This window comes from Eschrichtius robustus, chromosome 7 (assembly GCF_028021215.1).
Source record: "Eschrichtius robustus isolate mEscRob2 chromosome 7, mEscRob2.pri, whole genome shotgun sequence".
Lineage (NCBI taxonomy): Eukaryota > Metazoa > Chordata > Mammalia > Artiodactyla > Eschrichtiidae > Eschrichtius > Eschrichtius robustus.
Window position 1 is genome coordinate 116,527,681 of NC_090830.1, and position 72,089 is coordinate 116,599,769.

Below are 72,089 nucleotides of genomic sequence, written 5' to 3' on the forward strand. Positions count from 1 at the left end.
GGTATCATTTGGCTAAATAAACTAATCATAGACAACAGCCATTATAATTAATTTCCCCAACTCCCTTTTGGAAATTTTTCCTTAATAATAACCTTGCAATGAAACCAATGTATAAACCAGAAAACACTGAAGTATTCTGACTGAAGCTGGGAAAAGAAGTCCAGAGACCTTTCCAGGAACATGCCTTTTGCTCCAGGGCATCTACGGAGATCCCACAGAACTTCTGGAATGAAACGTAAAGCAAAAAAACCCCACAAAACCTCTCTTAAGAGAGTAGTGAAAGTTTAAACATTCATCTGGGAACAGCCTAAGGAGAATGTTGAGTACAAGTCTGAGTAAGCCTATACCTAAAGAAATTGAATGAAGAATTTGAACAGGAAAATAATATAAGGAAAGTATGCTGAGGGAAAATCATCTTAGATAAATAGTCTGATTTGGAGGACTAAAATAATACCTGCAAGGTGATTAAATGGGTATTACTACAGTTTAATTTTAATGCACTCCAAAGATTCTTGTACAGAGATCAATATGGTCTGAGTTGTAATAAGGATCTAACCACACACTTACATATAGCTCTGAGTACCTCCTTTAAAAAAGAAGGAAGCGGAACCCCACTATTTTTAGAAGTGTAAACACTTTTGTGTATGAAATAAAATGCATAAATGTTCTTCTGACCTTCAGAACTGTAAGGTAATACATGTGTGTTGTTTTAAGTCACCAAGAGTGTGATAGTTTGTTACAGTAGCAACAGGAGACTAATACAAAAGTCTCAATAACTTGAAAGAAGGCTTCCCTGGTGGCGCAGTGGTTGAGAATCTGCCTGCCAATGCAGGGGACACGGGTTCAAGCCCTGGTCTGGGAAGATCCCACATGCTGCAGAGCAACTAGGCCCGTGAGCCACAACTACTGAGCCTGCGCGTCTGGAGCCTGTGCTCCGCAACAAGAGAGGCCGCAACAGTGAGAGGCCTGCGCACTGCGATGAAGAGTGGCCCCCACTTGCCGCAACTGGAGAAAGCCCTTGCACAGAAACGAAGACCCAGCACAGCCAAAAATAAATATTAAAAAAAATAGATTAATTAATAACTTGAAAGATAGAGAACTATACAGAATATTTTGAAGGTCAAAGAGATTCACTGACCCATTCCTAGAGTTAATTCTTAGAACATCTCTTTTCTGGCCACTTTGCTTTTCCTTAAAATTTCCTAGCGATTATCTAGGCCCTCAAGTTTTCAAATCATCTTGAAAACAATACAAGACGATTGTATCAATTCCACAGTGATTTCCTCCATGTAGATCCATGACAATGTGAACCTACATCAGTAGCTTACATTTTTATCTATAATACAGAATCCCAAACAAGGGCAAAATTGCACTCAGTAAATTAGCATTTGATCTTACTCAAAACACGTCTCATTGAACAAATTTAACATTATGTTACTTTGGATTAAGGGTGCTCATTGACTTACTTCTTGAGGGATGTCAAATAAAGCCTCTGAGATATTTCCCTAACCTCTTTCTATTCTTTATATGGACCATGTAGTAGGTAGAACAATGATCCTCCCCAAAGATACCCATGTTTTAATCCCTGGAACCTGTGAATATGTGAACTTACAGAGCAAAAGGGATGGTTTAGTTGTTGTTTACCCAAAAATCTTGAGGTAGGAGATAATTCTGGATTATCTGAGTGGGCCCAGTGCAATTAGAAGAGTCCTTCTAAGTTAAAGAGGGAAGAAGAGTCAGAGAAAGAGATGTTATGAAGAAAGCTAGAGTCAGAGTGATGCTACGTTGAGATTCAACTGGCTATTGCTGTTTTTGAAGATGGAAAGGAGGTCACGAGCCAAAGAATGTGGGTGACCTCTAGAAGCTGGAAAAGACAAGGCAACAGATTCTCTTCTAGAGTCTCCAGAAGGAACACAGTCCTGTCAACACTTAAATTTTAGCCTAGTGAAACCCATTTTGTTCTTCTGACTTTCAGAACTGTAAGGTAATACATTTGTGTTGTTTTAAGTCACCAATAGTGTGAGTTTGTTATAGCAGCAACAGGAAACTAATACAAAACAGTCTCAATAACTTGAAAGATAGAAAACTATACAGAGTATTTTGAAGGTCAAAGAGATTCATTGACCCATTCCTAGAGTTAATTCTTAGAACATCTCTTTTCTGGCCACTTCGCTTTTCCTTTTGAATTGTCTTTTCTGGTCCATGATGTTATGGAGAGGTATGAATGTATAATCAATGCACTAATGCTCAATCTAATGAGCTGTGACAGCTTGTCTTATATGTCAAACTGACACAGGACATTTAGCAAATGCAAGGAAGTTTCCAAGAAAAAGACTCACTTCTGAATTTTTCCAATGTCCCCATTTCCCACAACAGCAACATGCATTCTTTAGGAGCTGCCAAATGAAAACAGGAATACAGATAGAGTGGTACACTGTCACTTAAGTAAATCACACCAGCCTTGAAGCCTGGGGAAGGTGGCAGGCCAACTTGGACTTTCTTGAAGACAAGGTTAAATTGCAGCTCAGGCAAAAGTCACTGAAATGAATACTTCATATTCGAAGGCAACATATATTTACAGAAAATGAAATCTTGGTTAAAACATTTTTGAATCATGTCTAAGTGTTCACTATAAACTAGAAAGATTTTGCTTGATTTACTTTGTTCAATTTCTAGGCTTTTTCTTTTTCTGTGCTAATGGCAAGGTATCAATCAAAGCTGTAATCAGATTTTGCAGAAGGCCACTGGCATCATTTTCAATCATTTAAACTTTGCCAGCCTGCCTCCCTTCTTTATGAATCACAGAGATTAATGTGAAAGGATTTTTTTAATGCATTTTAGCAAAATTAGCAAATTATAATTGTTCTTTAATCCCTAGCTCACCATTTCACCAGGCATTATGCATAGTGGCTCCTAGCAGCTTTATTGCTCAGAGGAAGACAAATGGTGAAGGCATCCTGTACTTAACACTGGAATGGCTCTTTGGACAGATAATGTATATATTCGAAGTAGAAAGTTTTAGATAAAAGCGCTTTCATAGTTATACCTTTTATCCCCCAAGTTATTTTCCTAAATAAATATCTCCTAAAGTAGGCTACGGTCAAACAGCAAAAAAAAAAAAATTACGTAAATTTTGTTTTCAAGCTGATCAACTTTTGAAATTCTTCATAGTTCCTTCAGGTGCAAGATTTTTGCTTCAATTTAGACAAGGACATTTTTAGATTCTCAACCATGAAATTCTTTTGAAAACTTTTTCCAACCTGTTGAAATCAGATTTATTATGTTTTCCTGTTTATATAAACACCGCATGCTCATTTTTAAATGACACATGAAAGAATAAAGTATAGCAGATAAAGTAAAAATGACCTAAAATCCCATCAGCCTGAGGTAGCAACCACTCATTTTAAGACAATTCTTACATACATGTAGATATAACACCTTCATTCTTCTTCCTCACCCTTCTCTTTCTCTCATTCTTTCTTTTGCTTATATCTTCTCCCTTTTTGCCTCACACTACAATACCCTTAGTCTCTCCGTAATTCCTCCTCAAAAGCACAGCCCTAAATGTAAAATGTAAAACTATAAAACTTACAGGAGATAACATCAGATAAAACCTACATGACCTTGGGTATGGCAATGATTTTTTAAACCCAACACCAAAGGTACAATCCATGAAAGAAATAATTGAATAATTGGATTTCATTCAAATGAAAAAATTCTCTCTGTGAAAGACAATGTCAAAAGAACGACAACACAACCACTGAATGGGAGAAAATATTTGCAAGAGACACATCTGAGAAAGGACTGTTATCTAAAATAGACAATGAACCCTTAAAATTCAATAGTAAGGATGCAAACAGCCAGAGTAAAAAATGGGCCAAAGATATTAACTGACACCTTGCCAAAGATATACAGATGACAAGTATATGTAAAGATACTCCAAATCCTATGACATCAGGGAAATGCAAATTCAAATAATGAGATACCACTACACACCTATTAGACTGGCCAAAATCTGCAACACTGACAATACCAAATGCTGGTGAGGATTTGGAGCAACAGGAATTCTCACTCGTTGTTGGTGGGAATATAAAAATGGTACAGACACTTTGGAAGGCAGTTTGGCAGCTTCCTACAAAACTAAATATACTCTTACTATATGAATCAGCAATCATGCTCCTTGGTGTTTACTCAAAGGAATTGATAACTTATGGCCCCACAAAAACCTGCACACTGAGATTTATAGCAGCTTTATCTGTAATTGTCAAAACTTGGAAGCAACCAAGATGTCCTTCAGTAGGTAAATGGATAAATTGTGGTACATCCAGACAATGGAATATTATTCAGTACTAAAAACAAATGAACCATCAAACCATTAAAAGACTTAAACTTAAATGCATTTTACTAAGTGGAAGAAGGTAATCTGAAAAGGCTACAAATGTCTGATTCAACTATATGACATTTTGGATCACTTAAAATTACAGAGAGTTGCATAGCGGGAGAAAATGTGAAGCCACATAGAAAAAAAAAAAAAAGCCAGTGGATTAGAGGCTCTTATCAGTGCAAACGCCTTGTCAGATTGGTAGTGACATCGGTACTCTTATCTGCTCTCTCCTCTTTCCTCTTTTCCAAGCAAAAACTTCTCTGATGTTTTTCTAGCAAAAGTCTCTCTGGAGCTTTTTACATGTTTTAATTGGCATTGGTTTTAGGTTAATTTTCTTTCATTTTTATGTACTGATTGATTTGCCCAGGAAAGAAAGAAAAACAACATAATAGCTAATTTGGTGAAACCTTGCCAACTGGCTTTCAGTGTGAAACAGACTTTAAAGTTTTATCCATCTGGTGCTACTTAATCTAGAAGTTCACCATTCCTCACCATCAAGGATCAGATCAGGTTTCTTTTCCTCCAATCCCACTTTTAGAAAGTGTGTGTGTGTGTGTAGAATTCGTTCATTTAGTCAAAATCAGTGTGTGTCATCTGCTTAGTAATGATGGTGGGTAAGAAGTATCAAGCAGTGTCACTTTTTTTTTTTTTTTGAAGGATCTTCATTTCAGAAATAGAGAGAGGGCTTTATCTCCTAAAATGATAGCAAAAACATTTGCCCGGCTAAGTCCCATGGATTGTCTTAACTCTTACGCCTGTATCTATGCTACAGCCCCCCTCTGCTCCTTCTCTAGATGTATCTTGTCCTTCCAAGTCCAGTTCATACCCCACCTACCTCAAGAAACTTTTCTTGTTTTACATTTTCTCCCCTATGATCATCTCATCAGCACCATACATTCATTCAAACACCCAATTTCATTTCACTCATTTTGTTTTGTCTTCCAATCATTTTTCCTGTTCCTTAAGGCTGGGAATCACGCAGCATGGTACTCACAGGAAAACCATGATGCTGAGCACATAGCAAGAGACTAAAGGATACTAACTGGATTTTTATTCATTCAGAAAATAATCAATCACTGGGCATCTATTATATCATAGATGTACCAAGTGTACAGCTGTCAACAAGACTCTCATAATATGGTAGAAAAAGCAAACATTAAAAATTATTTGCAAAATTGTATTTACAATTACCATGTGTGTTAGGAAGAAGAAATGAGACTGTATGAATAGCTATACCTGGAGAAGCCATTCTAGTCCTCCCTGGTTAATACTTAAGCTTCCTAGGGACAGGGATATTGGAGTGTAGTCTATGAAGCAAGTTAGGAGACTAGGAGATAAAGAGTAGTCTGCTCTTAGGGAATTTGGCAAGTGGGACTATTCTAACTGGTTGTGGGACAAGGTTGTCCCAGAGAATGGCAACTATCCAGGGACCACAGTTCGTTGAAGACCACAAACTAAACAGGGCTCGTACCTACCATGGATTCACAGCCTAGCAGTTCCCTGGTATAAGTAGCCTATTGCAGGCATTCTGAAAAAGTCATTTCAGCATTCTTAATTGAATCTCAAGTTTAGGTAGTTATCTCCTTTTGAGTGTTTATAACAAATCATCATTTTTCACCTCCTGTGCAGTGTTATGGGCTCAAATGTGTCACTTACCCAAAATTAATCTGTTGAGGCCCTAACTCCCAGTACCTCAGAATGTGACTATATTTGGAAGTAGGGTCTTTAAAGACCTGATTAAGTTAAATTAAAATGAGGCCATTATGCTAGGGCCTGATCCAATATGAATGTTCTCATAAGAAGAGGTAGAGATACCAGGGAGGCACCTGACAGAGGAAAGGTCATGTGAAGACACAGCAAGAAGGTGGCCATCTGCAAGCCAAGGAGAGAGACCTCAGAAGAAACCAACCTGCCAACACCTTGATCTCGGATTTGTGATCTCCAGAACTGTAAGAAAATAAATGTCTCTTGTTTAAATCACCAAGTCAGTGGTATTCCCTATGGGGCATTCTGGAGACAGACCCCTCCCCATATCCTCTGCTTCAGCTAGTCTCTGAAAAACCTAGATAACAGGATCAGCACATTTCCTGAGCTGTTTTACAGATGCTAAAACCCCACCAAATGGAAGGCTTTGGTTAACTACTTGATGACCTTGAGCACATAGGCCTACTAGAGCCTGAGGATTGATAATGTTAACCCCTGTGACACTGCCCTGTTACCTCACCATCAACCAATCAGAATTGTGCACAAGCTGATCACAGACCATGCACTTACCCTCCCTCACCTTGCCTTTAAAAATGCCTTCCTGAGACCCAGCAATCCCACTACTGGGCATACACCCTGAGAAAACCATAATTCAAAAAGTGTCATGTACCAAAATGTTCATTGCAGCTCTATTTACAATAGCCAGAACATGGAAGCAACCTAAGTGTTCATCATCGGATGAATGGATAAAGAAGATGTGGCACATATATACAATGGAATATTACTCAGCCATAAAAAGGAATGAAACTGAGTTATTTGTAGTGAGGTGGATGGACCTAGAGACTGTCATACAGAGTGAAGTAAGTCAGAAAGAGAAAAACAAATACCGTATGCTAACACATATATATGGAAGCTATAAAAAAAAAAAAAAAAAAGAAAATGGTCAGAAGAACCTAGGGGCAAGACAGGAATAAAGATGCAGACCTACTAGAGAATGGACTTGAGGATATGGGGAGGGGGAAGGGTAAGCTGGGACAAAGTGAGAGAGTGGCATGGACATATATACACTACCAAAATAGAGAGCTAGTGGGAAGCAGCCGCATAGCACAGGGAGATCAGCTCGGTGCTTTGTGACCACCTAGAGGGGTGGGATAGGGAGGGTGGGAGGAAGGGAGATGCAAGAGGGAAGAGATATGGGGACATATGTATAACTGATTCACTTTGTTATAAAGCAGAAACTGACACACCATTGTAAAGCAATTATACTCTAATAAAGATGTTAAAACAAAACCAAACAAACAAAAAATAAATAAATAAATAAAAATGCCTTCCTGAAACCCATGATAGTTCGGGCTTTTTGAGCACTAGCTATCCCTGATTCCTTGTCTGGCACCTTATAATAAACCCTGCACTTTCTTTCATCACATCCTGGTGTCAGTATATTGGCTCTACTGTGCGCTGGCAAGTGGACCCACGTTTGATTCAGTAAAAATGGCAGCCCCAGCAAACTAATACATAAAGTTACTTGGCTTTTCTGTTTCTGTAAGTTCCCATCCTAACTAAACAAAGTTTCTGCCTCTGATGAGTAGAGTCCTTACCTCTTCCTCACAACCCACCAAAACATAATTCTCTTTTCCTTAACATTAAGATGGTATGTTATTCTGTCTGGCACCTGCCACAGAAGAACTTCAAGTCTAACTAAACGCTCTTCACATTGAACCTGATGAGTCCAGGTGTGGATGGTATTGCAGACACAGAAAATTCATTTGTTACTACCAATGCCCTGCTCTCTCTCTTAATTTATTCTGCCATCCCTAAGTTGCCAGGATACAGAACTCCTTTCCTCAGTCAATACCTCCTCTAAAAAAATTTTTTATATAAAGAGGAAAATGCATAACCCTCACTCATATTTTAGCCAGCTAGATCCTAATCTGCACCTGACTTTCTTGACTTATATCCTCACTATATTTGCAGAGCTCTCCTTTGAAATACTATTTCTTGAGTATCATGACTTGAGTTGGCAAAACTTCTGCAGAGCAGCTAGATAAACTTTATGTACTTGAGGGTCTTTGATTTATTATTTTTTTAGTTTCAAGGGGCTTCTCACAGGCCATTTTAAATTGGGTATTAGAATTAAGGGTGCCTTTGGAAAAGTCACTTTTATACACAGATATATCTTTTGTCCTTGTTCTGAAGCAATATTGTGTAAGCATAAAATAATCCTCATCGAATTCTCTTAGCCCATATAACACTCTGGAAAACTGAAAAGACTCTTTCCTGGAATTAGATATGGAACACTGCAGAACATTCCTGGCTCTCTTTGGTTGCAGGGGTATCTTATGTGCTAGGGCCAACACTTTCAAGGCTCAGGAAAGTCATGATCTGAATCATCTGAAGTTAGTTGTTTAAACATTTCAGAGGAGAAATAATTTGAGGGCAAAATGTGGTACAGAAGTTAGTATGCAGGGGCTTATCTAAGACATTGATAGTCTCTAATGCTCATTGGTTTTAAAGATACATCTAATATGTTACAAATTGAAATCCATTGCTTTTAACAGAGTAGATGCTGACAATCTAATAACTAAGTGGAACAAACCACCTTCAATAAATTCATCAGTCAATGGTCATTATTCTTTCATTTTATCATCATATTCCCAGAAATATAGTTGAATTTAATTCATGGAACTTCAGGTATCTGTTGTTAGCAGAACAAGAGCAGCAAGAACCTGATTTTACAAGGTACATTATTCACTGTTAAAAAATCCTGAATTATTCAATACTCAAACACTGAATTTCACCTCAAAACTAGGCACTAGATGAAACTATAAAGAAAAAAATTATATCTTTCTCTTTGTTCATGTATTTACTTTTTTAATAAGAGAAAGAAAATATTGGCAATAATTTAAAAATGCTGTTGTGGGTGGATTTTTTAGTTGGAGAGTTTATTTTGAAGGCTAGAATCTAGTTGGATTCATGCAGAATTTTTACTTTCTCCTTAATCTGGAGAAGTCATCCAGAAAGGAGAGGATTTTAGGGGGACATTAGAGGTCATATGTGGTAGAACCAAGGATTTTTCTACCACATCCACTTTGACAAATTGCCACCTTCTCTACTATTCCTAAGGATAAGCTAGTAAACCCCAATAGGTGGAGTTCCTTCCCTCAATACTTCCTCCTCAAATGAAAGTTAATCCAAACAGCACAATTCTTCTGAAATGTGAGTTAATCAGAGGGTTGACTCTTTCGTAATTGAATCAGGCTTGTGATGAGCTAGCATCCCAAATGGGCCCTCAGTGTCATTTATCCAACCCCACTGTTGTGCTCGTAAAAAACTTGAAGCCCACGGGTATTTGAAAAGTCACACAGTTGGTGATCTAACTGGAATGGAACACTTGGTTCCCCTCTTGGACCAAGACTCTCCCCAACTCAGCACATGTCTTTCCAGCTTGAGCTAGACCAGATAAAAAATCCCATGCTAAGCCTTCTTTTACACGTTGCCCATCCTCAAATTTGATCTGGTCTTGAGAAACTATGCTGTTTAGAGAGGTATTCATGGGCAAACAAAGATAGAAACAGATTAACTAGCTCTGCCTTACTGTCATACATGGCATTTCTCCCAAAGATTGCTCTTTATATCACCATCAGATTCAAATACAGTTCAGAAATAATTTTCAGAAATTACTTGTTTGCAGATCCTCTGGGTCCAGTCAATGAACTGGGATTCTGAAGACTCAGGAGGAATAATTCGTTTCAGGTAACCTCATCCCTCAGAGCATCATACTTTGGAAAAAAAGGATAATTATGAATTTTCCAATATACTGAAGAATAGCTACTCACTCTGTGTTACTTGTCAACATATCTTGGGGGGTATTGGAATGGAATCAAATACGTCATACCATGACATTTAAATGTTCACAAACCTAAGTGATATTCTTGGAAAAAATGTACTTTACCATTCCTATTCATTTTCAGGCAATGTTTAATTATACCAGAGACAGAAGAAAGTATAATGTGAGAGGAAGGAATCATCCATGCAGTACTCTTGAGAGAATGAAACTTATGGAAGATTTTTATTATAATAACAATGAGATAGCATGAACATTCCTGCTCTGTAAAAGCAACAAAGTTCTTTTCTCTTTGACCTCTCTGAGATTAAAGTAGAATGTATAATTTCTTCTTCCCTTTGTCATTAATAGAAGACTATTGTCTAAATATTGAGTCCAAGGCCACAATTTGGAAATATGTAGATGTGGCTCTCACTTTAAGTTAACAGGAAGAAATTTAATTCAAAAACAGAGGTATCCCAAACGGCTGCACTTTATTCTTCAATATTAAAGAACAGACATATCCTCACCACTCTACTACAGATCTGTTGGCTGTGGCTGATTAATTCATTAAAATCAACAAATATGTATTGAGTCTCCACCATGTCCCAGGCATTGTTCTTCCCATATTCTAGTGGGAAAAGACAAAAAAATATGGAACAAATACATCATGTCAGATCATGGTACATGGGAAGCAAAGTGAAGGAAGGAAATGGACATGGAGAGTAAGGCATCACATGGGTGTTATTTTATATAAAGTCATGGGGAGATAAGTCTCTAATAAGGTGATATTTAGGTCGAGGCTGGAAGGAAATGAGGCATGAGTCATGGGTATGCCTGGAAGAAGAGCATTCTAGGAAAGGGAAAGGCAAGTGCAAAGGCCCTGAGGTGGGAGTGTACTTAGCATGCTAGAGAAAAAACAAAGGAGGCCAGAGGAGGAGAAGAGGAATGATTGAGAGGGCAATCTATAGAGGATGAGGTAGGAAAGGTGGTGGGGGTTAGGTCATATCAGACTTTGGCTTTTACTCTTTGTGCGATAGAAAAACATCTCACTGGTTTTGGAAGGTTTTGAGCACATTGTTAATAAACATTGCCTGATATATGGAGAACAGACAATAAGGGGATAAAAGTGGGAACAGGGAAAACCAGTCAGGAGTCTACTGTAATGATCCATATGAGAAACATGACAGCTCAGACCACGTAATAGCTGGTGAACATGTGGTTTCTTCTTTCTCAGTTCCTGGGCATATTTAATGGGCCTTCCCTAACCTAGTAGACCCTACCTGCTCAGAAACCTTCCCTCTGCTGAATCTACCATCAGGAATGTCTGGAGCCTGCCATATTCTCTTTCTACCCTCTAGCCTAGGCTGTCACCACTACTGTGGTGAGTGTGATGAGCATCAAAGCAGATCTACTGGCTCTGAAATCTGTATTCAAATATATGGAGGCCTAGGGAGGCTCATGAGTGCCAACTATTAAATCCAGTCTTCTCACTATGCAATACCCCTCCCCACCTTAGCTCTGCTTGGGTCTCACATTATTAGGTGGAGAAGCTAATGCAGAATGGTTTCTCCCTGAGTGTGGAAGAAAGCACCTGTGTTTCCCTCCACTCATACTTAAAGAGGCAGAGAAGATTCATGTGGGAGCATCTCTCTTCCTATTGCTTTCTTCTCCCCTCCTTCATTTTAATCCCTTCTGGGATAAAAAGGATTAACTTTTCTTTAATGCCGCCCTTGTGGCATATTATCTAGTATTTAGCAACAAGATTTTGCCTAGCTATCCTAGGTAAAGGGATAAGTCTTTTCTAAGATAAGAGAAATGTGAAAACTGAGTCTGGGCTTTGTTCTTTACTGACAAAAGAAATTTGGAAATGTCTGTCTGGTTGTCTTACTAAGGACACCGATTGTTTTGCTAAAGAAGGCAAATACCTACTTTCTCCTTATTTGGGATAAAAGACCTGACAGTTAGGCCTCTAAGATGGAAAGCTATAAGAGATCATGATTTATGATTAAAATATACTAGTTTGTCGCTTGCTAAATATTATCCCTGGAAGAGTCATGATAAATGCCAAATATCAAATCAGTAAATAAAATGATCAATTATTCAATAAATAGTGTATATTAGTTTCCTACTGCTTTTTAAACAAATAACCATAAATTTCATGGCTTAAAAGAACACAAATTTATTTTCTTACAGTTCTGGAGGTTAGAAGTCCACAATCAATCTCAGTAGGCTAAAATCAAGGTGTCTGCAGGGCAGTATGCCTTCTGAAGGCTCTAGGAATCCATTTGTTATCCTTCTCCAGTTTCTAGATTGTTCCTGCATTACTTAGTTCATGGCCCATACTTCCATCTTTTAAGTGTATTTCTCCAACCTGTGTTTCTGTCATCGTATTACCATCTCCAACTTTGACCCTTTTGCCTCCCTTTTATCTGGTCTTTTGTGATTACCTTGGACCCATCTTTATAATCCCCATTTCAAGATCCTTAACAACATCGTATGTGAAACATTCTTTGTGCCATGTAAGATACCATATTCACTAGTTCAGGAGATTATTATATGAACATCATTGGGTGGCATTTATTCTGTTTACTAGAGAAATTGCCTAACCATTTAAAAATATAAAATTATATCTAAGCCTCACATTATCCACCTTAGTAAATTACACACAGATTAAAAATATAAATGTTAATCATGAGAGCAGTACTTATAAAACCTTTGTTCAAAGAAAGGACCTTACTATGCATGACAGAAAAGTCAGGAACAATACAGACATCAATGAAAGATAATTTTACTTGTCAACTTGGTTGGGCCATAGTGTCTAGATGAGTGCTCAGACACTCTGGATGCTTCTGGGAGGGTGTTTTTTGGATGAGATTACCATTTAAATCAGTGGACTTTGAGTAAAGCAGATTGCCCTTCATAATGTGGGTGAGTCTCATCCCAATAGTTGAAAGTTTGAACAGAACAAAAGACCGACATCCCTTGAGATACAGGGAATTCTGCCAGCAGATGGCCTTCAGACTTGAACTTCAACATCAGATATTCCTGGGTCCAGCTTGCCAGCCCACCCTGCAGATTTTCCATAGTCACATAAGCCTCCATAGTCACATGAGCCAATTCCTTAAAATAAATATCTTAATATATATCTACACATATTCTATTGGTTCTATTTCTCTGGAGAACCCTAAACTAATACACAATTTTAATAGCGAAACAAACTACAACATATAAAGCAAAAAGGCTAAATATCCTAAATATATAAAAAGTTCTTCCAAATCAATAGAGAAAAACCACCCACTAACGTAAACACAAAAATAATGGGGAGAAAGAAACATTAAAAAAAATAAAAACAAGTTCATGTGCTCTAGTTTTTAAAGAGAAGCTCTTTAAATGAGAATAAAAAGATTGGCAAAGATCAAAGGTAATGCTAAGACCCAGTAACCTACTGCTTGGAATGCAAATTGCTAAGTTATATCCTAGAAATTTAGTTACATGTATCAAAAGTCTAATAAAAGGCACTTGGATCCATTAATTCCAGCTCTGTGAATTTGTCACTAAAAATAAATGATCAAATAAGAAAATATATATTTAGCTCATTTATTGTCATGATGCTAATGGTAGGGTTTAATTTAAGCAGCCTAATATCAAATAGCTTGGATAAATCCAAATATTTATTCTTTAAATTATAGTTGGCAGTCTAAATGAGTAAGAGATAACCATTAAAAATGGAAACATACATCCCATATAGAATATACTTTAAATTTTAAGCAGTAATAATGAGGTACAGTATAATGTATTTTGACAAATATTTCTTTATACATATTAATATATTTAACATATCTGCATGTGTATTTACATGAGGAAATCTGGAAATATATAACAAAGTTTTAGAAGTGATTATTTCTTCATGGTAAAATCTAAGTTGGTTTAATTTTTTCCCTTTATATATCTGTATTTTTTTTCTTTCTATCTATCCATTTATTATTTATGACTTGTATATTTTAAATTTCCAAAAATAGATTAACCTGCAACAACAACTTTTTTAGAAAGCTCTTGTGCATAAGAAAGGTAATGTTGTTTGGTTGGTTAGCTAGGTTAAGTAAATTGTTAATAAATAAACAATGGACAGGGATTATGGGAGTAAAGTGGAAGTTACCTGCTTCAGGAGTAGAGGCAGAAAAGAACACTAACGATGCTCTCCGAGATGAGATGCCATTTGTAGTTAACACTTTATCTTCCTCAGTGTGTAAATAAAAGGAGACCAATTGAAGTTCCATTTTCAGTTCAGACCTCTTGGCTAGGTTGGTTTCTCTCTTTCTAAGATCATTTAACCAAATACTGAGATACAGACAGCCTAAGAGATGTTTTGACATTGTCACAAACTAAAAGAGTTCACAAATGTCATTCAAGAATTTACGGGAAGGTCATACACCCACACAAACTTCTCTCACTCTCTATCTCAAAATTATCATCTCTAGACTAAACTATCATTATTTAATACAGTTTGTGGAAAAATCATAGTCAGCTTGTGAAAGCTTAAATGAAAAGCTCCATTTAATGGTGCAAATGTCAGCAAAACTGGTAGAGTAAGGACCAAATTCAAACCAAATTATCTCCTCCATAAAAGCAAAAAGAACGTTGGCAAAAATAGTCAGAATCAAAACTCTTTTAGGACTGTGGAAATTAACCAAAGGTTTGCAGCAATCTGGGGAATGTTTATTCAGGAAAAACAGCTGATTATCAGTAAGGACTCCAAGATTTGTGACAATTTAACTTGCACTATTCCCAGGTTCCCCCTCCTTGGATCTGCAGTATCCTTGAAAACTGATAGTCCACAGTCAGTTAAAACAAAAAACAAAAACCAAAAAAACACCTGGAAGAGGCAGAACTGGGTTAGAGCTCCCTCAAAGCCCAACCTCCAGGGAATTCTCACTATTTGACCTGTCTGTTAGCTCCCTAAAAGTCCACATTTACAAGGCTGATGTGATTTGGCTTGACTCAGCACACACAGTACAAAAAGTCTCTTCCCCAAGGCATTTATTGAAAACCAGAGATGACTGCCAAACACTGCAGCTGCCTGAAGTTCTGTGTAACAGGGCAAATAATAGGCTAACCGAAAAGCTTAATAAGAAAACTGGGGAATGAGATATTCATAAGTGGATTTGAAAAGCTCAAAAACATTTCTGGGAAACTAGAAGGCCATACATAGGGCAGTGCATATGCTCAGGAAAGACCTGCAAAGGCCCTAACCTCCTAATTTCTGTCTAACCTTGAGTCTCTGGGCAAGCAGAAATTGAAGGCTAACATGGAGTTGTAGACTGCCTGGCTGAGTGGTGAAAATACCAAACACCTGCATGAAGCCTTCAACAAAGACGGGGAGACTTACAGGTTCCAGGGATCAAAAGAAATAACTGTCCAATTCTTAATTGACTGCTAAGCTAACTGAGCATAGAATTAGTGGCTACATGGGAAAGAGTCCAGAATTTACATAATTAATTCAGAAAACTCACCAAACAAACAATAACAACAAACAACAACAAACACTGGAAAATGGGAAGAATCTTATTTCTACAGTTGTCACACTATTTAAAATGTCCATTTTTCAAAAACTGTACATCACGTACAGAAATAAGAATGTATGATCCATAGAGAAAAAAATAAAGCAATCAATAGAAACTGAACTTGCAGGAGCCCAGACATTGGATTCACTAAACAAAAACTTTAAATCAGGTATATCAAACATGTTGAAAGCCCTAAATGAAACCATGTCTAAAGAACTAAAGGGAAATATGAAAATAACATCTAACCAAATAGAGAATGTGAAAAATAGTCAGAAATTATTTTTAAAAGAACCAAATGTAAATTATGGAGTTAAAATATCAGATGGATAACATTAATCTACAAGCCAAAAAGTTCAACAAATTCCAAGTAGGGTAACTCAAAGATATCCACACCTAGACACATCACAATCAAACTGTCAAAGAGAAAGAAATAATCTTGAAGGCAGCAAAAGACAGGCATCTTCTCGTTTATAAGGGCTTGTCAGTAAGATTAACAACTGACTTAGTATTGGAAGTCATGGAGATCAGTGAGGTGACATAGTCAAACTGCTAAAAAATAAAAATTGAACGGGAGATTGTTAACCAAGAATTCTGTATCAAGCATAACTATCCTTTAAATATGAAAGTCAAATTAAGGTATTCTCAAATAAACAAATCTAAGAAGACTTGTCCATAGTAGATCTGCCACAACAAACTGTCTAAGGGAGCTCTTAAGGCTGAAATGAAATACTAGACATTAAAATAAACTCACATAAAGAATTAAAGAGCACCGTTAAAAATAATTATATGGGTAAATATAAAAGACCAATAATAAATATATCTTTGACTGTAACAATTTCTTCTCCTATTTTATTAAAGACAGCTGCATAAAGTACTAATTATGAATCTGGACTGATGCACATGCAACGTATAAATATGCAATTTGTAAGGCAATAACAGCAGAAAGGAGGGAGGAGGGAATGAGGCTATAAAGGAATAAAGTTTTGACATATTATTGTAATTATGTTGGTATTAATCCAAAGTAGATTGTTAAAATTATGATGTTGATTATAAATCCTAGAACCACTAAAAATTAATTTTTAAAATATAGTAAAAGAAATGAAAAAGGAATTAAAATGGTACACTAGAACATATTTCTTTAATACAAAATAAGGCATTAATGGAGAAAAAGGCTAATAAAATATTTATGACAAGTAGAAAACAACCAATGGCACATGTAACTCTTACCTTATAGGTATTTATGTTACACTTAAATGAATTAAATATCATAATTAAAATTAATGGATAAATAGAAAAAAATTTAATTATTTAACTTTATACTGATTCAAAGGCACAAATAGGTTGAAAGAGCACGAAACCTATATATACCATGAAACAGTAACGAAAGAAAACCCAGAGTGGGCATTCTAATATTAGACAAATAGAGTTTAAGAAAAAATTGTTTACCAGACAAAGAACAGCATTTTATAATGATAAATCTAGCAACCTGTTAAGAAGATATAACGAATATAAACATATAAGCCTCTAACAATAGAGTCCCAAAATACATGAAGCAAAAACAGGTAGAAATGCAGAACTGAAGGGAGAACTGAGTGATTCAATAACATAGTTGAAGACTTGAGTACTACAATTCAATAATATATTGAACAGTAAGACAGAAGATTGGCAAGGAAAGAGAGGACTTTAAGAATAATATAAACCAACTAGACCTAACAGATATCTATAGAATAGGCCACTCAAAAGCAGAATACAAATTGCTCCCAAGTGTATATTATCATTTTCCAGGATAGAGTAGATATTTGTCCGTAAAGCAGGTCTCAATATATTTAAAAGATCTGAAATTATACGAAGTATGTTCTCTGACAATGGAATGAAATAAAATGAATGACAAAAAGAAATGTGGGATAGTTGCAAAAATATGGAAATTAAACAATATACTCATAACTAATGGCTAAAAAAGAAATCACCATGAAACTAGAAAATACTTTGAGATGAATGAAAACAAAAACACAAAATACTCAAACTTATTGGATGCAGCAAAAGCAGTCTTCAAGGAAAAATTATAAATACCAAATCAGAAAAAAAGAAAGATCTTAAATCATACCTAGTTCTCCACCTAAGGGAACCAGCAAAAGAGCAGACTAACGCCAAAGCAAGCAGAGGTAGGAATTGTTATTACAGAGGAAATAAATTCCAGAGAAAAATCAACGAATCAAAGACTTTTTAAAAAATATTAACAAAATTGAAAAACTTTTGGCTATATTATCCAGGCAAAGAGAAAGACTTAACTTACTAAAATCAGGCATAAAAAGGGGACAGTAAGACTGATCTTAGAGAGATAAAAAAGGATTTTATGTAATTACTATGAACAATTACATATCAATAAATAACTTAGATAAAACAAAATTTCTAGAAATACACAAAACTATTAAAACTGATTTTTAAAAATCAAACTTCTAGTGAGACATATAATAAGAGATTTAGTTTATAATTAAAAAATATATATAAATATAGGTGTATAATATACATTTATTTATTCTTACAGGAAAAGTCTAGTACCAGGTAGCCAAACTGGTGAATTCTATCATGCGTTTAAAAATGAATTAACACCAATCCTTTGCAAACACTGCCAAAAATTAGACAAGGAGAAAATACTTCCCAGCTCATGCTATGATGCCAGTATTACCCTGATAACAACACTAGGCAAAACATTAAAAGGAAAACAAAACTGTAAAACTAAAGACCAATATTCCTCATGAATACTTCCACAAAATCCTCAACAAAATAAGATGCTAAATCCAGAAACATACGAAAAATATCATACACCATGACCATGTGGAATTTACTGTAGGAATCCCAGGTTGATTCAACATATGAATATCAGTATAATCCACTATATTAATAGAACAGGAAAAACTACACATTTAATAAAGAACAAAATCTAATCTCAGTAGATACAGAAAAATCACTTGACAAAGTCCAACATACTTTCATGAGAAAATCACTCAACAAACTAGGAATAAAAGAGAACTTCCTCAAAATGATAAAGTTATCTATGAAAACGCACAGTAACTTCATACTAAAGAGTGACAGACTGAAATCTTTCCCTCTAAGATCAAGAACAAGCCATGGACATCCATGTTCATAACTTCTGCTCAGCACTGTACTGCAGGCCAGGAAATTAGGCAAGAAAAAAAAAAAAAAAAGGTATCCATTTTGAAAGAAAAATGGAAAATTATCTCTATTTGCAAATGATGTGAACTTGTACATAGAAAATCCTAAGATATCTGTTAAAAAAACCTATTAAATGAGTTTAGCAAGTTGAAGGATAAAAGATGCATACACAAAATTCAGTTGCATTTCTAAGCGCCAGTGAACAATCTGACAATAAAATTAAGAAAACAACCTCAACTGAAATAGTATCAGCAATAATAAAATACTTAGGAATAAATTCTTGCAAGAGAAGTGTAAGACTTGCACACTGAAAACTACAAAACATTGTTGAAAGAAAATAATGAAGGCCTTGATAAACAGAGACATCCTGTCTACATGAATCAGAAGACAATGTTACAAAAAGGGCAGTACTCCCTAAATTGATTATTAAAATTCCAACTGCCTTTTTTGCAGAAACTGACTAGCTGGTTCTAAAATTCATTTGGAAGTACAAAGGAATAGCCAGAACTTTATAAAGAACACAGCTAGAGGAATCTCTTCCCAATTTCAAAAGTTACTACTGATACAAAACTATAGTAATTTATAAAGCAGTAGTACCAGCATAAGGAGAGATGTATAGATCAATAGAATAAAACTGAGAGTTTAGATAGATAGATGCATACATACACACACAGTTAGATACATAGTTTGATAGATATACACAGATCCATTATCTCACACATATATGTATATATCTGTATCTATATATGCTAGTAATATGTAGCCTGGTCAGTTTTTTTTTTTTTTTTACTATATTATTACTTCTGAAAACAGATTTAGGCTATGACTGAAGAACAATGGTCACCTGATGGAAGAATAGCTAAACTTCAATATTAGTTATTTTATATAAAAGGAAAGCAGCCCTACAAAAGGATATAAGTGCTTCTATGCACTTGGTACAAATCAACCTAGATGTTGGTCCAACTAGAATTGTTTGTGAAACTACATTTTTTTCTTAGTATAATCTGACAGTTTTAAATGTTTTATTAGCTTTTCTGCAATTATATCCCAGATGATTATAAAAAATAAAATTAGTACTATCCTAGTAAATATATAAAGAAAAAGTAAATTACATTTTTAAGAATGGCAAAACTAACAGAAAAATATGATTGGGCAGAGAAAGTAATGATGTAATGTCTTTCTAACAACTAGGCAATTTACTTCTAAATGCAATAATGCAGACCTTCTTCTTTACCAACCAACGTGCCTAACTGAATTCTACATTATGTGGGCTGCAACCTTCCCTTTAGCCACTGATTGGAAATGTATTATATCATTGTCCTCTTTTAAAGATCAAGTCACCTGCCTTGAACTAGTATAACAATTGAACAGTGACTAACAAGGCAAATTATCAAGCCCCAGAAGCCCAGCTACTTTTTTTAAAAAAAGTCCTTTGTTACTTTTCAAAAATGACCCTTGGGAAATGCCAAATGGGAAACAATACTTTCATTGGTGAGAAATAAAGATTATTCTCTGTTCCCTATGATTAAAATTTATGAGAATAGCAAAAAGGAATCATAATACCAATGTGTTACAGTGAGAACAGGTAAGAACATAACAGAAAAATTGTGTTTTTACTGAAAGCTTGGTGTCTGATAGAAATGAGTGAAAGTTCTCCATTTTAATAACAGTCACTGCCAATTCAGAAGATAATGATGTTGTGGATTAAAAATGTCATTACATGGTTCAGGTAAGTAAATGCCAGCTAGGGTATTTTATTAGCTTAAAAGCCTCCAGGGAACACTTTGTATATTACTCTTCAATTGCTGCCTAATAAATTACTACAATTTTAGTAATTTGTAGTAATTTATTACTACACATGTATTCTTTTTCACAGTTTCTATAGGTCAGAAGTCTGGACATGGCTTAGCTCAGGCCTCTGCTTTGGGTCTCACAAGGCTATAATCAACAGGTCAGATGGGCTGCATTCTCATCTGAAGGCTTGATTGGGGAAGAATCAGCTTCAAACTCATCTAGACTGTTGGAAAATTCATTTCATTATGGTTGTATGTCTGATGGGTCTAAGCTTTTTGCTGATTGTCAGCTGGAAGCCACCCTCAAGTTCTGGAGGCCACTCACAGTTCCTAAAGGCCCCCTGAAGTTCCTTGCCACCTAGGCTTTTCCAACATGGCCACTTACTTCATAAAACCTAGAGCTCAATATGCTGAAATGAATTCTCACATAACAATGTAAAAGGCAAGTAACATCCCATCATTTTTGCCATAGTCTATTGGTTAGAAGAAAGCCAGAGTTCCTGCCTACACTCAGGGGGAGGGGATCACACAAGGGCGTGTACACCAGAAGGCGGGGATGGTTGGGTGTGACCCTAGGGTCTGTCCACCACACCACTCTTTGGCTATTTACAAATTCAAAAATTCATTCGAAATGTCTGAAAGATTAAAAACCTATATAAAAAAGGAGATATCAAAATAAACCTCAAAATAAGGGAGACATTTTCTGGGACACATTTTGTGCTGCAATAACTAATATGTATTGCTCCTTCAGGAATATCACTTCAATAACAACCAGTTAATTGGTGCCAACATGCTGAAACTAATTTCCTTACCAGCATCCATTGGTCTTATCCATGACCCTTGCACCAAAAGCCCCTGCAACAGGAATAGAAATGTGACCCCCAATTTGATAGAGCAACCACAAGCTGCATTGTAATCTCACATGGATGGAGGTTGTATGCATCCTTATGCTTTTGTATTCTGGGCATAACTTTCTACTGCTTCTAAAACTAGTAGGCTCAGCCCTTGGAGCCTTGAGGACCCAATTAACTGAAGGCCAAAATAGAACATTCTGCCTCCCTTTCTTTTTTTCAACTGCAGTTATCTGAGGCTGAAAACACACGTACCCGTGATATACAGGGGATGAGTGGAATCATACCTGTCCACCGTACCTATCTGTAAGGAGGCAAAGGTCCACAAATCCCCCCAGGTACCTGGCTCACTCAAAAAATAATAGATATACTACTATACTTTATTCTCTTTCATCTTGAAATGTTAAACTATGCATCACACTTATGTCTCAAATTGATGGCAAAATGATTCAAAAGCAAATAGTTGTTGCTGCTTTTGACCTAGCATTGAAACATTTCCAAAGCCAAATCTCAATTCTGGCAAAAGTGATAAATTCTTAGGAAAGAAAGCATGACGATCTCAGGTGGAAAAAAGGCATTTATGTAAATAGACTGAGGGGGCAAGACACCTTGGGTTGCCAATAAACAGGCAATATGACCCGTAAGTATTTGTTTCCTGTTTTGATTCTCAAAACTACTTTCTACGCTGACCTACTTGAGACATGAACAAAGAATTAGTTCTTACTACTATTTAAGCACAGGCAGTTATCTTGATAATAAAAATCTTTTTTAAATGCTTTTTATTAAGCACCTTTGCTCATTATGAAAAATAGAGAAGGTGCTGTAAAAACCTCACAATCCACTTCCCTCCCCCCGCAGGCAGCCTTCAGAGGTAACTCATTCTACTAGGCATTTTCATCAAATGCAAATTCTTAAAAACTAACTGGGGGAAAAATAACTCCAGCTAAGAAGAATCTGATGGTTTGGGGGGGAGGTGGAGTGGAATAAGAGAAAGGAAAGAAAACGCATGGGAAATGAAATTAGAGGGCAGAGTGGTTACATTTCAAGTGGTTTCGATGAATGGAATTTAAAAAGGATGTCCGTTCAGTGGTTTCCAATCCTGGCTACACATTAGATCTACCCAGGGAGCTTCTGAAAATGCTAATACCGGGGCCTAATCCAATTACACCCACATCTCTAGAGGTGACGCGCCAGCATGGGCTTAATTTGAAAACATCCCAGGTGATTGCAATGTGTAGCTATGGTAGAAAAACTCTGCCTAAAGCCAGAAAATATCAATTTTATATGAACACAAATGCCTTCCTCAGTTCTAACCCTCTTGGGCTATACTTGTGAATTCTGGGACACAACCATAAATCAGAATCAAACCCTCTGGGGTGGTGCTCTGAATATTTTAAACTCTCAAAATGATTATGATGCAACCCTCTCAGCTGATCCATGATTCATTGGCTTTTAGAAACAACTGCTCTAGGCTGATGATTTTGTTTCTTTTTTTTTTTGTTAGCTAACAAAGCAGTTGGGGTTTAAGATGCAACATTGTGTCTTGGGGAAAAAAATGTCTGTTGTTTACTAGACTCACACACATGTATATCAGATCTACTTTGGGCTTCTGTGTACAAAGATACATTACACTTGGTCCGTGTCCACATATTGCCAGCAGTCTGGAAAGCCTCATATTTATATGAGATACGTGAGGGATTCAGAAAGAAGAAGAAGTCATGGGGAGTTTGTGAAGGCAGAAAAATCTTCCCTAAGGCGTACCCACATAAGGAGTAGCTCTAAGAGGTACCCAAAAGGGGTAGCTAGGATCAGAACTACTAATGAAAGAACTGGAGTATAGAGGGAGGTATTTATAGAACTGACATAAACAGAGGAACAAAAGGTTAAGACATATTTGAAAAATACTAAGCAAACTTTATGCTGAGGAATGCTATTAACTGATACTGAAAATGGAGGCCGAGAGAATTGAATGCCAGCATTTAGTGTTTCATCCTAGAGGCAACAGATCGTGGTGTTAGATAACAAATTTACGAAGACATTTTCATGTTTATTAAGCTAGACAACAGCAACACCTCTCAACACAAATAGGTGTATTTTATGACCAATTGCTGATGGGGATATTAGCCAAAGGTGAAATCATATCTATAGATTCAGCGTGAGTAAACTTGACATTTATCCAGCGTCCAGGTTTTGTCTATTTGTTAGCGTTTCCCGTCCTCCTCTACTGTCATGTTTTTGCAAAGCAAATACACACACACATAAATGTGAACACGCACATACAGGAACACACATGCTCATTGTGAAGTGAAAAAAATGTCTTTCTATATGTTGCTTGTTCTCTACAGAGGATTATGCTAAGAGGGTACAACAGAGATAGTCAAAGCTCAATAGAGACATTGAGATTTAGGGGAAAGATGACTGGGAGTTTAGTTTCTTTTTGCTACTAATTAGCAATGTGACCTTGATAAAATTGCTTCCAACCCAAGGAGTAAATTTCTACAGAGATAGAGATAGAGGTGATAGAGATAGAGGTGATAGAGATAGAGATATTATATACATACATACATACAGAGAGAATTAATTAGGTTCTTAATATTTGCAGAATTACATAGCACAAGTCATGTTTTTATACATTAGATGTAGTTGGACATTTTTCAATGAATAAACCTTACCTTCTGCCAACAGTAAGTAGTAAAATATTCATTTTCAAGTGAGTTATTAGAATATATTTGGCATCAATTGGCTGACATCAATGACAACTTGCAGTTTGCCAAAAATTCAGCCTTTCCTCTCACCATGGTCATATCCTCCCTAACACTCTGCAAAGCATCTCAGTTGCAAAAAAAGAGAGACAGAAAGAAAAAAATACCAACTAGTCATAATTTGTCATAGCACATTCCCTACGGCAGTCACACCCTATTTCCAAATTAAGACAAAGCTTCTGTCATAACATTAAGGGCTTCTATATATAAATATATATTTTCTATAGATTTACCTTGGGTTTAAGCAGCTGTCACTACTCTCTTTCAAAAACTGCATAAAGCAGTTTTTAAATAATTGTCTACCACAGAGGAAATTCTCAGAGAAAAGGGCTTTTATTCCATATACAGACATATATATATATATACACAAATATAGTTAAACATAGATGAATAAGAGAGAAAGTTAAAAGATCCACCCTTCCCCAACCAAATTGATGTCTGATTTTCAAAACATAACTTAAGGCTCATAAAACAAAAGTTTTTATTACATCCATTTTCATGAACTTTTTCAATGGATTATGAGTCAGTTGGTAGACCAGTGCTATGGATATTTGAGACAAAAATGCTTCTGATGAAATGGTTCAAAACTAGTCAAATCAAACATTTACCAGAGACTAACCTTCCCTTTGCCCTCAGAAATCATCTTAAATGTGAGCAGTGTATTTCTTTCTACACATCTAAAACCATTTAGGACATAAACTTTCACAACATCAGAGTTAAGAATGAGGCTCAGAGTATATTTGCACTACACTCCCTGAAATCCATGGCAGTGACTTTTCAAGTTCCCCTAATTCTTCTTCTATTTTCTTTCATATATATGTTTCTTAAGCTTTAAAAAAACACTTCTTTTCTTCTAAAATGTGTAAAATATATACAGAATTAGAGAGGATAGTGTAATAAACTCCCCAAATCCATCACCTACTTTTACAATTATTAACACATGGTCAGTCCTGTTTTATGCAAACTTCCTATCTCCCACTTCCTCCCTCCAAACTGGGTTATCATATCATTTCCTCTGTGACCACTTCTGCATAAAGTTCTTTTTTTTGTTGTTTTGTTTTTTTGTTTGTTTGTTGTTTTTTTATTTTTTTTATTTTTTTTCTGCATAAAGTTCTTTAAAGTGGAATTTGATTTTTACTAATAAAATTCAAAATAACTCTGCAATATCAAATATCCAGTCACCATTTAAATTTCCCCTTTTTATTTTTACTTTTTTCATATAGTTGGTTCCTTTACATCACAATCCAGAGAGGTACCACATATTTAGTATAAATATCTTTGACTGTCTTAAAATTTTTTAGGAAACTTTATTTTTGAACAGTTTTAGATGTATAGAAAATTTGAGGAAATAGTACAAATGTTCCCATGTATGTCACACCCAGTTTCCACCATCATTAACATTCTGCATTACTATGGTACATTTGCTATAATTAATAAACCAATATTGATATATTATTATTAGCTAGAGTGCATACTTTACTTAGATTTCGTTTGTTTGTTCCTAATGTCTCTTTCTGTCCCAGGATCCCATGTGAAATACATTACATTTAATCATCAGGTCTCCTTTGACTCTTCTTGGCTATGACAGTTCTTCACTTTCTTTGTTATTGATGACCTTAACAGTTTTGAGGAGTACTAGTCAGGCATTTTGTAGAATGTCCCTCTACTGGGACTTGTCTGATAGTTTCTCATGATTAAATGTGGTTATGAGTTTGGGGGAGAAGATCACAGAGATAAGGTGCCATTTTCATCCCATCATACCAAAGGTCTATACTATCTCCATGGCTTATCACTGTTAATGTTGACTTTGATCACCTTGCTGAGGTAGTGTTTGTCAGGTTTCTCCACTATGAAGTTACTCTCCCCTTGCCCCCAGCTTTTTCCGTACTGCACTCTTTGGAAGGGAAGCACTTACGTGCAGCCCACACTTAAGGACTGGGCAATTATTCTCCATCTTCTTGAGGGCAGAATATACACGTAACTATTTGGAATTCTTTTGCATGGCAGAGTTTTCATTTCTCCTCCATTTATGTATGCATTCAATTGTTTATTTATATAAGTATGAACTCATGAATGTTTTGTTTTGTGTTTATAATTCAATACAACTTCATTTTGTTGCTGAAAGTTTTCTAGGTATAGCCCTTGGAGTAGCTCTTTCAACAGCCTTCTGTGTTCCTGTGACATGCCCTCATTAGTGTAATTTATTTATAAGATTTTTAAATACTTACTTTCAGGCAATGTAAGATCTCTAGCCTTATCATGTATATTTCTTACTGCAGTCCTAGAATCAGCCAATTCTCTAAGGATCTTGGTTCCTTTTATTGGAGAATGGTATTAGAAACCAAAATCTGGGTACTAGGTGTGCTCACTGTAACTGGGATATCATTTTTTAAGCCTTCTCAGCTGACAGAGCAAAGAAAACATACTTGTGTATATTATTCATGTACATTCACATATCTATTTATCATATTTTCTATGTAAACATTTGCATCTATATTAAGCTAAATATAAGTTCATATTGATGTCTCCAATTCTAATTCATTACCACATGAATCATTCTAGCCATCTCCCTTTACTTATCTATAAACTCACTCCAGCAGCGAGAAATCTGGCTCACTTTATCTGCCAGCCATTTATTTAATTATTCATTTCCAGTGTACATGTATTGTAGTATAAGACTTGTTAACCTGCATCCCTATGGGAAACAACTTTATCAACTGGCATATAGTTCTAGAGTATGGGCTTTTTTTGCTTTGTTTTTACAAACTCCATTAATTTCAAAAGTTAACTTATGTTAGCATCTTTTTTTCCCTACCCTCTTCAGTGAGTTGTTCATACATTTGTAATAAAGTTAGATTGGTCTGTCACATCTTGCATTTCATCATGGAATTCTCCCACTCCTTAAATGATTTGCCTAATTTGTATACATTAAAATTTATTCTTTGTGACACAAAGTTCAATGAGATTTAACAAATGCATACTGTCATAGGCCTGTATATGGTATCATACAGAACATTTTAACCAACCTAAAAAGTCCTCAGCGTTTCACCTATTCAGTCTTCCTTCCTCCTCCCAAATTCCTGACAACCACTGATTGTTTTTAAACTGTATACACAGTTTTGTCTTTTCCAGGATGTCAGATAATTATAATCATATGATATGTAATTTTACACTGCCTTCTTTCATTTAGAAATATGCATCTAATATTCATCCATGTCACTACATAACTTAATAGCTCATTTATTTTTCTCACTGAAAACGTCATTGTATGGATGTACCAAAGTTTGTTTATGCATTCAACTACTGAAAGGCATCTTAATTAACTTCAGTGTTTGGCAATCACAACTAAAGCTGTTATTAACATTGCATGCAGTTTTATGTGTGCAGGAATTTTCACATCAGTTGGGTAAATACAATTACTGCATCATATAGTAAGACTTTATTTAGCTTTGTAAGAAAATGACAAGCTGTCTTCCAACATGGACATAACATTTTGAATTCCACCAGCAATTAATGAAGAGTTCCTGTTGCTTCACATTCTAAACAGCAATTAGCATTTTCCCTCTAACTTGTCTTTTAATCAATATGATTCTCTTCCTGCTTTGTATTTCCTTGCAATTGATATATTAAAGGAGCTGGATTTTTGTTCTTTTATTTCGTGGATTTTTCTTATTTGCATCCCCATGTTCCTTTGTTTCCTATATTGCTTGGAACTGAATGTTAAATCTAGAAGCATGATCAGATTCAAGTTTGATTTTTTTTGGCAAGAACACTTCATAGGTGGTTAAGTATGTTACCTATTACATTTCAACCAGTGACACATAATTTTTGGTTGACTCTCTTTTTGTGACCTTAAGTCTGATAAATAGCCCTAGGTATAATCAGTCTGAGGCATCATTTATAATGGTCCCTATCAGGTTATCTTCTAATGAATTTAGCATCCATTGCTTTGATCCATTATTAAGAACCATCTCCCATTTTTAATTCGTCCCAATGAAAATTACTCTGATTTCTATATTTTCACACGTGTTCTTAGGATTTCTCCAGCTTCTCTTGCTATTACAAAACGAAAGCTTTGCTGACAAGTATTAATTTTAAAATACCAAATATTTGGTATTTTTGGCCCTCATTAGAATCAGATATGAGTCCACAGTGGAATTTTTTTTATGCTCACTATCCTGTTATAATTCAATACCTTTCACCAATTTTACCGGCTCTATACACTTTAAATAATTGTGTCATTTTCTGTCCTTACTTTCTCTCTTTTTGACCACATCTATGCTTGACAGAACTCTCTATAAACTCTGTCTCACATCATAAATCAGTACCTGAAGCTCGTTAATCATTCTCCCCTTTTCTAAACTGTCTTTGATTTATTCATTTGGCGTCTTTCAATCAATGTGTTATCCAAAACCCAAAGCCATATTGCAAAGGGACAATTAGAACTGACAACTATCTCAAAAGATTGTTTTAAAGATTAAAGGAAATAATGTACATAAAGCTCCTATCACATACTACTTTAAAACTGCATGCTCTTAACTCCCCCAGTTTTATGTCCTATTCCAAGGAAACTTTATTGGTACACATAAAATTATGTTTTTTCAGAAGGTTGATTAATGCCGTATTGCATTTTTATTGTGGAAAATTCGAAAAAGTCAGCACACACTGCTAGAGATCATGAAGAGTCCTAACACACAATAATAATGATTATAATTTTAAGTTACTTCCTGAACTTTTTTCTGCATACTGTTTACATAGCTAAGCACATGCTATATACAAAACTTTCATTTTCATTTTTAGTTAATTTATCTTATAATTTTATAATGTCTTTTAAAATACATGGTAAATATTATTCTTAATGCTATACTATCTTTTATGCAATACTTTTGACACATTTCTTTCTCAATTCTAATTCTTCAGGTCTTTGATCCTATTTCATTTTTCTTCTATCCAAATCCTTAATTCACAACAGTATATTTCATATCCTTTCAAACTTAAAAACCTCTTTCCTCTCTGTTGGATCAAATAGTCCCAAGGGAACCTCTCTTAAGAATCAAACACCCTAAAATAAGGAAATATCTCTTTTTTAAAAGGAAGGAAAACAAACATCAGAGAGCCTCTTAGATTGAATATAGTATTCAGAGCTGAATTGAAGCCCAAGTTCAAATCATGTGTCTTATTACCTTTAGCTACTAGATCACTTTACTTTCAAATTCTATCACCTGCCTACTTTTCTTTAATTAAAAAAAACAAAAAAGGAAAAATGGCCATTGTGTGTTGGTCTCATTGGTATGCATAAATGTGCTACATTTTTCATTCTTCTAAACTGATAAAAGTTTCTACCAACAAAATTGTCTCTTGGAGATCTCAAATGAGTTATTAAAATTCAGCTTCACTTTAAACCCAAATGGATCAGAATATCCTACTCATTCCCAAACTGGATACTTTGCTGTTGATTTTTTACTGTTTGAGACCTTAAGTAGTTTTCAACCCACAAGGCTCTACTCATTTTCCAGAAAATATGAATTGATGTAAATTTTACTAGAGACTATCCCATATAATAAAATAAAAACATTACCATCACTTCCTTTCTATAGTCTTTTAATTTGGTAATCCTATCAAAAAGCTGTTAAATCCCATCTGTCACAATTTTTTTCCTTATAAACCAATTCTATTTATTGTTCATGATTTTGTTACCTTTGAGAGGTTTTTCACAGGTTCTTCTTTTTAATAGTTGTCCCATTATTGAAGGATTTAAGTTACATTCACTGAACCATAATTACCATGATAGTGATTCTTTCTGTCCTGGAAAATTGATGCAATGTTGGCATTCAATTCTGTCATTTCCCAGTTCTCAGTAAATTTTCATAAATAACCATCAGCAGTGGTTCAGTAAGTTTTTCAACAAAATCCATTAACACCTTAGACAGTAGATCATTCAGACTTTGCACACTTATTTTACCCAAGTGTACCCTTACCTGTTTTTAATCAACAGCTATTTTTGAAAGTATTATGTTACATTGAAATCCTAGAGAGAAAATAATGATTTTGTGTAAAGTAATTTCTTTGCATGAAATATAATTCCCATATTCTCTCTGTACCATAAGAGTGGCAATATTCTGAGGAAATACACATAGGAGCTGATAACACACAGTGTGAGGTCTGTGTTTAGAGAGCATCTCTTCCCTACTATGAATGCTCCATCTTGTAACTTTCCCCCTTGGCTGTATGGAAGACATCCTGTTCTTGTCCCAGGACTTCTCCTATAGCTTTATATAATGAATCACCTAAATATTAATAACCTAGATGTAAATAACCAAATGTATGATGCACATTGAATGAGTTGAATAGTGATCCCCCCGAAAGTTATGCCCACGTCCTAACCTCCAAAAGCTACAAATGCAATTTTGTTTGGAAAAAGTATCTTTGCAGATGTTATTATGTTAAGGATCTTGGGTTGAGATCATCCTCATTTAGGTGTCTTTATAAAAGAAAGGCAGGGCTTCCCTGGTGGCACAGTGGTTAAGAATCCGCCTGCCAATGCAGGGGACATGGGTTCGATCCCTGGTCCAGGAAGATTCCACATCCCGCAGAGCAACCAAACCCGTGTGCCACAACTACTGAAGCCTGCACGCCTAGATCCTGTCCTCTGCAACAAGAGAAACGACTGCAATGAGAAGCCCGTGCACCGCAATGAAGAGTAGCCCCCCACCCCTGCAACTAGAGAAAGCCCACGAGCAGCAACGAAGACCCAATGCAGCCAAAAATAAATTAATTAATTTTTTTTTTAAAAAGTAAAAAAATTTAAAAAAAGAAAGGCAGAGGGAAACTTGAGACCCAGGGATATACCAAGGGCAAGGTCATGTGAAGATAGAGGCAGAAGTTATGCTGCTACAACACAAGGAATACCAAGGATTGCTGGCCACCAGCATAGGATACAGGCATGGAATAGACAGTCCTTCAGAGCCTCCAGAAAGAACCAATCCTTCTGATACATTGATTCTGGACTTCTGGCCTCAAAAACTTTGAGATAATAAATTTCTGTTGTTTTTAAGCTCTCCAGTTTGTGGTAAATTCTTTCAGCAGCCATAGGAAACAAATACAGACACTTTGAGGAGAAATGGTAAAACTGTGGTCAATAATATTTAAATACACAAATTCTCTATTTTTTATCCATTTGTATTCAAGTAAAATAAAAGTGTGAGATTATTGTTTAACTAGGATCTTTACAAAGCTGGTATTTTTTGTGATGATAGGTTTTAATTTCTAATTTCTTTCTTTCACAGTCTTATATTTACAATCCAACAGATTCACCTAGAGGGTGAGTTGGAAAGGTGGATCTTTCCCTGAAATAGGCTAACCTTACTGGTGTTCAGAATCAATTATGTTAACCATTGGAAAGTTTCTGGGATTTATGAGTTTAGCTATTTGTTCCCCTTGTTAAATATTGGTACAATTCTGATCCCTAGCCCATAGACTTTAATAGCGTTTAAGTACAAATGAAAAAAATACTTGTAAAACTTAAAAAGTGAGTTGATGGGGAAAAAAATAGAGGCCTCAGTTGAATGTAATTGCCCTATGAAGAAACTAAAATATTCATAGGTCACAAGTTGCACGTGTTTTACTGCAAAGTAATAAAGTAAGTCATGCAAAACTATTCTTCTAGGTCTTCACAACACGGTGGATACAATCCCTTCTAAGCTGTGTCCTTGATTTATCACAGTTCATTTGTAGTGCTGTGACAGGGAAAGTCATCTAACTGGCTTCAAAGTCAAGGCACTCCCTCTGAGCAAACTTTTCCTCTTCTCACTTATGAGTGAGGAATCTGAGAAACCATGTTAAACTAGTATAGACTATCAAATAAGCCAAAAATTATAGTAGTCTATGACAAGGCAAAGGCCCAAGTAGAGAATGGAGGAGATGAAAAGGGAGCTGCCAAAGCTAAATGAGAGAACAAGGAATATATTTTAAATGATTTGTGATGAAGAGCTAATTGTTATGGATAAGACATAATACCACCATTCATAAATAAGTGAAGGAGACGGAAGCAATAACAGATACCTATAAAAATTGCAGACATAAACTCATGAAGTTAATGGTAGTGATGCCTATCACCACATATCAAATATACTAAAATTAAGACATAGAAAAACAAATTAGTATAAGGATGTAATTGGAATTACGTCAGGTAGATAACAAAAAACCTAAAACCATCGTACTTTAAGTAAAATAAGTCTATTACGTTAAAAAAATTATAGTTTGTCAATCCAAGCCTAGTATGTGATTTTGTTTCACAAAGTTTTCAGGGACCCACATTTCCTCTGGTTTTCTACTCCACTATCATAAAAGAGTGACTTTAATTCTCACAATCCAAGATGGGATTCCAGCAATCATATGTATATTCCAAGCTGTAGAATGGAAAAACTGAGGAAAACAGGTCAGCAATGCCTGACATCTCTCTCTCTGAAGAAAGTTCCTAGAAGTTGATAGATGACCTGCTTACATCCTATTGGCCAGAACTTCATCATATAGCTGCATGGAGGCTAAACATATTTTGTTTTTTCTAAGAAGCCTTGGGCCTGTCAAAAGTTCTATTATAAAAAAAGGGGAAAATGGACAAATAGTAGCTTCTGCTAAATATATAAATACTGATAAGAGAATATTGTTTCAAATATCTGTGAAACATGTACTAAAATTGACCACACATTTTTCAAAAAATAAAACATTAACAGATTTTCCAAAATAGAAATAGAAATGGCATTCTCAAAATAATATTCAATATAATTAAAACTGAATATTGAATGATAGAAAAACAAAATTTCTAATTTTAATAAATAAAAACTCTAATTGCAATAATGAAAACACAATGTCTCTGAACAGTTAAAGCAGAAATCAATGAAAGAAACATAGCCTTAAATATTTACATTATAGATAGTAAATGAGAAAAATAAATGGTAAAATTTAAAGCAAGGAGACAGCTAGAGTGGCTATATTAATATCAGACAAGGTAGGTTTTAGAACAAAGGAAATTAAATGGAATAAAGAGAAACACTGCATAATAATAAAAATGTTGGTTCTCCAAAAAGACAACAATGTCACCTAATAAGAGTTTCAAAAATAGAAAGAACTGAAGGGAGAAATAGCCAAATCTATAATTATAGTTGGGAGACTTCAACACTTCTCTCCCAATAATCAATAGAACTAATAGATAGAAAGTCAGCACACATATGGGACTTCCCTGGTGGTGCAGTGGGTAAGAATCTGCCGCAAGTGCAGGGGACGCAGGTTCGATCCCTGGTCCAGGAAGATCCCACATGCCGCGGAGCAACTAAGCCCACAAGCCACAACTACTGAAGCCCACGCACCTAGAGTCCACAACCACAACAAGAGAAGCCACTGCAATTAGAAACCCCCACTCGTGGCAACCAAAGAAAGCCCGCGTACAGCAACAAAGACCTAATGCAGCCAAAAATTAAAAAAAAAAAAAAAAAAAGTCAGCAAACATAGAACTGAGCAACATCAAACAACTGGATCGAATTGGTATTTATGGAACAGTCCAACCAATAATGGTAGATTACACATTGTTTCCAAGTGCACATGAAACATTCACCAAAATAGATTATATTCTGGTCCATAAAATAAAACTTAACAAGTGTAAAAAACTTGAAATTATACAAAATACATTTTCTGACTATAACAGAGTTCATCCAGTCATCAAAAAATAAAAGGAAAATCTGAAAACACTTGGAAATTAAGCAACAATACATCTCAAAAACCCATAGGTCAATGAGAAAATCAAGGAATATTAGAAAATATTTTTAACTGAACAAATAGGAAAGCACAACACATAAAATTTTGTGGGATGCTGCTAAAGCAGTGCACAGGAGAAATTTATAGCAATAAAGTTTATATTTAAATAGAGGTGGGGGAAATGGAGAGGTGTAGGCCAAAGGGTACAAAGTTTCGGTTACACAAGATGAAGGAGTTCTAGGGTACTAATGTGCAGCATGGTGACTATAGTTAATAATGTATTGTATAATTGAAATTTGACAAGAGTGTAAATCTTAAGTGTCCTCAACACACACACAAAAGGCAACTATTTGAGGTGATGGGTATGTTAACTAGCTTAATTATGGTGATCATTTCACAATGTATACATATATCAAAACATCAGGTTGTGCAACTTGAATACATACAATATCTATTTGTTAATTATACCCCAGTAAAGCTAGGGGAACCAAAAACTGTTTTGAAAGAAAAGTCTCAGATTCCACTTTAAGAAATAAGAAAGACAAAAGAGCAAAATAAACCCAAAGCAAGCAGAAGAAAATAAATGATAAAGAGTAGAAACTAATGAAATTGAAAATTGAAAAATAATAGAGATTCTTGAAAAAGTTAACAAAGTTGGTAAACCTCAAGCAAGACTGACCAAGGGAAAAAAATATATAAAAATTACTCTGGATTGAAAGAGTGACTATTACTACATACCCTGTAAGTATTAAAACCATAATGAGGGAATACTACAATAACTCTATGTACATATAGTTGACAATTTAGATCCAATGCCTTGAAAATCACAAATTGCCCTCTCAAACACAATAAAATAACCTGAATAGTCCTTTAATTATTAAATATACTGAATTCACAGTTAAAATCCTTCTGAAATAGAAATCTTCAGGCCCAGATCGTTTAACTGGTGAATTCTACCAATCACTACATAAGAAATTACATCTATTCTACATAAACTCTTCCAGAAAATCTAAAAGGAACAATTCCCTACTCATATAATGAGGCCATAATTAATGATACTAAAACCAGACAAAACAGGACAAGAAAATAAAAATACAGGAAAATGTATTTAATGAAAATAGATGCCAAAGTCCTCAATCAAACATAAGTGGATCAAATTTAGCAACATACAAAAATAATAATACATGACAACCAACGGGGTTTTATCCAAAAATGCAAGACTTATTCAACATTTGAAAAATCAGTGTAATCCATCATATTAATGATCTAAAGGAGAAAAACCACATGACCATGTCAACTGATTCATAAAAAGCATTCAACAAAATTCAATATCTGTGATAAAAATTTTCAGCAAACTATAAATCAAATTCCTAAAAAAATGAAACAGGGCATCTGTGCAAAAATGAAACTTATAGCTAACATCATACTTGATTCTTAATGCTTTTTCTTTAGTATCAATATCAAGGCAAGAATGTCTCCTCTCACTATTCCTAATCAACTTCATATTCCTAATCAACTATTCCTAATCAACTTCATATTCCTAATCAACTTCAAATTCTAGCTTAACAATAAGTGAAGAAAAATAAATAAAACTATATACAATATAGTATTGTTTAATGTAAATTAACAAAAAAATACAAATTGGAAAGGAAGAAATGTGTCCCTATTCACAGATGACGTTATTGCCTACCTAGAAAATCCTAATAAATCTACCAAAAAGAAATTCCTCGAACTAATAAGTAAGATTAGCAAGGTCAGAAGTTGCAAGGTCAACATATAAAATCAATCACATCTCTACATACTATCAATTCATGATTATATACTTATATTTAATAAACGATATCAGTTAAAATAGCTTTAAAATATTTTGTTATATATCTAAGAAAACATATACAGGACTAGTAGGCTGAAAACTACAAAATTCTGATAAAATAAATCAAAGATGATCAAAATAAAAGCATATACTGTGTTCATGGATTTGAAGATTCAACATAGTGCAAAATCTTGCCGAAATCTTTAAATAATAGTCCTGTAAATAGTATCAGATGTATGATACTGTTTCTCATACTCTTTCTGCCTTTAGTCCAAATTCAAGTCCTGGTCATCCAAAGAAGGCAAGAGAAAACAGAGTCAGCTGGAGTGAAATGTTCTAAACTGCATGTGATCACTGACAAATGTGAAATGGTTGGCCTTGGTTGAAGAAGGTCAAGTTAAGAGCTTTGGAAGCAGTTGTGAAACAAGAAAATCGATAGTTTTGTGTATTTAATGGCTCCTCTGCAAGCAAAATCACAGAAGAAAAACAATGTCACTTTGTGTGTAGTGTTCTACAGGAGATAAACCCTTTCAAATGATCTGAGTTGGAGGTATATATTACCTGAAAATTGGCAATTTAGCGCGAGCTGATAAATCATTTCACTTGACCTAAAAACATGTAGAGAAGATGTGATGAAATGGCATCCAATGCACACTTTCTTGACATGCATATTTTACATGGATGACTGATGGCTTTTTTCATTCCTTCTCTGTAACATAAATTTAATGTACTGTTTCAGATATGGGAAGCAGATTTTCTTTTTCTTATTCACAATTCAACCACATTGAAAATCTTAAATGTCAACAAGTTTTGTTGTTGTTTTGTTAACAGTAATGCATTTCCAATGTGGTAGCTCCACACCCAAGTAAAACGTCCACGCACATCCATGCACATTCACTCCAAGACTTGACTTAACATGCAAGTAGAGATCTAAATTATTTATGCAAATAAATACAATTTACAAATCTTATTTAGTCTCCCTTCCCAATATAACTCACATTTACATTCCAACCCTCTTAACTCAGGTCCTTCATGCTCCTTTCTTATCCTAATACTAGCCCCTTAAGGGGTATTCCTAGTCTATTTTTCCCAACTCCGGGGCAATTTATATACAAATACCAGATTCTTCTTTTTTTAGTTTTTTTTCCTCTTAAAACCCTGTTCTATTAACAGTCTTCCTTCTTCAAAATCAATTAATGATTCTCTGTTATTTTTTTTAATCCATCATGAACACCAACACCAGCATTTAAATCCTTCTGTAATCTGTCCCATGCCTATCCTATACATACGTATACTCCAAATCCAGCCACAGTATCACTTCTTGAACATACGGGGCACATTTTCATAAATCTCTACTTATCTATAAAATTCTTTCCCTTCTACTTTAACCCCTGTCTACTTAGATCCTTCCATTCATTAAGGCAAATTCCAAGCGCAGCCTTTGCCTTGAAGTCTTTCCCCATCATTTTTGCAGCTAAAGGGGATCTTCTAAGCCTTAGTACTTCCATAATTCTCACCATTTAAGTTTTGCGATAACCACTGGCCAAATACCACACAGAATCTGAGTCTTGCCGATTTTCTCTATCCCTTAGTAATTACAAAGGGCACAGTCTTCTTTCTAGAATTATAGAGTGCTTAGTCCATACCTGGTACACAGAAAGTATTTAGTAAAAACATGCTGAATGATGGAATATAAGATCAGCCATGGTCTAACCCAGATTAATAGCACATATGATTTCTTTCCTATAACACCTAAAATACTTACATTTAATAATTATATCTTTGTTTTAACAAATTTTCTCACAGAAAACCCATTTCAAAATACAGATATCTCTGAGAGAAAGAATTAAGTTTCTGCTATTTTATACTTACAAGACTCCTCTCTTTTTTGATAAAAATTGAGAGCTGGAGAGCTCTAGAAGTGTGTGACCAGAATTGACACAAAGTGAAGGGCAGTCCCTGAATGTCTCCTGACTTTGACACTAATGAGAGGTGTGGTGAACAATAACATTCCATCCCTCCCTTGTTGTCCCCACTCAGTTTACATAATGTCTGTTGATTAATCTATGAAGGTAGTAGCGGAAGTAAGCCTTAAATTCTAAGGATGGCCCATAAAGGGAGCATCATGTTAAAAATACCATCAAGCCCTTGAAACAAATCATCTTCCCCAGTGATAGTAGGAAATGGAAATTTAAAGAGAGCTAATGTTTACCAAGTTTCACCAGGAGTTATGCACTTACATCCAGTATTTTATTTGAGCCCCATGGAAGATAGATATCACCACCCTCCTTGGATAGAGACAAGCAGTGAAGTTTATGTACTTCTGAAAACACATGTAGTTATAAAGGATGTAACAAGGATTTGAAGCCAGATCTGTTTGATATTATTCCTGTGCTCATTTTATTACATCATATTGTTCCAGCAGAGGTTATTTTCCCACAGTAGCTTACTTTAGGCATGACCAAATTTTCACACATTACATAGTTACCCCCTCCTAATCCTAGAGTAGTTGATCATAGTACTCTTTGAGTCCAGATCCTGCATTAGCATCCTTCTCAACATAGTGATCTGAGAGGCCACTAGAAATCAGATTTTCTTCATATAAGTTAAACTTTTTAGACCTTACTAATGCTGGTAACTTTTCTAGCAGTAATGAAGTGAGCAGTATGACCTCTGAGACTCTTTCTGGCTTAGAGATTCTGTCAACAGTAACAACAACGAGATAACCAAACAAAAATTCAAACTCTTTAATTCCTAAATGTCAACTTTTAATAGAGACATCTAAAGAAATATAGTATTGGAAGCAAAGTTTTTTTTTTCCTTACATACACACTTCAAAACTATCAAAACTTCAGCACACTCTAAGTACTGAGCCCTGTCCAGAATTTTAAAACATACTGTCCCTAAAAAAATTGAAAAAGTCTGATTACAACGTTTGCCACTCCCTAATTTCCAGATCACCAAAGTTCCTATGACAGATCATTCTGACCGCAAAAGCATTTCCCTTCTCTCCAGTTTGTCTCTCTGTTTTCTTCCAAATCTGTACAATTGGTTGAAGAAGAGGACCTTCCCCAAAGGAGAACAGTTCTTTGGTCAAAGCTGCATGCTGTCCACCGGAAATTCCCATATAGGTTCTTTAAGTCCATTTGTAAGAACTCAAACTAGCAGCCCCATGGCAGCCTGTACAGGTCCTGGAAGCAACTATGACCCCATCCCAGAATAGTTGTTTGGCAATTACAGAATACACGGCAACTAAAAATTGAGCCCATTAGTTGCCTAATCAGTCTCTCCTTGATCTTTCTTTTCTTTGGCGTGTAAATCAAATTTATCAATTCACATTGCTTAAAATCTTTCAATGGATTCCTAGTTCTCTTAGAATATCTAAAATACAGAATGCTTTCCTGGTCTAGCCTCAGCCAACTTCTTCCATCTTATCTGCACCACTTTCCTTATTGCTCACACCATCCTCATTTTATTATTAAATCTCTGCTGCCATCCCATTCACTGTGTCTTCACTTATTCTCTCTGCCTAGAATACTGTTTCATCAATGTTTCTCATTGCTGTCTTATTCTTCCCTTTTAGGTCTCAGATCAAACGACAGCAGCCCTGCCTGTCAATTACTCTCGTCACCTGCTTAGCACCTTCAGAGACTGTATCGTAACATACATTTTGTGGTTTTTTTTAAACTAGCTTATTGCATTTCTCACACTACCAACATATTGTGTTTCTCTCACAATAGAATTATCTTTCTTCCTTTCGTTATGTCATTAAATATTTATTGAGCACCTATTATGTGTCAGGCACTGTTCTAAGCCCTGGCTATATAATAGTGAACATTAAGTTCTTGTTCTCATAAGTTTATGTTTTATTGGAGAAATAAAGAAATAGAAAAACAAAATGCAATCAATTCTCATTATTCACAGTAGTTATGTTTTATAAAGTCACCACAAACACTGAATTAGTGAATACAGAACCACTGATCCTAAAGGAAATAGAGCTTAGGTACCTGCAAGCCTCTGGTCACAACATTTTCATCAAACAAGTAATACGCAGCGTTGCTTTATGTGTTTCTGTTTAAAGGCACCTTATTTAATATATATTGCTGATTCATTAACATTGAACTCAGGGCCAACACTAACTTACACCTGAACAAAGTTTACCTAATACAGGTATTCCCTCTGTAAAGCACATCACAGCCTTCTCGCAATTAGGAACACTAAGACCCACTTAAGCTGGTTTACACAGTAAAATCAATAACAAAAAGAACAAAAATGAGAAAATACGTGGCCCTAACAGACTGCAAAAAGGACACATGTACATCACATGAGAGCTGAAGGAAGAGGGCAGAGCATCACCTTGTTCGACCTCAGGGAGGAATGTCTGCATCGGGCTTTTTCACCACTTTGCACAAGTCTGTGAATGGCCATGAAAGTGTTCCAAGTATTGATTCTGGGGTCACAAATACATTTTAGCAAGTAGGAGAATTTACAAATATGGAATGCTGGAATAATGGAGGATCAACCGTAATTACAGATGATTAGAAGTATGAGAAATGCTAAAAAAAAAAAAAAAAAAAAATTAAAAAAAAAAAGATTTAAAAGTAGAGTACGGAGGGGGAATGTGTTGTTCTTGAGAGCTGGGTCAGGGAAGGCCACTCTGACAAAGTGAAATTTAAAGAGTTAAATAAAATGAAAGAAGAGTTATGCAAGTGTCTGTGGGGGAAGAACACACCAATCAAATGAAGACCAAATGCAAAATCTGGGGGAGAAAATGTGCTTTGAATGGAAGGATGTGGACAGCAAACAAAATGTTATGATAGAGTTGGGGGGCGGGGATATGGGCAGGCCATGTAGGTCACTATTAGGGCTTTGATTTTTAACCTAGACTGAGACAGATAATCACTAAAGGGTTTTGAGCAGGACAGTATCAAGATCTAATGTTTTTTAAATGTCCCATCTGGCTGCTCTATGGAAAATATAAAGATCACCATTGGAAGCTGAGACCGATTGGTAGTGATTACAATATTCCGGAAAAGGGAACTTGCTGGCTTAATATAGCATAATAGTAGAGATGATATTTAGAAGCCACGGAACCAGGAATATATTTCAGGGTTATCATTATAGAATACGTTGTAGAGTGGGTATAAGTAAATTCGAGAGAGAGAGAGAGAGAATATAAATAAACTGTTACAGATGACTACAAGCTTTTTAGCAAGATCAACCAGAAGAATGAAGTTAGCATTTCATGGCTGAAGAAAAGAGGAAGAATAGATTGACAGAGACATTGGTGGTAAGAGAAGAACAAAAGTTCCGTTTTAGAGAGTCTGAGGTACCAAATAATCATTCCAGTAAAGCTGTCAATCAGGGGGTTAGATACATGAATCTGAAGTCCAAGGGACAGGTCCAGACTAAAGACATTTTGGGAGTCAATACTTTATACTTGATATTAAAGCCTTGAGACTGATGAGACTGACTAGGGAGTAACTAGAGGGGGAGACGTGAAGAGATTTGATGTTAATGGATGTAAGTTTCAAGGGTGCAGGGATCATATCTCTCTTGTTGACCCTTATTAACCTATTACCATTTTCAGTGTCTACTCCAAAATATCCTCAGTAAATAATGTTGAATTATTTTTGAGAATATATTAATATTTTTATACTGATGAAAAGATGTACAACTTATTTTTATTTTGCTTTTTCGAACAATTTTTAATATGTTTTTAGTATGTGTCTATGGAGCCAGAAAGAATAATTTTGCAGTTGCTAAATACTCTGAATTAGTTTTGCTTTTTTCTTTAACAGAGTTCATATTTTTTGGACCTCGCTCATGATTTTTCAGAGAGATTTTTTTGTGTAAATCTAGGCTGATAAGGGTAATAAAGAATTGCCTCCAAAATGTCAATCAAAAAGAGGAAGTTCATTCTCCTGTTTGACTTTCCACACCCAAACAGAGACTAACAGCTTTCTGAAATACGATGATAATTACTGTTGTTGTTACCAATATTGTGAGCTGGTACAGAGGCAATACTTAAATGTTGATTCCTGTGTTGGCTTATCAGCATTTCATATTTCTTTTTCAAAGGTTATCATATCCTCCTAATCGAGCAGCCTTCTCAGGAGAATGAGCCCATCTGATTCATCTTTACAATACAGTCTCAGAGACAACAAAAGGAAAAAGAAAAGAGACAAGGTGGCACATGGCTCTGTTTTCCCTACTGCATTGTCCATATCAGAGATCTAAATTTTCAAACATGAAAGTGTGTGTTGTCTTGAAGATTTTGAACCAAACTGAAATTATAAATCTTCCTGCCCTGGTCTCTGCCTTGGTTGGGCAGCTGGGGACTTTTCAGCACAATGCAGACTTTCATCTAATAACTGCATTTTCCATTCAGATCTGACATCACTGAATTACTTCTCCAGAGCCACTCGCTTTGAAGAAAGGTCCTCACTCAGTGCCTGAGACTCAGTCGAAAGGTCTACTCGTTTATATATGGCAGTAGTAATGCAGCTCTTTTTTTCAGTCGTGTGTAGTTCTTGCTGTATTACGCGAAGGCTCACTTATAAGCTCTTACTGAACACTTCTATCTCTAAATCTTACATCACAACCCTCCTAAAATGTTTGTGGAATGGATGTATTCTCAAACTGCCCATGTCGTTGTATCACTTTGACACTTCTGATTTCTCAAAGAGAGAGAGTAGCCTGGTTACCATGCCAATACGTTCTATTTAATCAATCGTCTCTGAAGAGATCACAAAAAGCTAACAACTTGAGATAACTTATTTCAAAGAGTTCATGAAATAGCACCTTGACAAAGTCACTTTTCCTGATGGCAGATGGAAGATCTGGGTTAAGAGATCACATTCGTCTTCCTAGATATCAGATGTCAGCGTCCCGAGACACGAGTGCCTCTGAATCACTCACAATGACTGTATTTCTTCATTGATTCTTCAACAAAATCAATTATGCAGCATGTACATTCTTGGGATGGTATCTGTGCAAGGGCTTTGTCATAGGCATTATTATTTCACACTGAAGGTCTCTCTAACCTGTGGCACTATGATTAGAAAGCATGCAACAGAGGCCCTTCACTATGTACAGGGGATAGAGTGTCAGCTGATCTGAGTTATTAATACATCTTTTATACTCAGCTAAGAATGAGGGCATCCCTTTGACTAGGAAACTGAAATGGAGCTGAAGGACCCCAAGTGGGCAATAAAATTGAAAGTAAATAAATGTTTATGCTCAAATGAGTTAGAGGTAAAATGAACAACTGACAGACTTTTAGGTGCAGGAAATAAGCTGTGAGCTGTCTCCCAGGGAAATTTACTTGGAGGGAAAGAATTCCAAGAATGACCTCGTAAAACTGTTTTAAGTCTGAAGCCTAGATTGTATGTACTTCTGGGAGCAGCAGGCCCTTTTGCTGCGTAAGCTTAACTAATTGTAGGAGTCTTTTTTTTTTTTTTTTAATGCCTTTTCTGTTGTTGCTTGGTATTTAAAAGAATTCTTTTTGAAAATGCCAGCCTCTCGTGGGTGTGCTAGTAGAAGGATAGCAAAGGGTATAGTGATGGGAATAAAAATTCAGGGGAGGAAAACCCTGTACCTGCCTGGGTGGCTTGTCACAAATTCATATTCCTGGGCCTCCCTCCAGACCTACTAAATCAGAATTCATGGAGGAGAGAACCCAGAAATCATTATTTTTAAAGTGTCCCAAGTGATTCTTCAGGTCAATAAAGCTTAATCCTTATGCCCAAGGGGAAGTTAAAACTCAAGAGTGTTGCTCTCATCTTCCCTTCCTACTTAGAGTCTCATTACAGATTCTCCTCTATCAAGTACTCTAGGTTCAATGTTTTCTTTACATAAATAGATTTTTTTTCTCTTACGAGTTTTTTATTGGATTTTAATTTTACCACATCTCTGTAAGTAGTAAGAAGTAACCCTGAGTCTCAAAAAAGTAAATTTGAACAACTCTTTGTATAGCGAACATTCACTTATCTTTTGAGACTCAATTTAGAGGTCAGTTTTCCCTGGAAACATCCCAGTCTGAATTAAGTGCCCTCCTCTATATTCCTAGAACGCTTTTATTTACCACGGAGGCAATGTCATAGAATCATCTATTTACTTGCCTGTTTCCTAAACCAAAGACCCTTCCTATCAGATTTTGCATTGTCATTCATATTTTTACCTCCAGCTTCTCAACCAGACCCTAAAACATGTTAAGTACTCAGTAAAGGTTGGTTGAAAACAAACATGCATGCATGAATAAATGCATGAAAATATGATTCTGAGAGGCGCATTGAACTAAGCAAGCCTGAAGCTGCAATTTTAGGAACTAGTTTCACTTTCTAGTTGACACTTAAAGACAGATTTTTTATTCTCTCAAGGTTGTACAACTCAGATAACCTGAACTGTTTACCAGATGAGTCTAATAGTTATCTTGTCACAGCATCTATTTATCAAAGCAACTAAAGGGAGAAATCAAACCCATTATGCTTTGCTCTGGTTCGAAGGTAACTAATGCCCTGAGTGTTTCACCAACAACAACTGATAGATGTTTTTACACTAAAATGGGTTTCCTATTTGCTATGCAATGTGCAGGCTGGAAAATACAATTAACCAACTAAAAACTAGAGCACAATAAAAGAAGAACCCAAGGCACCAGGGAAAGAGACCTAGAATTATTATTCTTCCACAGGATTCCTGTGCTCTTAGAGTATGGTGTCTTGCCAAGATGGAGAGAGATTTTTCCCATCAAAGTGAAGCAGATGTCATGGCCACACCCATATCTACTGCAGCAGCATATTTAACTCTACACAGCATAGACATTTAAGAAAAACAAAGTATTTTCCCCAGTGTTAAGGGGTTTTGTTTGTTTTTACAGGTCATGATGTTAGATGGTACTTTGAAAGCAAGTTTTCTATGGAGGGCAACTTTCTCAACTCATTTCCAATGGATGGCCTCAGAATCACCAGCTCAGCCACTAATGAGCTCTGTCTAGTTGCTTTCCCACAAATCACCAATTAAGGGTAGCCTCGTGTTGGTCTAGGTACAGCAGAAGAAAACAAAACAGGTTTCCTAGCACCGGTCTGCAGAAACTAAGTGGGATATAGATTGATTCACAGTCGCTCCTTGAATAAATCCATATATAAAGGGTGTCTGTGAAGGATCAAGATGAGAACAGCCTAAGGTAGCCACCTGGTGAAGGACTGCCCTTTTAAGACTCATTTTTCTGCTCTAATTTGACACTAGAAAAAAAAAAAATAGAACTTTATCCAGTGCATAAATTAAACACTTTCAAACTATCCATAATGATTCTGGTTTTGCTAGACGGTTAATGGCAACAAATCAAGTCTTTAGAGAATCTGCCTCCTTTTAACATTCTAGTTTAGAGGACAAAAGAAATCACTTGTAAACTTTTAGCTCCAAAGCATGCGTTCCTCTTCTGGGATTTCCCCCTTAAATTGAAAACTTTTACCCAAACACGGACTGGGATCACAGCTCCACATAGGAGACTTCCGTAAACCATGGAGACAGGAAACCTCCTGTTACTGGAGAAACTCAGGAGCACCTAGAGATCCAAGTCTCTAATATCTTTCTAACCTGATAGCATGAAAATGGGTGCTCTTGCAGAACTGGATTCAACCAACCGTGGATCAAAAATATTTTTAAAAATTTTCCAGAAAATTGCCCAAAACTATTTACATAGCATTTATATTGTATTAGGTATTCTAAGTGATCTAGACGGTATTTAAAGTATGTGCAAAGATGTGCAGAGGTTATATGCCAATACTATGCCATTTTATATATGGGACTTGAGCATTCCTGGATTTTGGCATCCACAGGGGCTCCTGAGACCAATCCTCCATGGATATTGAAGGGCAACTGTGATAATAATCATGATGTTCTGGAGGGCCAGGTGCAACATTAACAGATGCATATGTGTATATCTCATTTAATATTCTCTACCTACAGGACAGGAGCTATTCTCACACTCATGTTTTTTTTTTCTTTTAATTTTGTTTTTAATTTTAAAATATATGCAAATGATAAAATTTCAAATGGAATAAAGAGGACTATGGTAAAATGTGACCCTTCTTCTGGTTTATGGGATCTCAGATGACTTCCATAGAGGAGACATTATAACCAATTTCTTCATCATTCTTGCAGAAATAATCTACATAGATAAAAATATTCAATAAAATGCATTATTTTTCATGCAAATGAACAGATACTGTGAACTATCTTCTACAGTTTGTTTTTTATACTTAACTGTTGATATTGGACCTCCTGCCTTATTGGCACATGAAGCTCTACTAGATTCTTTTTAACAACATCTTAGATTAGATGTACCACAATTTATTTAATTATCTCATCTTGATGGATGACCAGCACAGTAATAATACAGTAATAAAAACAATGTAAGTGTTTTGCATATTAGCTAATTTAACCCTCACAAGAACTCAATAGGTGAGTTAGGTGCTATTATTAATTTCATTGTGTAGATGAGGAAGCAGAGTCTTAAGAGAGGTTAATAATTTGTCCAAAGTCATAGAGCTAGTGTATAGAAACTGGGTCCTGAATCCCAATGCCTGTCTAGTCTTTCATTTTTCTATTTATTTTCCCTGTCTGTCCCCTTCTTACTTGCTCTTTTCATCACTTCTCCCCACTCCCCCCTCTACACACACATAGCCTACTTATTTTCTCCTCCTTCTCCCTTTTCGATTGGTCAGGTGCACGGACAGAGCCCTGTTAAGTCCAGAGTGAGTGGGCTCACAAACCTCAAAGCAAGAGCCCCTCCTTGAGAAGAAACTGCACTGATAAAGGTTCCATCACACCTTTCTGAGAAATTCTGCTCAAATGCCTTATTCACAGTAGAAGGGTCTCCATTTATACAGGGCTGGTCTCCGCACTCACTCCTCTTCCTCTTTCTCCTCCTCTTCTCCCCCTTTTCCTATTCTCTTTCTTTTTCTTCTTGTTGTAACTCTCTTTAGTTATGGTCACTCCTATATAATTAGTAGATACTTTTAATTCAGGGAGAATAAAAATATGCACCCACCATGTAAGTAGACCTTTTTCTTATCGTTATATGCTCAATTTCCCCTTCCTCTATAATCAAATCATTAAGTTGTTTTGGTTTTTGTATTTGAGTTTTACTTGTTGATTAGTTTGCATTTTCTGAAGATGCCATGCCTAGTGTGTTCATCTCTGAAGCCCTTGCTCTTCTCTGCTGGCCTGCCATGTCACCATTCCAACCCTACATTGGACTGGTCAATAACGGTTCCATTCTTCCAGAATTGCTCTGCCTATACTTGTAGTTATGAGGTATCTGCCATCACATATTGCTTAGTACTTCTGGTTTTCCAGCCCTTGGCTCATAGAACAAGTCCCACTCAAATAAACAATGTTGGACAAGGCAGAATCTGAGTCGAAAGCCAGGACTGTGACAAAACAGTGTTAACAACAATAAGAAAACCTAGTAATTGTGGAGAATTTACTATGTACCAGGGAGTTTATGTGTATGTATCAGTTTGCTAGGGTTGCTGTAACAAAATGCCACAAACTAGATGGCTAAACAACATAAACATACTATCTCACAGTTCTGGAGAGTAAGATCAAGTCTAAGATCAAGGTGTCAGCAAGGTTGGTTCCCTCTGAGGGCTGTGAGGGAGAATCTGCTTCTTTCTTCTCCCTTAGCTTCAAGTGGTTTGAGAGCAACCTTCAGTGTTCCTTGGCTTGAAGATACTTCACCCCAATCTCTGCCTACATTCATAGGTTGTTCTCCCTTGTGTGTCTGTCTCTGTGTCCAAATCTCCCCCTTTCTATAGGACACCAGTCATAGTAGATTAAGGTCCACCCTAATGAACTCATTTGGACTTGATTACCTCCGTAAAAACTCTATTTCCAAATAAGGTCATATTCTAAGGTGATACATTCTGAGAAGGTTAAGGCTTCAATATATCTTTTGGGGGGAGGGTGGGTGGCACAATTCAACTCATTATAGCGTATTATGTCATTTAATTCTCAGTAGTGTTGAGAAGCAGGTGTATTATCATCCACACTTTTAAAACAAATCAAGGCTTAGAGACATCAAGTCATTTACCAAAGGTCACACAGACAGAACATGGCAGGGCTCAGATTTAACCCTGGGCATCTGACTCCATATTCTAAAGTGCCTAACCATCATGCTCTACTGTCTTTATATAGAACAGGTTCCTTTAACCTATAGACTGGGCTGTGCTGGTAGACATCATTAGTGCATACTATGATGTCTCTACACCAATTGCATGAAGCTTCAGCTAAGGTAAATACCACCCATTAATGTTATCCTTTTGTTTCAGAGATGAGATTGTGAGCGATTACTGCAAAAAGCGGGTTAGCTCTTATCTACCACAACAGGAGGAAAAATTACATCTTGTTCCCTAAACAGCAAACTGAGTTGAAGGGCAAAATGCTCAACCACTTGATACCATTACATGGCAATTATGTGCCATCTCTGACATGAGTGTGTATAACAAAAAGCCTCTTGTCAATCTTCTAAAGGCCAAGGTCCTAACCATAACACCCAAAGTTTTGCTTCTTTCTCTAGACTCATCTCCAGCATCACTTAATATTTATTATCTCCAAAAATATCACTTTGTCAGAAATGACTTTCCCCTATACTGTTTTCCCCCTGTTCTAGATAAAGGCTGCCCATCATTTCAGTATCACCTGTAATGTTATCTCCTTTATTTCTTTGTAATTGTAGTTGATTTACAGAACTGTGTTAGTTTTAGGTGTACAGCATAGTGATTCAGTATTTTTGCAGATTATCCTCCATTATAGGTTATTACAAGATAAAGGGTATAATTCCCTGTGCAATGTATCCTTGTCGCATATCTATTTTATATAGGGTAGCTTGTATCTGTTAACCTTCATACCCCTAATTTGCCCCTCCCCTCAGTCCCTCTCCCCTTTGGTAACCGCAAGTTTGTTTTCTCTATCTGTGAGTCTGTTTCTGTTCTGCATATACATTCATTTGTTTTTTTTTTTAGATTCCACATAAGTTGTATCATACAGTATTTGTCTTTCTCTGTCTGACTTATTTCACTAAGCACAGTGTTCTCTAGGCCCATCCATGTTGCTGCAAGTGGCGGTATTTCAGTTTTATGGCTGAGTAATAGTCCATGGTATATACACATCACATCTTCTTAATCCAACCATATGTTGATAGGCACTTGGATTGCTTCCTTTTCTTGGCTATTATAAATAGTGCTTCCAAAAAATACATGCACCCCAATGTTATCTCCTTTAGAATGTAATTCCTGACCCTCCCCACATCCCTAAAGTTAGGCTACATGTCCTTCCTCAAGGTCTCCTATAAGCACTTCTCACAGTTTACTGATCAGTCTCAGGTATCTGTTGCATGTCTGTGTCTTTTACTTGACCGAGAGCATACTGAGGGCAGCTTCCATGTTCTGGACCTCGGGATCAGACATTCTATAGCTGGCAGAAGGTCACTACTAAATAAATGTTATAATGACTAGACTGGCCTTAAGTTCCTATTGACCTCAGCAGCTCTAAATATTTAAGAATTTATTTTCAAAAGGGTAAATAATATTGCAAGTAGTGAAAGATCTGTATGTAGAAAACTGTAAGACATTGATTAAAGAAATTGAAGAATACAAAATAAATGGAAAGATAACACCTGTTCATGGACTGGAAAAAATGTTGTTAAAATGTCCATACTACCTAATGCAATCTACAGATTCAATGCACTCCCTATTGAAATTCCAATGATATTTTTCACAGAAATAGAAAAGACAATCCTAAAATTTGTATGGAACCACAAAAGACCCCTGGTAGCCAAAGCACTCTTGAGGCAGAAGAACAAAACTGGAGGCATCACATCTCTTAATTTCAAACTGTGCAACAAAGTGACAGTAATCAAAACAGTATGGTATTTGAATAAAAACAGACACACAGACCAGTGGAACAGAATAGAGGGCCCAGAAATAGACCCACACATATACAGTCAACTAATCTTTGACAAAGGTGCCAAAAATACACAATTAGGAAAGGAGAGTCTCTTCAAAAAATGGTGCTGGGAAAACTGGAAATCCATATGCAAAAAAATAAAAGTGGACCCCTACCTTATACCACTTACAAAAATTAATTTGAAATAGATTAAATACTTAAATATAAGACTTGAAACTAAAACTCTTAAAAGAAAACATAGGGAAAAACTCATTGGCATTGATCTTAGAGATGATTTTTTTTGGATATGATACTACAAGAGAAAAAATCAAAATAAATAAGTGGGACTACATCAAAGTAAAAAGCTTCTGTACAGCAAAGGAAACAATTACAAAATGAAAGGCAACCTATGGAATAAATATTTGCAAACAAAATATTTGATAAATATCCAAAATATATTAAAAACTCATACAACTCAAACAAAAACAAAAACACAAATAGTACAATTTTTAAAATGGACCAAGGACTTGAATTGAAATTTTTCCAAAGATGACATACAAATGACCAAGAGGTACATTAAAAGGTGTTCAATATGACTAACCATCAGGGAAATGCAAAACTATAGCAAGATATCACCTCAAACTTTTTAAGATGGCATTTATTAAAAAAAAAAAAAAAAAGACAACTGGTAAAAAGTGTTGATGAGGAAGTGGAGAAAAGGGAACCCTTGTGCACTGTTTGATGGGAATGTAAATTGGTACAGCCATTAGGGAAAACAGTATGGAGATTCCCCAAAGAAATTTAAAATAAAACTAATATGTGATCCAGTCATTTCACTTCTGGGTATATATCCAAGGAATTTATTAAAATAAATTTCAAAATTTATTTGAAAACAAATAACCAATGAGATCAATAGCTCCCACAACCCTGGTAATTAAAAATCAAGGGGGAGTGCTGGATACATGGAAGCAAGGGGGAACCCCCCCCCCAACCTTCCACCTCTCCCAGGGCCACCCAGTATGTGGCACAGGTTTAGGAAGAGGTTGGGGCAGGCAGCGACCACAGGCAGAGAATGTGGACAGGCCTGGAGAAAATCTAACCATGGGAAAAAGGGAACAAGGAGGGGAGGGAGGGGAAACTTGAAGAGATATCTGTACTCTCATGTTCACTGCAACATTATTCACAACAGCCAAGATGTGGAAACAATCTACATGTCCAATAGATGAATGCATAAAGAAGATGTGGTATACATATCATAGTGGAATATTTTTCAGTCAGTAGAAAGAAAGAAATCCTGCCCTTTGCAACAACATGGATGAATCTGTAAGACACTGTACTAAGTGAAATAAGCCAGACAGAGAATAATACTGTATGATCTCACTTATACGTGGAATCTAAAAAAGGGGGAAAAGAGTCCAACTTGTAGAAACAGAATAGAATGGTGGTTACCAAGAGCTGAAGAGTGGAAGAAATGGAGAGATGCTGGTCAAAGGGTACAAGCCTTCAGTTTTAAAATGAAGAATTTCTCGGGGTGCAAATGTACAATATGGTGACTGTAGTTAATGCCGTACTGAATACTTTAAATTTTCTAAAACAGTAGAACTTAAGCATTCTCACCACACACACACACACACACACACACACACACACACAACTATGTGAGGTGATGATTTAATTAACCTGATTGTAGTAATCATTTCACAATGTATATGTATATTAAGTCATCCCTCACTTTGTACACCTTAAATATACACAATTTTATTTGTCAATTTTATCTCAATAAAGTTTGAGGGATAAAAAAGACAGAAATGGGAGGTGACTTGGCTCCAGTTAGAGATTTCCTAAAGGCAAACTCAGTAACAAGAAAAAAATGGGAGATATGCCGGGGGGGATACTTTATGCCAGCTTATCTCAAACTTCATTGTGCATAAAATTCAGATTCCTCATTTAGTAGCTCTTACATGGGACAAAGAAACTTGCCATTTCAATCAGCATCAGGAGCAATTCTTACGGACACCAAAATCTGAGAATTTCTGTAGGTCTTACAATAGAATCAATAACATTTTTCAGAAAAAAGCTATACAACTACAAGCCATTTTTTTTTTTACCCCTTTTCAAAGCGTAATGTTATAATTTAAAACAAGACTAAGTTCATTAGTCATTCTATCTACATGATTTCCTCCTTGTTACACAGCTTCACTTTTCTTTGTGCAAAGCTTGGTTAAGTCATTTCTCCTACCTCTAATTCGATACAAAACCCTTCCTAAAAAGCTAAGTTTCATTACTTAATTACATGTCTTGAGGGCTCTGATTGAGAAATTCAAAGACATTTTATTAAGTCTTCTTGAGATAAAGAAGAGCTGCAGCTGAAGACATGAAGTTTGTAAAAAATCAGGTAATTGATGTCGGCTGATACCTCCCATTTCTAAATAGCTGTATAAAAGTAGCTTTCTTGATGATGACTACAGTCAGAATTGTTTTTATGTAAATTTACTCTCGGCCTCAATAGAAAAGAACTGGAAGCAAAAATATAAGAGCATTTGTTCAAATAGTACCACCTCAAAAAAAGAAATCTGACCTTCTGTTGGCCAAACTATCCAAGTTTTCATACCTCAAATACCCTACAAATTCTCTATCTTTAAAATGTACTAAAATAATCAAATCTATTCCCTGGATGAAAGATACTGCCATAAAAAGAAAGTGCTGTGAAAAATCACAGGCCCCAAAGGGCTATCCCGTCTCCCGTGGTTTACTAGTTTTATCATGTTAACAAATCACTTAGTACTTATTCCAGATCAGTGATATTATCTGGAAGGAATTTCACATCCAGAGAATTAGGAGCTACAGCAACCTCTCTAGCTAGATGTCCAAAGTAAAATGAGTAATCTTTCAGGAACTGAAAATGTCTTTAGGAATAAATATAACCCTGATGAAAGATTAAAGTCTATCCAAGAACACGTTGGCTCCACACCCAAAGATTTCACAACTACTTCAAGAACTTTTGCCAACTCTACTGCAGCAAGCTGGCTCTTCTCACTCTCAAAGAGGTATATTTATATCTTGATATAGAATGCTGGAGAACCCTCCAGAGTGGATTCGTGGACTCCTACCCTCTTAAGACTGAAACGTACTCAAGATTGCTAAAACTTATGTCTTGATGATTTAAGTAGTTCTAAAGTGAATGTTATCTATACAAAGAAATCAAAGAGAAAAATATGAGGTAGCCAAATATAGCAAGCAAAGGGACTTCTTAGTAATAAACTAAATTAAAAGAGCTGTTTAATGATACTGAGTATTTATTATGTTCCAGGGACTATTCTTTGTATGTATTAACTCTTAGCCCTCATAACTACTCTAGGAAGTGGCATTATCAGCAGTCTCCTTTTGCTCCAAGACGGAGAGGGGTTCATACTACCAGTAACAGCACTACTGGAATTCATCCCTGGGTAGCCTGGCTTTAAAGTCCAAATACTTAACTACTGTGTATACTGCCTCTACCTACCTCTGATGGGTGCCCCCTCTCTCCATCTCCTTCACAGTAAAATAATAATAATAATAATAATAATAATAATAATAATAATAATAATAATGAAAAAATAGGCTTTATAATAAGAGTTTTGATAGAAGTTGCGGACTCTAAATTTAAAAGACCCTGAATGAATTGACTTAGGAATAAAAAAAATCACACACACACCCACTCTCCAGTGCCAAAGTCAATGTGAACTATTTTGAGCTTTAAAATCATTTTCATTCTTGAAGTTTTCCCTCGCCTCCTATCTTCAGAGCAGTATTTGTAGTTCTGAGTTTTGACAGAAACCCAATGAGCCAAAATCCTGTTGGAGCAGCTGGTCTTGAGGCATTTCTAGATTGACTCAATCCATGAGACACTGAACACACCCTATTCATAAGTGGTGAAAATGGAGGCTGTTGGTTGTTTAAAATCAGTGACAGTTTGTCAAAATATACCAGCGTGATAAATGTGGATGACATTTTTCTAGGCTTTTAAATTTGTTATCCTGAATTAAAATTCACCCAGATGCCATCCCAAATACAAAGAGTAGCTAGTGAATTTTTTAATACAATAAATACAATACAAAAAAATAGTGAATATGTGTCATAATCATCCTGTGAGCCAGAAGAGCGCTCACACTCTATTTTTCAGATCTTTGCCAATGGCTGCATTTATAAAACTATAACTGTCTCCTTTGAAAATCTAGTATGGGCACTTTAACTATAGAGTTGAAAGGTTTTTCTGGCCATTCTGATAGCGGGTAAATGAAATCCCAAGCTTACTGATACTGCAACAGTTTTTCAAATTATCATCTTAAGATATCTTAAATTCATGTGACTATTTTATAATTATTTGAATGAACTTAACTTTTTTCCATTGTAATCCTTTCAGTGAATTCCTTGCTCACTAACATTAAAGTGCTATTAAATTCATGTTTAGCCTACTATTTGTAGCAAACATTTCTTCCTACATACCAGAATTTCTCAGAATTAAAAACTTCAGCATTGCATCTTGGTTTAGGTGTTCTGAGGGAGATTCCAGATTTAAAGGCATATGAACCTTTCCCCACAATATATTTGGGTAGAGCAAATCAGAATTTTAAAGCTTAAAGAAATAGGAAGACATTTGGTTCAGAGGTTTTCAAACCTTTATCAGTGGGATTCTGGTTTTTGTGGAGTGGCCTCAAGTACAAAGCCAACTTCCCAAGGAATGCCGAATAAAATCATGGGAAGAACCTGAATCTTTAATGATGTCTTGGAACCTGCCCTAGGAGCATCCTATCTCTGCATTTCTTGTCCATTTTGAATTGTGTCTTCTGTGATCCCATCAAAAGCATCTTAATTAATATTCTCTCTAAACCTACATTGTCCATTATGGTAGCCACAACACCTAGATGTGAATAAAATGTATTGGCCAAAGCTGAAGATCTATTTTACCATAAACCAAAAGAGCTTCACTTTTCCCTGACCTGCAGCAGCACAACCAAACTAATGCACGTGTAGGTGTGTCTGCACACACAGACACACACATATCACAACACAAATTCGACCCCTTTACTCCTTGCCTTCAACAAAGAATTAGGTAAACTTCTAAAGGGAAAGAGACTATCATCTGAGTTCTAAACCTCAATATAAGGACTGCCAAATTTAAAAAGAATAAATAAGTTGAAGAAATGTAAATATTTCCCCAAACATGTGTTAGGCTGATAAAAGGATTGGTTATTAGTTCTCTTAACTTATACCTTGAGATCAATGCTATACCGTAATTTGGTTGTTCTTTCTTTTCCCTTGATCTGTAATATGTGGTTTCTTTTTGTGGTGTTTCAACATAAATGTGGTGGAAGCAAGTGCTTTTCATATGCATTCTCTACTGACTTTATGTCCAAGAATACATAATCTCTTGAATCCTCAGTGAAGCCTTAGAAGTTTATCAGAAGTATAGTTGCTTTGTAATTACATTTTAACCAGTATTTATATCAAATCATCTGGTTCAGCTTGCATCAATAAATGGCACATCTTTTTATGACAATATCTAATTTACACTACTCGTTCAGGTGAAAGCTATCTTCAGAAAGATTAATTAGTTCTATAAGTGTGTGCTAAACTACATTTTACTCCAATTAAGCATGTGAGAAGCTCATGCTAAGATCTCTTGTTTCTGGTCAAAGTACAATTCAATGAATTGGTTGAAATCGCACAAATCTAAAAGTTTTATTATTCGCTGTTTTGATTTTTGCATACTCATTCTACTCTGGCCCCTTTGCTGAGAACTCCATACCCAGAGCCTTTCTCTTTGAAACAATGACAGTGATCAAGATCCTGCTTGATTCAATCCCTGACATGTGATTTGAATTATACCAATTATGGTCCTACTGTGCTTTAGTTATCAAAGAGTTTTTCTCTATACTTCCTCATTTTCAAATTGGACCTGAGAAGTATGTCATTAAGAAGTGACAGGACTTTTTTCTTCTGCTTTTAGTTCTCTACAAATGCAGAATGTTATTCCCTGGACCTGTGCTGAAATGGTCCCATGGCCTAGGCTTTCAGATTTTCTGCCTCTTCCATCCTACTGACTCCTTAAGCACATTCTATGGTCTTCTTAGAGAGACTGGGAAGGCAGATGATCAGTTAATACATTTTTGATAAGGACATGCTGAGTTGGATTTTGTCTTAACAATTAAGGAAAATAAGTCTTAAGAAATTCCAAGGTAGAGCAACTCCAAAATGGTTCATTCATCAGCTCAAGAACATCAAGGACACATGTACCATTCCTCTTTTCCCTTAGCCATTTTCTGCTTGCTGGTTTTGCCCTGACGGTCACCAAATGGCTTCCACAATTCTAAAGCTAATTTTCAGATATAAAAATTTCCAACAGAAGAAGAGAGACAATTTCTTCCTTTTGTCTCTTATTACAAGTAGTGCAAGCTTTCCCAGAAGTGTCTTTGGCCAGAATTGTATCACACACCTATTCCCAAACCACTCACAGGGAGAGAAGAATGAGATCCCTGGGACTGGCTTACTGAGACATATGGCCATGTTTTAGAGAGTGGATAACACAAACAAAAGCACGGTTTTGTTAGAATCTGTTAGATAGGCAACTGGCCATGTCTGTATGTCTGCTGCAGTCTGGGAGAATAAAGTTGGGTACTGTGCTTTCACTAAATAGCACAGAATTCATGTTTGATTGCAAACCCCAGTGAAAAACAAAAATAACACCAGATATTCATATAAACAATTCTATGATAAAAATATATGTTCACATTAGGCACAGATAAGAATCTGGATATTTTTCCCCATTACATTCAGTACCAAAGCTCTTCAATTTTTACTTTTGTTCAGAAGCATTTTGTTCAGGAACATGTTTGAGGGTGGGTAGGTGGTACTTTAGAGCTTTGTACAGTTGGGAAGGGGACTTGTGTGCTTTCTCATTGGCCAGTAGTAATCAATTAAGAATCACTTTTTTTCTTCTCTTTACATCAGAAATATTTGACAAACATTAACCTGTGACATGTCAAAAACATGCCACTCCATTTTGAAAATGTTCTTTTCTGGAAAGGATTACTAGTTCTCTCAGACAGCTAAGACAATGCTTTTTAGGAAAACCTCTGCCCCCTAAAAATCCAAGGACAAGCAATCTTTAATTTCTGTTTCCTCACCGTTGCCTGAATTATCTAGGTATTTTTGAAACCAAGAGACATTTCCTTATCAGCAACTCTTAGACGGAAACATTTAGTAGTTTTCTGCAAATGAAGGGCACAATTAAAAACAAAGCTACGTATGTTTTTCAGAATCTTGAGATCATAATGCAGATGAGATTTTTCTCCATCTGTTAGAAGAAACTGGTTTCTGGTAAACTCCTAATGCTGGCCAGAGATATGAATTAACTAATCTTTCTTCAGTTTACATCATTGTCCATCACTTCCTTCCTGAAATTCTCTCACGTTCACATTTGGTGGCAGCAGAATTTCCTTACATCTCCTCTATGACTTCCACGATGCTTTCTCGGTGCTTTTCACTGGACCCTGTTCTTATTCCTATTCACAAGATATAGACATTCTTCAATGTTTTGTTCTCAAGCTCTCATTTTGCTCCCTCCCTATCGCCTCACAAATCTCTCTTGTTAGTCTTATAAGTGCCCCCAAACTTTGGCATTCAACTCTTTGCAGGTAGCTGCCAAATCAGTATCTCTAGCCCCGACTACCATACTTCCAACTACTTGTTGGGAAACTCCTCTCAGAAACTGTCCAAATGAACCTTAACCTTCTTCTCATGCATTTTATTCCCTATTTAGGTTAATAGCGTCACCTTCTTTCTAGTCACTGATGCCTGAAATCAGTTATCCCTGACCCTTCCCCTCCTCCCTTAATTTCCATTCTAATTACTCAAGGGCCAAAGTTTTAGATTTGACCCTGATGGGCTTTCCTATCTGTCCCTCTTGCTATATTTACTACTAAAACCAAAATGAAATCTTATTGAAATGACCATGCACAATTGCAATAAGCTGTAAACTGGAATTACTCTTTTCTGCAACTTCTTCCAAACAAAATGCACTGCTGATGTTCTGTAATCACTTATCCTCATATATAATTCTGATTTCATGACTGCTCTGCACAAGAAACTGTCACTGCTCCCTATTGCCTTTGTCCTGGCATATAAAGCTTTCCAATCTCAAGCCCTAATCTATGTGTCCAGGCTTATCCCTCTACACTCACTTACCTGTTTCCTTCATTTTATTCAAATAGGATTAAATTTCTTATGTATCACCGATGGTGGGTAGAATTCTAAAGAAGTTCCCCTACCTCCCACCCTCGATTCCTGTCCTCCAGTTATTAAATCAAACACAACTCTAGGTACTGCTGTGCAAAGACTTTGAAGATGGAATTAAAATTACTACTCAACTTTAGGGAGATTATTCTTGATTATCTGGCTGGGTACAACGCAATCACACCAGCCCTTAAAAGCAGAATGGGAAAGCAAAAGAGTCAGAAGGATATAATGGAAGAAGAAAGGAAAAATTAGAAAGCAGGAGACAGACTCCACCCATAGACCCAACCACTGCTGTAGAGGGAGGCCACATGGAAAGCATGAGAGGAACGCAAGCAGCCACTAAAAGCAGATCAGTCGTGGGCTGACAGCCAGCAAGGAAATGGCGACCCCAGTCCTACAACTCCAAGGAGTGGAATCTGGCCAACAGCCTGAGTGAAACTGAAAGGAGCACAGCTGTTCCAACATCTTGCTATTGGCTTGTGAGACTCCCAGCAGAGTGCCTAGCTAAGTGATGCCGCACCCAGACTTCTGCCCTACACAACTGAGATGACAAACGGACATTATTTTAGGCCATTAAATTTGCGCTGATTTGTTATGGCAGCAATGAAACCAAGGGTAATCATCAGTTAGATCCATTCAACTATAACTTGCTTAATAAATAGTAAACTATAACCTGCCTTCATTGATCAAGCTCATTTTAATTGTTTTTACAAAACCTGAATATCCTCCAAGCATCACATGGCCTAAAACAATAAGTTACAAGACCCTTTCACCACCCCTATAGAAAGTATCTCTGACTTAGGAGTCTTAAGATGTTTGCCTGAGTTGTTTTTCAGGAAGTTGGAATCAGTTGCTGTCCAGTTTGAGCTCCAGCCAGTTAAGACTGGTTGGGACCACTGACCCTCCAACTGTGAATGAGTGTCAAGTCGGTGACCTTTTGACATCACAGGGCCAAAAACTTCACCCTCAGAACATGCTAACTCCGTCATTTTTTGAACATGCAACCCTTGAAGAAGCATGTAGCTTAGTTGCACCTGAGCAGAATGCCAATTATCTCAATTTTCTTAACTCCAATGACTTTTCCCCATGCCCCAGACCACCCTGCCTCTTCATCCCAATAATATCCCTAAACCCTGACTTTGCGGAGGCAGATTTGAGATTTGTTCTCCCATCCCCTCGCTTGGCTGCGTTGTGAATAAACTTTTTCTCTGCTGCCAAGCTCTGAGTCTCAGCACACGCTTGCCTATGCTTCGACTTAGCATTCAGTTCATTTACGCAAAGGAACCTGGTTCAGTAACAGCAACAGAAATTAAAGACACCACCCCATTTACACACCGCCTTCTTTTCCCCGCATTTTCCACTTTCTAAACTGGGATACTGTTTTGTTCCGGGTCTTAGTCTTTCCATAGTGATGCCACTGGTTAGCGATGCCTGGGGCCACTCACCTGGGCCCAAGGCAAGCGAGCCCCCGCAAACATTTCCCTTTTTGGAGCCAATGTCCTAGCTTGACCAGCCCTTGTGGTTCTTATTATAATGTCAAGACACACCTCAGCCACAAAACCATCAGGGAACTTTGAAGAAACAAAAAAAAAATGTATTACTCACAAGCCCTGGAGGGTACACGGCACGCCTGGGACCACACAGCAAGGTCCGGAGAGAGAAAGTTAGTGCGCAGGCCTGGGGTTCTGCCTTTATCGGGGTCCAGGGTAGGGTGTCTAGGGTTTCATAGGATCACTCTTTCTTCGGAATTTAAAACTTAAGAGAAGGGAAAAACTAGCAAACAGACAGCCAGCTACTAAGTCAACCAGAGAGCTCAAAAAAAAAAAAAAAAGGGAACTTCCGGGGTGGGGCAGCTTGCCCCCTTATATAGCCCTGTGTCTGGCAATGTGTTGATTTGAAATAGCTGTCTTTGAAGAGGATGCCGCAGCAATCAAAAGCTTAATGTCAGGCACTTGAGTTACAATGAAAAAACAACTACAGGTGCTGAAACTACAGATCCTTTCTCGATCCTTCCCTTACCTCTCCGTGATCTGCTCAAATCCTACCTTTCCTTTAAGGATATTGCTGTCACTTTCAGAAAGTCTTTGTAAACCTGAGGCCTCTCACCTCCTCTGTGACCCCTGTCCCCCAGAATACTTTATACTTCTTTCAAGACACTTATTCTAGTTACTGAAGAGTATACTTAAACACAAACCGTAATTTCCCCTCTAGGTTAAAATTTATATGAGGGCAACCTTAATTTCTTTATCAGTCCGCATTTGCTGTGCGGCGAAAGACTCCAATATCTTAGTGGCTTATAACAAGAATCATTTATTCTCCTGCTCTTATCTGCAGGTTAAAAACAAATTAGCGCATCTAATCGGAGCTCTGCTAGGGACTTGTGCTTCAGGATAGTGGGATTCAGCTGTACTCAGAGGCACTCTAGTGCTGGGCTTGGATCTGGCTCCGCGCATGTTCCTTCTCTGGTCTGGGGAGAAGGGGAAATACTTAAGCGACCTGCTTTACATAGCAGATCAAAAGACACAGGAGAACTCCAGAGATCACATGTCAAGCTTCTGCTCCCATTGCATCTATTAACAACTCATTTGCCAAGTCACACGGCCAAGACCAAAGTGAAGGGAAGGTACATCCACCCACTGCATACCATTATACCGATATAGGTGTATAAGTCTATTATAGGAGAGTGAACAATTGGAAGCTTTCATTCAACTGACCTAGGTATTCCTCCTGGTGATATCCTTGTCCTTTCCCCATCCAGTATAAGCAAAATAGTTAGCACATAGCCTTCTGTGTATTAGGTGGTCAGGAGAGAATGGACTTCATCTCTCTTCTTCACCATACTTCCTTCCCCTGGGATAGTTGTCCACTTCCTGATTATTCAAAACACGTATTCCCTTTATCATCCACATACACACACTTACCTTATGCTTCCATTTAGCTTTCAGTTCATTTGTGATTTTTAAAAGTTATCTCCAGCATATACATTTTACTTCCCCCAGAGAAGTCATGAATTCCTAAAAGATAACTCTGCTTCATTTACTTGTTCCAAGACTCCCACATAGTGTCTAGCTGAGGGCTGAATAAAGTGGATACCCAATAAGTACCCAATGACTGCTATTTTCCATTAAAAAGCATGGCACTTCTTCTCTGGGAATTTTCTGAATGTGTTTCCTGTCTTACTATACAGAAAACATCAATAGTGCTCATCTCATTACAAGCCTGAGTGTCTGCTTTAGCTGTATTTTATTTAAAGGTGAATAATGATACATAAAACCTTCCATAGTGCCTTGAGAAGCTGATGGGTGACATTTCCTGTCAATCTGAGCTTGTTCTGTCAGAGTAACTGACACTGTTCTGGAAATTCCTGCTGATAGAAAGCATACCTGTGCTGTTGGGGAATTAAAGGAATCCTTCCTTTCTTGTAACAAGTCATTGGTGATAATCTAACGCTACTATTTTTTTGGTTGTTGGACACTGGTATTGAGTTGTTGAGTGGATGCAAGGCAGCAAGGAAGCTTGGGGGTGGGAAGTGTGCTACCACTGCACTTGGTTACATTCTATAGGGTGAAATTGAGGGCAGAAAAAGCTCTCCAACACACTCTTTCAGCTGCAAGGTAATATCATCTCCTTGACTTCATTATTACTCATAGATATGCCTCTGACAGGTTAATAAACATTGCAAACAGCTTTGGCGTTGTAGTTCATGCTATTAAGAAGAACCATGACACTAGAAATTAATCTGAACAAGTTTCTTAAAGATCTCCTGCTGGTTTCATCCCATAGCAGGTGACTGAGTCATGCTCTGGCTTCATCATCAGATCAGGTGACCCCAAACGTATTGCCAAATCATCACTTTGGCATGTATATGAAAATAAGTGGCACTCCATAAGCCAGAGGAACAGAATCAGATGGGTGCAATGCTCTCAGCAGTAAATCAAGGTCTCCTGCCCAAAATGACTTAAGTAGACTATAATACAATAATGTTATATAATCCTATGACTCCCATGGAATCAGAGAGAGAGAGAGATTTAATGAATGAGTTTCTGCTCACTAACTTCAAAGCTTCAACAGGACAAACTCTATAAGCATCTTTATGTTTAGGGAGATTCTAGAAATCATGGTAGAAACTATACAGGACTTTGTGCCACAAACATTGTGTTTAAGTCATGGTGATACTGGGGCAAGACAATTAATCTCTCTGGGCCTTTATTATCTCATCCATAAAATGGAAAATAATCTCACCTGCTTCCTCCTAGTGTTGTTGTGAGGGTTACATGATGTCATATTTTGAAGTGATCCTGCAAACTAGAAATAATCACATAGAGACCAATGGTTAAAATGCTACATTTTATAGGAGAGGCAACTCAGGTTCAGAGAAACTGATTTTCCCAAAGCGAACAGTTATTGTTATCTGTAGGTCCTTATGGAATAACAGTAATAAAAATATCTAGTACTTAGTTGAAATTTACTATGTGACAGATATTCTTAAGCATTCTATGACATATTAATATATTTAATTTCCTCAGAAACAAACTATGAGGTAGCTACTGTGGTCCCCATTTTCCAGGTACAAATCTCAGAGAATTTCAGTAATTTGAGGTAATACAATTAACAAATGGTAGAGCCAGTATTTAAACCAAGAAGTCTAGTTTCAAAGTAATATTGCTTTTGCAGATATGCCATCTCTGCTTTAATCAATTTGCAAGAGTTTTCTGAGTCTCTGTTATGAATGTTAGAGTAGTCTTTTCCACTTTCTAGAAGCCTCATAAGTACCTGTGACCTTTTTCTAACCCTAATTGTTCTTTCTCTTTTAGATCTTCCCACAGAGATTTGGTGGAGGTAGTAGTTTGTTTTGTTGTTGTTGTTTTGTTTTTTTGTTTTTTTATGATTGATTGATTGATTGATTGATTGCTATGTTGGGTCTTTGTTTCTGTGCTAGGGCTTTCTCTAGTTGCGGCAAGCGGGGGCCACTCTTCATCGCGGTGCGCGGGCCTCTCACTATCGCGGCCTCTCTTGTTGCAGAGCACACGCTCCAGACGCGCAGGCTCAGTAGTTGTGGCTCACGGACCTAGTTGCTCCGCGGCATGTGGGATCTTCCCAGACCAGGGCTCGAACCCGTGTCCCTTGCATTGGCAGGCAGATTCTCAACCACTGCGCCACCAGGGAAACCCTGTTTTGTTGTTTTGTTTTGTTTTCCTCATGACTCTATCAGTTTGATGAGCATTATATCTGAACAATGAATCCAGCTGATTGATGACCCAGCGGCCTTCTATCAGCTGAATCTGAGCTGATTCATATGGTCTGTGAATCAGTCAAACTGAACCCTGACTTCTCCTGCCGTAAGGCACCTTAGAAATGAAGGACACTTACCTTGCCACTTTCATTTGAGTCCTGACATGAAATTAACTAGCAGGCTCAGCTCAGTAACAGCTCCAGCAACTGCCCTACATTACAAATATGTATGTAATTTCTAAGTAAGTCTTTGTGACAATCTGTCCCTGGTAAAAAATCATTGTTAGTCTTTTTAAAATGAAAAACTTTCTCGCGCGTGCTCTTTCTCACTTCTCCCTAACTCTCATACATACAGAGGAAATTTCTTGAAGTGTCTTGCTTTTTGACTAAAATAACTAGGCTTCATCCTACAGAGCAAACTCTAGCTTCATTTGAAATATATTTGCAATATAACCTGCTTTTTGGTGGGGGAAAGGCTCTCATAATTTAGCCCATGCCTGTACATTGCTAAAATAAATGAGTGAAAATATAAGGCCAGAGAGAAATAGTTCTGTGCTTTTGCTTATAAAGCTGAAGATTGTCAGGAAATCTTTCAGGACATTGTATCTCTTTTATGCAGACACATGGATTACACATTGGTTACAAAAAGTCAACTGCATAGTTATAACTTCCCCTGCTACTACTGCAGCATAGGCTAGGCTTCTGAGAGATAAGTATACAGAGAGCATTATATAATTGTTATAAATTTATTTGCTTGACCAAGAATGGAAATGTAGATATCAAAGTGGCACCAAGTGGCTACTTTTCAGATTAGCCATGACATTTTGGCATAGAGTCACACGCATATGGATACCCAAAGCTGTAATTCCTTCATACGCCGTATTTGTGTTTTTGTCGAAAATCTAAATGTGCCAAGCTTCCCAGGTAAGGCTCATACCTGTAGTGAACTTCTGTTGTCTTTACCTAGCCAAAGTTTTCATCCTTTTTTGGAACAAGATCACAGCTTTTATATGAGGAATCACCTTTTCCTCCACTGTATATGGTATTGGTGGGACTTTCAATCAGAGAGCCCTGTGTGCCCTTTGGGGACCCAAGTCAGGCAAGACTAACTCCCTGTCCCTGGAATTTGTCTCTTGAGAGGAATACAAGGGCAAGAAATGTACAGAGGTGATCAGTCCCAACTATGGATATCTAAACCAGCTCTCCTCCAAGATTTATTATCTCTACTGAGACTTTGTCCATTCTAAGATCCATTTATTCAGTTAACTACTTTATGTCCTTGAGCTGCTTTGAGTCTTCTTTTGACTTTATCTACATTGTTTTTGTCAAGTTTAAAAAAAATCCAGACTTACTAAGGAGGGGCTTTATTCAAAACGATTATTGCAAGGGATAGAGAGGTACTATTACAATAAGGAGAGTGCTCAGGCCTTAAGATATGCAAGTGTTCTCAAAGGTTGGACAGGGTTCTTTTGTAGGGAGAGGAGTAAACAAGTTTAGAAAAAAAACTGGTGTAGAAAAGTGGGGTGAAAGGGTGGTTTGATGGATTGTAGATCAGAGAATGTTTTAGTCTGAGACCAGCCTGTTCCCTGAGAGCTGTTAAGGAGAAGTTGTTTGTAGGCTCAGGCTGAGGATGAGTCAAAGTTCAGGGGCCTGGGGGAAGGAAAGAAATTTAACCAAATTTGATTAAAGAGCATGTAGTTCCAATTGATCACTGGGGACAAGCATTTGAGTGAATCATTTAGGAGGCAAACAGAATGGGAATTTGGAGGGTCTGTATCTGGTCTTGTCATAAGTAAACTAGAAGGGCATCCATGAGTCTATTTAAGTCATGTGGGGAAGGATAGTTCTTTGTAGTAAGCTGTTTCCCAGGACATAAAAGAGTTAGAGGGTTTCTTAAATTTCAGCATTTTCCAGAATCCCAGGGCTCCAGTAATGTTGAACATTGTTAGTTTCTATTGCCTGCAACAAAAGAATTCAAAACCATGTACTACTTCAATTCCCAGACTATTTGATCTAGAGTGCCCTTAATTTCTTATGTCAGCTGATGCCTGATGCAGGCAGGCAGGAAGGAAGGAAGGAAAGAAAGAAGGAAAAAAAGAGAAAGGGAGAGAGGAAGGAAGGACGATGGAAGGCAGAAAAGAAGGGAGGGAGGGAGGAAGACAAGAATGTTTACCCTAACCATGTGATGAAAGCTGGAGAGAATGATGATTCCACCCTGGGCTCATATGAGAAAAGGGTGTACTACTCACAATCTATAAATATGTAAACCTGCAAAGGCAAACAGAGACTCATATTACTACTCTACATGTTTTATCCAGCCTGTGAAATCTTTGGGGACATTCTGACTATCTCTTCAGTGCATCTCAGAGAGAGCTGCCAGAAGTCTGCCTTGCACATTCATTCTGGTGCAAGAACTGCATACACAGGATGTAATGAATTTTCCCAAATGCCTCATCCTCCAAAATAAGGAAGTACATGAAGTGTGAGCTACATTGATAATAAAAAGAGCTTCTCTCTTGACTTCATTTCCTAGTTTCTGCTGCTAAGCCTTGCACAGAGGCTATTGGAAACTTCTAGGTGTCATTCCAAATATGACTGTGTGCTAAGATAACCCCTAAGAAAACCTGATGGACCCACTGCAAAAAGATCCATAATCACTCTAGGAACAGACTTAAGATCATTGAACACATTTCCTTCCTTGAAATAAAGTATAACACAGTTCAATACCTTCATTGAAAAAGACAAGAATATAAAAATCTCATCCCCTTCACTTTGACCATCACTTTGGATATCTTTATTATGGAAATTAATCAGCAAAAAAAATTTGGAAAGAATATTCAAAGAACCACATAAAGTCAATATGTTTTTTGTTTTTTTGTTTTTAAAGGAATTCCTTTATTTTTATTTATTTATTTATTTATTTTTGGCTGTGTTGGGTCTTCGATTCTGTGCGAGGGCTTTTTCCAGTTGCGGCGAGCGGGGGCCACTCTTCATCGCGGTGTGTGGGCCTCTCACTATTGCGGCCTCTCGTTGCGGAGCACAAACTCCAGACGCACAGGCTCAGTAGTTGTGGCTCACGGGCCTAGTTGCTCCGCGGCATGTGGGATCTTCCCAGGCTAGGGCTCGAACCCATGTCCCCTGCATTGGCAGGCAGACTCTCAACCACTGCGCCACCAGGGAAGCCCAAGTCAATATGTTTTTAAAGGAAAGGAAAATAATCACACTTGGCTTGAAATAGCTATGAATTCCTCATTAAGATCTTGAAAGTACATTATAAATTCCCATTTTTCCCCTAGGACATGACTTGGTTGTTACTGGCTTAAAATTGTTCATCATCTCTTTATGCCTATTTTAACCTCTTTATGTCTGTTTTAAGGAGACCCATCATGAACAACAATCTGCTTCTCTTAATAGTACCTTCTTTACAGAGCACATCATTTCCATTTACCTGCTCTTGGACCATGTGTTAAATCCAACTAAATCAATTTTAACAAGCCCCATCTTCAACTGTGAAGAAGCAATTAGCACTCAGTGATGTCACCCAAATTCCGGTAATTGTGAAGCAAATGTCTTCCATCTTTCCTCACAGGTTTTAAAATTCTGACAACTTGGCATTGTTACTGATCCATTTGCAAATGGAATTTAATTTGTCTTTTTAAAAAGTCACATTTTTCCTAAGTTGTTTGAGTTATATAAGAAAAAAAAATATCCTGACACTCAGAAAAATCTATGAAATACCTTGGCTCTTATGAAACTCCTGCCTCAGAGGCATTCTGTAATAAGGATGGGGGCCAATTCTAAGAGAATGTGATGTCTGATTGACAGGAATTCTCTCTCTTTTCTTTCACATTCTACCCTGATCTGTCTTGCCTAGGTAAAGGATCTTTTCACTACTTTCTTTTCAGTTTTCTGTTTCCTTAATTCTGGTCTCATTACATTATGCTATTCCTCATCTTGCTGAATTTGTTGCCTATTGGACCACATGCTGAAATAATCAAAACCCCTCCATGTTTCAGTGTCAGAGTCTTTTTATCTTCTTCTTTACTGAATCCCTCCAATGTCACTTCAGGACACAGATCTTTCCTATGACTGGAGGTCTCCCCTCTCATCCCAGCCTCTCTGATATAAAATGTCATCAGAATGACAGTGAGCTCTGAAAATTTGATGTCTTTCATTATTTAAGAGACCTGTTCATAAAGTTCCTATTATTATGAAGAGGAGATAAATTTGGTTTCAGTTTGGGGATGGATTTCAAGTTGTCTCAACTCCACATCTAGGGAAAATGGCCCAGGGTATAAAAGCAGATCCCTATGTTTGTATATACTTTCATTGGAGGATTCCATGTTGTATCATAGATAAATGCAACCATGACTTTCTATTTTTAGGAGGAGGAAAAGAAAAGCCGTGGTTTCTTTTCTTTGAAAGACAGTAGAAAAAACATTTTTTAATGTGTTGACCCTTAGAAGGGAAGTAGGGAAAATGCATTACACATTTGAAGATTATTGGTTGTTGAATACTTATTGTCAGGGAGAGACTAGAAAATGGAGGGAAGGGTAAAGGAACACAAAGGTGACTTAAAAGTCTCAGCTTCAATGGAAGTAACATTCCAGTAGGAGAAAATAAAGAAAATTTTAGAAGTAAAATAGAGGTTCTCTTGAAAATTCTTAAAATTTTTAGAGATTCTTTGGGTGAAGTAAAGAAAGACAAGGACAAGGTCTCCTGAGAAATGTTTGTCTGTATATTTTCTAGGTCTCCAAGTCTTAAAATATCTTCCCTCCTCACTTATCCTGAAACCATCTGAAATTCCATTAATTAAATATACTTTGGATTAGTTTTTGAAAAACAGAAGTGCCTTTGTAGCAGCACTATTTACAATAGCCACGGCATGGAAACAACCTAAATGTCCATCAACAGATGAATGGATAATGAAGATGTGGCACATATATATACAATGGAATACTACTCGGCCATTAAAAAGAATGAAATAATGCCATTTGCAGCAACATGGATAGACCTAGAGATTATCATACTAAATGAAGTCAGAAAGAGAAAGACAAATACCATATATCACTTATATGTGGAATCTAAAATATGTCACAGATGAACTTACCTACAAAACAGAAACAGGCTCAGAAATATAGAGATCAGACTTGTGGTTGCCAAGGGGGAGGGAGGGATTGGGGAGGGAAGAATTGGGAGTTTGGGATTAGCAGATGCAAGCTATCAATATATAGGTTGGAAAAACAACAAGGCCCTACTGTACAGCAAGGTCCTACTGTATAGGGAACTATAGTCCATATTCTGTGATAAACCACAATGGAAAAGAATATATATATTTGTATAACTGAGTCACTTTGCTGTACAGCAGAAATTAAACACAGCATTGTAAATTAACTATACTTCAATAAAATTTTTTAAAAACCAGAAATGCCTTGGAAGAGTTCTCATTTTATCAATAGTTCTGAATTTAGCATCAGTTTATTTTTCTTTAATAAATAGGTTAGACCAGAAGTACCAAGGAGATAGAATGTGGGAGGGGTATAAACTCCTGGAGCAGAAAGTATGTTGGGATCGAAGGGAGGCAAGGGTGGGAGTCACAGTGGAAGGTTTAGGGACATATCAAGCCTGGGGAGAACAGTAGAAGGTGAGAGACCTATAGAGACACTGGATGCTTCCGGGACAACTCTTCTTGTTCAGTTTGCCTGGAGTCGGTTATCTGCTCTGGAAGTGGGGAGAAACTGTACTCTCTGCCTTTAGGTGCTTTCTCTTTATTTGCTTTGCATCTTCCTTCTTCTTCACTTTCACCTTGACCTCTCCTCTTACTCTTTCTCTTCTTTCACTGCCTTGATTCTTTGATTCAAAGACTCAACCACCAAACCAGTATTATATCAACTCAGTTGCATTGTAAGTTTAATCAGTTCTGGGTCCTGGCCTGAGGAACGAACTATCATTCTGAAGAAAATGTATTAAGAATTAGCAATAACCAAGTTACAACCACATTTTGGAACAAAAACAGTGTGTAAATTGGGTCCTGAATCCTTCTGCACTCGAAGGCACCGGTTATGCATCTTCTGGCTATACTGATCCTGACAGAATGATTTTCCCAAACATAGCTGACTCTGAATGGTGCTGGCCTCCTTGGTGCCTCAGCTCCAGGACAAACATGATGGAAAATGATTGACACATAAGAGAGAAAATACACTTTGTTCCTTTCCCTAATTACCACAGCTTTGACTGTATTTCTGTTGATTATACCCATTCAGAAGTAATCAGGTTAGTATCACTGTATCACAAATACCTCCCTGTTTTCATTTTACTGAATCTGCTTGGACTTCATCCAAAATACTTTCTATTCTTGATCACTTCATTAAAACCACAAAAGAGCATGTTCAGGGCTTAAATCCTCTGCCCTTAAAGTTTGTGCATGAATATGATGGCCCCATAGACCGGTCAGAGCCCTTACCCTTACCCTTACAGAGAAGCAAATCAGTGGAATAGAGTTTTTGCTTTCTAAACATGGTTCTTCCTTTTCCACATGGTGTTCATTACTCTGTGGGAGTGTGGCTGTTCTTGAGTTTACCATGTGATGGTGGTTAAATAATAACTGATGACTCATCAAGGTTCAAATACCTATCATTTAAACCACACTATAGATACAAAGATATAAAATGCCCCAAACTCCAGAACTACAGTTATGTTCTACACACAAATGCTTTTGTAGGTGGTTATGGATGTGGGTCCCTCCCACAGAGCTACCATCTCCACTACAGATGCACCCATGAGGCCAGATCCTGACATTAGTAGCTTCTTTCTTCTCATCCTCATTCAGTCTTTTCAACCTCATTGCATTTTCATCCACAATCACAGAGAAAGCACATATAAAATTCATCTGGGTTATTTTATAACTGACTCTTCTGATTCCCATTAGAAACTGGCATGAAATGAAACAGTAGACAAAAGAAGATGGTATTACTTAGGAAGTGATATTAGAGCGCAAGAGAATAATAAAACAATGACTGTTGTACTCAATAGGGTACATTTTCATCATGAACTGACATAAGAATCAAAACTAATGCACCACCATTAAAAAAATAAGTCAGCCCCCAAAAGAGCTAGATGACCAAGCTTGGATTTAGAGGTCTTAGCGTCATCTTCTTGCTTCTATTATGACCTCCCTGATGCCCTCTAACCTGCTTATTGAGGTATGCAAGATGCATCTCACCCAGAAGATGTTTTGGGAAGCACTGCTTTAGGGGGCAGCATAAATTTAGACAAGCCACTGGGCCAGCAGAATATAGAATATTCCTCTAACCTAGAGGTCTATTTACCTCTAATCTCTGGCCGGCTGATGACTAGACTTACCTACAGACTAACCCCGTAAAGCTGAACCAAAGTTCTATTCACTCCTCAAATGCCAAAAAACCCTTCCTCCTTTAGAGTTCCACCTCTGGAATGTTCTTACTTCACTCCTACTCATGCAGGTCAGTTTAAATGTCCCTTCCCAGACTAACTCAGATCTTCCCTCTGATGAACTCTCAAAGCATCCTCTATGTTTCCCTCGTACCCATACACATTATAATCAATTCAGTTCACATAGCACTATGATGGGTTCTGAGATAGATGCTGTTAGGCTGGCTTCTGGAATTAGACAGCTGCCCTCAGAGGTCCTCTGAGTCCTATAGGTGTGGCAGCCTGCCAACTTGTTCTGTCTTTGAACATTCTGTGACAGAGTTTCCCAGCTATCGCCTTTGACTGGCATGTGTCAGTGGAGACCCTTGGGAAAGAATTTCATCTGAAACTGGAGTTAAGTTCTAGGGTGGCCTGGATACAGTAAAGGAATTCAGCTTGAAAGAGAGAAACAAAGGAAATCCCCAGGTGCATAATCACTGTTGTTGCAGAACTGAACAGATTGAATAAGAAGACCAGAAGGAGATAGTGATTCCAAACAGGGTGGGAGACTATTCCTCACCATCTCCTGACCCAGGCTCTATGTCAATCATTTGAGGCCCACTGGACGTACATTTCTTGGTGATGTGACTCATACCTTCCCAGGACTATCTTTCAGTCATAACACATACCGTCTTGGGAGAAGGCAGTAAATATATTATCAGATCTGTAACCACGGGTTACCATTTTTGCTCTTTGTCACATCTAGTATTGTCTCTTAAGGACCCATTCAATTAATTATCTGCTTTTGTTCCCATTTTTGAAAAAATTTACTTGCCACTAAATAATCATGCCAACCAGCCTGTTCTTGACTTGAGGCTTATAGAAATATTTACACCAAGAGGGAACAGTTCTGAATTTTTCTGGTTGTAGTTTTGATTTTGCCCTTTGTCACAGTTTTCTCTTGACTGTTAAAGACTCATTTCTAGTCCGATTCTCTTGTTTCTTCTCAGTTACTTTTCCAAGGACCTAAATCCTCAGTCAAGGTTCCTAACCCCACATTTCTTTATGGATTAATTTTACGGTATCATCACACAATATTTTTAGGAAGATTTTCTCCCAAATAATAACATTTACTGAGCTTTTACTATGGAAACGGGCATCATTTTAAGCACTTTCTATGTATTCACTCATTTGATCTTTATAGGAACTCTATGGTGAAAGGAATCTGTATATTTTATATAATAAATGAGGACATTGAGGCACACATGCAGCTAGTAAATGGTAGAATGGGATTCAAACCCAATCAGTCTAGTTTCAGAGCCAAATTCTTGGCTACATCATTTTAATAAAATGCAACTGTTATTGATGGGGTTTAATATATCTCAGTTCTATTGCAAAATACTTATAGCAGAATAGCACTTCAAATAAAACTAAGATTCAAATATAAAATTTGTGTTGAAATCACTTAATTAGCAATTTAAACTTCTGAGACATAAATTGGATGATACTAGATCTCAATGGGAGGTTTTGGTTTTATGCGTCAGGGACAATAATTAGAGTTACCATTGGAATGGCACCTACGAGAGAAAAAGCAGAGGCACAGATCTCTAGTGGTGACTGATA